Here is a 72089-nt window from a genome sequence, read left to right as displayed (position 1 = left end):
GAAGCTCAAGCAATCAAGCTCAAGCTCAAGAACGAAGAACAAATCAAGATTCAAGGAATACAAGTTCAAATCAAAGTTTGTGCTAGTTAAATTCAAGATCATCGTCCGTGAAAACAACTACAAATTCAAGATCAAGCTCAAAGGCCCTTGAATTTATATTGGAAAAGTAGAATCAAAGGGATCATAGAGATTCTACACTCATATTATTTGAAATAAAATACTACGATTGGTGCAATATTTTTCAATCTCGATTATTTTTCTCGACGTAATTTAATGTATACAAATTCTGGCACGCCCAGTGGGAAAATCTCTACCTCGCATCTCAACTTTTCAATTACCAAAGCTCAAAAGAATATTGAAATGGCTTCAAAGAAAATCAACTCCATATCAACTTTCGCCAAGGCTACTAATTCAATGTTCTATGATGATGTGGAAAGCATACTCGATGTTACCTTTGAAAGCTTTGAGCCAGTTACAAGGAGTAAAGCAAGCTCTTTAAGACAACAAGAACTCCAAGTGTCGTCCGTATCAACCCCTATTTTGGGATCTTCATCCTCAAAAGGTGTGAGATCTTCTGTAAGCACGACCTAAAAAGGGAACGACGTCGCCGAAATGATTGAAAAGGTTCTTGCCCAACTTAGTTTATCTAAGTCCAAGAAACCTTTCACGCAAGCCGATGATGATGACTTGAGCGATGGATCTACTGTAGCCTTCATTAATGTGACCTCTGATCTCTATACCAATAATGACATATATCATTCTTCATCCTCTACATAGATCATGCAAACAATGGTTATTGAAGCTTCTACCATAGAAGAACAACTTGCAAATTTGACGAAAGTAGTTGAAGGCTTGTCAAAATGCATGCATGATCAAGATGCTAAACTTTCCAAGTTAACAAATAAATTGGATAGCATGGTAGAAGTAGAATCCACACAAACACCTTTAAATATTCAAAGGTCACAAGAGAAAGAAGACTCTTCAGAAAAGCAAGCAACGATAGCCAAGGAGATCCAAGTATCCGTCGAAGGTCTGATTCCCGTTGAGAAATTAAATTACTTTATCATGGAGGCTATAAAAGATAAGCGTGAGTCGTCGTCCAAATTATCTCTCACATATGCAAAGCTATATACGCAAAGAATTGATAAATTGAAGATGCATGTTGGTTATCAACCTCCTAAGTTGCAACAATTCGACGGCAAGGGAAAGCCAAAACAACATGTGGCGTACTTTGTTAAAACTTGCAACAACGCCGGAACGTACGGTGATTATCTTGACAAACAGTTTGTTCGATCTCTCAAAGGTAATGCATTCGATTGGTACACAGATTTTGAATCTGGTTCAATCGATAGTTGGGAGCAGTTAGAGCACGAGTTTCTCAATCGTTTCTGTAGCACAAAATGTATAGTAAGCATGATCGAACTTACAAATGCTCATCAACAAAAGGATGAGCCAGTTATTGACTTCATCAACCGCTGTAGGAGCTTAAGCCTCAACTACAAAGATTGCCTTAGCGAAACTTCTGGCATCGACTTGTGCATTCAAGGCATGCATTGGGGTCTTTGCTACATCTTACAAGGCATAAAGCCTAAAATATTTGAAGAACTAACAACTCGTGCCCATGACATGGAATTAAGTATGGCCCCAAGTGGAGATGAAGAGCTACCTTCCTTTGAGCCTTACGACGAAGAAGAAAAACAAGAAGGCGAGGATGGGGGCAACTTTTCATTCGAGAATGAAACCGAAGAGTCTATGCATGTCATAATGCTCCTCAACGCACGAGACTAAACTGCAAGTTGTAATGCTCCTCAACGCACGAGGCTAAAATGCAAGTTATAATGCTTCTTGGCACATGAAGCCACACTTTATATCACGAAGCTCTTCAAATTCAAGTTGAGCGTCAAATTGTGAAGCTCTTAAAATTTGAGCTATCTTCAAATTACTATGCTCCTAAACGCAGGTGCCTAAACTGCAAGTTATAATACTCCTCAACGCACGAGCTTAAACTGCAAGCTATAATGCCCCACAACGCACGAGCCTAAAATGCAAGTTATAATGCTTCACGGTACATGAGCTATATTGTATGTCACAAAGATCCCCAAATTTGAACTAAATCTTAAAGACGTAAAGCTCTTCAAATTCGAGCAAAGTCTTCAAGTTGTAAAGCTATTCAAATTCGAGCAAAGTGTTCAAGTCGGAAAGCTCTTCAAATTCGAGCAAAGACTCAAGTCGAAAGCTCTTCAAGGTCGAGTAAAGACTTCAAGTCGCAAAGCTTTTCAAATTCAAACCGAACTTCAAGTTGCGAAGCTCTTTAAATTTGAGCAAAGTCTTCAAGTTTCAAACACTTCTTGTATGCACGAGTATAAACTGCATAGAAAAAAAATAGATTATACTTTTTCTGAACTACGTAATGACTTGATCCTCTTTGCGGAGGTACGTAGGCAACTTAGAGTTTTGTTCTAAATTCAGTCATATAAATAATTAATATTAAAGTCTACTTTATCATGATGACAAAGAGAAGTTGATGATGCTCTCCTCCAAAACTAGAAAGATGGAGCACTATATGTATCATTTCATAAAGTTGTGAGAAAAACATTTTATGCACTTCTTCTCCAAATTGCAAGAAGATTTTGTTCTACTCCAATGCTTGAAGGATGGATGCTCTATGAAATGCTTCTCCAAATTGCAAGAAAAGGTCATTCCATGCCAAAAGCTTAAAAGTTAGGATGCTCCATGAACTTCCTCACCAAGTTGTAACAAGGGGTCGCTCCATACTAAAGCTTGAAGGTTGGGACACTCCATGCACTTCTTCAACAAGTTGAAAGAATATGTTATTCCATGCCAAAGGTTGAAAATGTCTACTTCACGGACTTGCTCGCAAAGGAAGTAGTACTCTAGGTGTCTCGCCAAACGACAAGAAAGGGAGGTACACCACATACTTTCTCGTCAAAGGTGAAAGAAGTCGATAATAAATGTCTCCTTCTCCATCCGCAAAAGTAGGGATATGCCACGAGATTCTCTCGCCAAGTCACGATAAAGAGACGAGTGGTTCGACGTCAATTATATGAACCTCTAGGGAATCATCTTAGAGATATCAAGTACCACTAATTCTCTCTTGAAAATCTGCAAAAACAAAAAATTGGAGCCACGGTTCCAGTGGAATGAAACTTTTGGTTTTGTTTAGTTCATTGGTGCCAAACGACATGGAGCTTTAGCTCAACAGTAAGAACCGGTGTCAATGACACGACGCTCTAATGCGGATAGTGAACATTGTCCTCTCCGTCAAATATTGAAGGATACAATGCTCCCCTGTTTATTCTGTCGAAGCCCTGAAAAGGACGCTCCGTGAACTTCTCCACTAAGTTGAAAGAAAAAGTCATCCATGCCAAGGTTAAATGGATAGGAAGTTCCACGCATCACTTCACCTGCAAAAAAAAAAAGATAGTGTTGATCATGTACTTTTTCATCTGATTTGTCACAGAGAACTCGCCTTGTTCGTCTCTACCAAAGCTGCAAAACAATAATTGAAGTATGATGCCCGAAACAATCCTCCAGATTTTTGCGCTTAATTCATAAATTTCCTGCAACTGTATCAGAAAGGGTGGTGCTTCCAGTTTTATGTATGTTGTAGATCTCAGCGTCTTCTTTTCAAAGCCACAAATGGCTCGTTATTGTAACGACCCGACCGGTCGTTTTGAGCATTCACTCTCCTTTCAACTATTTGAAGTTTTGAATAACTTCCTACGAGGTACGGGTTTGGTTTTAAAGTATTTCGGAGTTAGCTTGGAAGAATGAATTTCATGTTGGAAGCTTAAGTTGAAATAGTTGACCGGATATTGACTTATGTGTAAACGACCCCGGAATAGAGTTTTGATGATTCCAATAGCTCCGTATGGTGATTTGGGACTTAGGAGCGTGTCCGGAAAATTATTTGGAGGTCCGTAGTGGAATTAGGCTTAAAATGACAAAAGTCGAATTTTTGGGAAGTTTGACCGGGGGCTTGACTTTTTGACATCGGGGTCGAAATACGATTCTAAAAATTTTAATAGGTCCGTTATTTCATTTATGACTTGTGTGCAAAATTTCAGGTTTGAACCCTTTAAGTTCGGAGTTTCGCTATGTTTCACCATTTTCTGATTTTGGAGCTCGGTTTGGGCGATTTTGGGGAGGAAATTTTTCACACAACTTTGGGTACGTGTTCTTGACTCCTTGTGATTATATTCCAGGAATTAACCCTCCTTTTCAGCATTAGAATATTGATTTTTTGAGAGAAATCGGAGGAATTTTCTATAATTTCATAAAATAATTTTTCGAGATTTGAACACTGATTCAGAGTCGGATTTGAGTGAAATTAGTATGGTTGAACTTGTAGTTGGATGGGTTATTGGATTTTATAACTTTTGTCGGGTTCCGAGACGTGAGCCCCACGGGCAATGTTTTAGCTGAAATTCGGATTTTTATGGAAAATTAGCATTTTCTTATAGAATTAATTCCAATAATTGTTTTTGACTGAATCGAATTATTTGTGGCTAGATTCGAGGCGTTTGGAGGCCAATTCCCGAGGCAAAAGCTTAACGGAATAAGAATTTTACGGCTTGAGGTAAGTAACAATTATAAATCTGGTCCTGAGGGTATGAAACCCCGAATTTTGTGTCATGTGATTATTTTGGAGGTGACGCACATGCTAGGTGACTGGCGTGTGGGAGTGCACCGAGGGGATTGTGACTTGGTCCGTCTGTGGAAACTGTAAAGTTGAATAACTTGTTGATAGCTATGTGCTCTCTATGTGTTGTGGAAATTTGTCTATAAGTCATGTTAGAAACCATGTTTAGGCTATATGTTGGTACTGTTGGGACCCACATAGGTCGTATACATGTTGAACTATCTGCTTAATTGTTGTTTTGTAATCAGACATAGTTTACTTGATTATTTTATCCCAGTCTCTATTGTTCATTATTGATGCATCATATCATTATTGTTTGGGATGATTTTATGATTGTTGAGAGTCTGAGAGACAGGAGAGATTTATGATTGAGCGAGGCCGAGGGCCTGATTTTGAGATATTATACTATAGCACGTGAGTTGTATGTGCAGCATGTGAGTTGTCCGTGCGGATCCTTATATTATACTATAACACGTGAGTTGTCCATGCAGCATGTGAGTTGTCCGTGCAGCACGTGAGTTGTCCGTGCGGATCTAGATATTTATACTATGGCACGTGAGTTATCCGTACAGAATATAGTGCTTGGGCTGTAGGAACCCCTTCGGAGTCTGTACACCCCTAGTGAGCGCGGGTACCCATTGAGTGTGAGTGCTCAGGGCTGAGAGACGAGTGTTGAGTTGTTGTGTTGAGTTGAGTGATTGTTGCATTGAGAGGTTGTACTTACTTTTCATTTGTTGTTGCACTTAGTTGTTATCTGTCGTTGTGAAATTCTCTAAAAGATTTTATATCCGGATTACATGAACTTGAACTGTATAAAATTGATTTGACTTAAACTGCTGGATTTGAAAGCATGTCTATTCTTTGCTCGAATTACTGAAAGTGAACTATAATTGTGTAGCTCGTCACTATCCTCAGTTCTTTATTTATTATTGTTACTTACTGAGTTGGTTGTACTCATACTACACCCTGCACTTCGTGGGCAGATTCAGGTATTCCCGGCCATAACGGGTGTTGATTTCTTTCACACACTTTATTTTCCACAGATTCAGAGGTAGCTACCGTGTTTCGCATACCTTGCCTCTCCTTCCCTGTCTCCTTATTTACTGCATTTGGTCTCAGACTATTATGGACCGTATTTTATAGACTTGTATTCATATTAGATGCGCATGTACTCAGTGACACCAGGTTTTGGGAGTATTTATATTTGTACTTGTGAGATTTCTTCTGCTGAATTTAATCATTATGTTTTCAAACTTAAAAGATATGAGGTTTATTGAGATGGTCGACTTTTCTAGTATTAAGATAGGCGTCATCCCGACGGGTGAGATTTTGGGTTGTGACAGTTATTTAGACACTCCTATCTTGAGATATGAATTTTTCGGCAAGAGCGCGCAAAGCTGAAGAAGCTAGCATGTCATAACTCGTTATTTAACTGTTTACCCTTAAAATTGGATAACAATTAAACTTATAATGTGGTTCTAAGGACACGTTATTTCACTTAATACCAATTGATAAATATGAAGATTAATAACAAAAATGAACTATAAAGTAAAGCAAACCAGTGTTAGAATGGAACTCAGCCCTCGAGTTTGAATACCCTCGAATTGGTTGATGCAAGAACAATTAAAATATAACAAGCAGATAAACAATAGTATAAACGAGAAAGAGAATTATATTGCTTTGATATCTATGAACAATCTCCCTTACAAATGATTAGAACCCCCCTTTATATAGTAGAGGAATTCCACTTATGGTATAATTCTAATTACATAAGGAAATCCCATAATTAGCTAATTAACTATTTCTGATTTGATCCATTCCAAGATTTACGCCATGACCCTCGACCAGTCACAGATATCTCGTCTTTCTGTTATTGTGCTATCTTCGATCTTGCTTGATGTCTATCTCATTTGGCTTCGATCGCTACTAGCCTCGATCTCGACATGTACCTCGATTCTGAACTCGGTACCTTATCCTCTCGTGATTTAGTTTGTTCCGTTACGAGGCCGTACTTCGATGCAACCTCCCGGTCTCGGTCAAATAGTATAATTGGGTGGGCCTGGTTTAACCGTATACACTAACTTCTGAAACAAATCTAGGAAGATATAGGGACAGTCAGATTATGATTAATATATATATCGTAGCTCTAGAAGTTTAGTTTTGATGGTCGCAAACTGCTAGTTATTTCGATGTTCGTACCCCAGAATATAATTATTTTTGTGAAGGCACGCAATCTGAAACGAAAACTCAAAACATTATCTGAGATAGTATAGCAAGAATTTTGCTTTGATTCTTGGATATGCTGCAGCCCTTTGTGTATTATTTTAGGATGATCAATCCCTCGTATTTTGGACTCTCCTTCACCAAGATATGATTTATTCAGTGAGAGCGTGATCATATTTATAAATCAAATTCAGAAATTAAGTTGGCCAATCACGAAGGAGTTTGGATATGAATTTTTGATATGCCACAACCCTTCAAGTTTTAACTCTGTGGAAACAAGAAACAAGAGGCTTGTGATTTGAATACTCCTAACTCGAGATATAAATTTCTCAATAGGAGTGCGTAAAGCTGCAAAGTCGACTTGTCAGACCTAGAAATAAACTTTAGAAATTAATTCTGGTCAATCCGAAAGGAATTTTGATACATTGCTGCCTTCTAAATATGGTTGCTGGTGCATCGAGCGGCTTGCAATTTGACTCATCTACACTTAGGCACAAGTTTTTGGTTAAGGCATGATGCGGGTATGAGGAAATGATATGGAAGAATCTGAAGTGGACTAAAAAAAAATAATTACCTAGAAAAAAACAAAATTGGAGGACCTTCGCCTCAGTCCTCTGACACGCATTGGAGCTATTGAATTCTAGTTCCAAAAGAATCAGAAAGCTAGCGCTTCGGACATGAATTTTCTACTGCAAGCTTTGAAAACTAGAAAATGATTCTTGTGAAGAAAAAAGGGGGATCTCATCATATATGACATTAAGGTTCATAAGATGTGCCAAAGTCCTCCTTGGGGGCATCGTCTTCTCACTCGGGTCATCTCTCACAGCAAAAGAAAGGAATTTTAAGCACCCTGCAACAAAGTTTGAAGGCTAAAACAGTGGACTCTCCACATACTTCTTCGCCAAGTTCCAGAAGATATTATTCTAATTACAGAAGGAAATCCCATGATTAGCTAATTAACCATTTCTGATTTGATCCATTCCATGATTTATGCCTGACCCTCGACCAGTCACGTATATCTCGCCTTTTTATTATTTTGCTATCTTCGATCTTGCTCGATGTCTGTCTTATTTGGCTTTGATCTCTACTAGCCTTGATCTCGACATGTACCTCGATTCTAAACTTGGTACCTAATCCTCTCGTGATTTAGTCTGTTCCGTTATGAGGTCGTCCTTCGATGCAACCTCCCGGTCTCGGTCAAATAGTAAAATCGGGCGGGCCTGATTTTAACCGTATACATATAGTCCCCTCGTTCTTTGGAGTGTAATGTCAAGAAATGAATTGAGCCTTCGATTTTCTACTTCGACCTGTCATGACGTCATCCTTGTGGCGTAAGCGACGGAAGTGATCGAAACGTCCTGTCGCTACAGTTCCCCAAGTCATTAATGAGTGTCAGTTGGTGGTCGGCCACTAGTGCCTTTGAATCGTCGCCGTGAATCCAATAAATAGACCAATTTCTCATTGATTCAAACTTTACTTTCATTTCCTTCTAATCTCCAAAGCTTTTACATCTCTTAAGTTCTTTCATTCTACAAATCTTCAGGTTTTGCTGTTAATCTTTTCTCAGATGTCAAGTCCTATTATTTTCCTCTTCTTCAAACTCACACTAAAATGGCAAAAAAATCAGAAACGGTACCACAAAAAGAAGCTGCTTCATCTTCTCAACTGACCGGCGGCAAAACACCGGTGGAACCCCATCTTGAGAAATGTATTCCTCGGGGGTGCGCGCTAAACTCTGATTTCAAGACCAATAAAGCCTCGTCGATTCCTAGTCGATGCGAGCCAATGTAGAGGTATATATGTTCGATAATTGAGGGATACCTTAAGCAGGTAAAGAAAGACTGCAACTGGGAGGGCAAAAAGGTGGTGATCCCGACCCCCGAAGAAGACATAATCACCCATGTGGAAGGGTTTCTAAGTGTTTACACTTACCCTTTTAAGTTGGGCCTTCTCGACCCTGTCATCATTGATTTGTTGTCGTCAATATCAAATAACCCTAGGCCTAGTCCATCATTCCTTTTGGCGAATTGTTATTCTGCTCTGATTCTTCGTGAGCAAAGTCGAGGGGCTCCATTTTACCCTCGATCACCTTATCAGATTGTATAGTCCCCGCCTCTATCGAGGTGGGTTAATAAAACTCCAACGTCGGGCTACCAAAGTGTTGATCTCGAGCATAAACGAGGACAAGAATCGAGGTTGGATGGGCTGGTTTGTTCGAGTGATGACTTCCGACCTAATCCCAGCCGAGAATATGCCATTTCCTGAGAAATAGAACATGAATTGTAAGTACCATCTCATTGTTATCTTACATGTATTATTTGTTCATTTGACTTTTCTCATTGATTTCTTTTTCCATGATGTAGCGGTCGCTTGGATGTCTCGTGTGATTCCCGACCTTGAGAGCTGGGTTCGGAACCTGGCCTCGACCTCTACATATGTCGAGCGCTCATGACGCGATTTAGCAAAGGGCTGATGGAAGGCCAAGAATCATGGTAAGCCCATTTTTTGTGTTTTTGATGATTTGATTAAGATGCCCTTCTTCTACTTATTCAATTTTCTCGTGTACAGGCCTGGGCAAGGATGCGATCATGAGGGGTCTGTCTGGTGAGGAGGAGACTTTGACCCCGGTTTCGAGACCGGTGAAGGATAAGAAGAGGAAAAGGACCTCAACCTCCGAGACTCCAAAGCCTAAGAAGAATTCAGTTTGTAAGCCAAAGAAAGACATCGTTGCCTTGCCTGCGACTGTGATTCAATGGCTAAGGGAGGAAGAAGAAGAAGATAAAGATGATGGCTCGAAAATGATGGCCCGAGTGAAGAAAACCATCTAGGCCCTAAAGGCCTCTGAGTCAGTGGTGGTTGAGTAGATTCCACCTCGAGCCGAGGGGGTCTTGGAAAAGGACTCGGGCAAAGTCCCCGAGTCATCGAAGATCAAAGATGCCTCCCGCCGAGATGATAAAAAGGAGGGTATGTCTGAAGGGGCCGGCTCTGAGGCCCTTCGCAGCGAGGAGAACGCCCCAAGTGGCTCACTTGGGGCAATAGATATTGGAGACTTGCCGATTCTCCCTGCATTTTCCGAGGAGGAAATTCAGGAGGCCTAAGCTACGAGGACTCCCAAAGTAGATGGGGCTCATGGAGGGGAGGACCTCTTCTGTGGTTACTTTATCGGGGTCGAGGCTGCTACCGACCTGAGTGCAGCGTCGAGTCTCCTCGATGAGGCTCAACAAGCCTTGAATCGGGTGAATCTCAACTCCCTTTGTCGATATCATACTTAGTTTGTTTATTCTCTTCCTGTCTAATTTCATTTCTTTTTTCTATATAGGCTTTTGCACTCCATCAGGAGGCATTTTCAAAGTCCCGAGCAGAGCTGAGCCGATATGAGGCCGACCTCTGAGGGCTCACGGAGGAGAGAAATGCCTTTAAACTTCTCAGTGGGCAAAAAGAAGAGGAGATCAAGGACCTCCAAGCTGAGTTGGCAAGGCTCACCAAGATCAGACCGACTTGATCGAGCAGGTAATGAAAATCTTAAAAGCTCATGGGCTCGATTCGGGAATAGTGGCTATCATTTCAATCTCACAGTTGCAGCAGAAGGTCGAGAGGATCGAGCAGTTCCGCGAGGAGGTCAACATGATGAAGGCGGAGACCTTGGGGTGGAAAGAAAGTATAGACCACTTTGCTGCTGAAAAAGAGTCTTCTCGAGCTCAATTGTCATCGGTCGAAAATCAGCTTCGAGGCATGAAAGACAAGAGATCAGCTCAAGCAAAGAAAATAGAGGAGCCCGAGGCTCGGTTGGCTTCCGAACTTGCAGAGGCCAAATCTGAAGCAGAAAAGGCAAAGGCAGAGGCGATCATGGCCATCTACCGGGTCGATGCTGAAGCCGCTAAAGTCCAAGCTAGAGAGGCAGCCGAGACCGCTCAAACTCGAGCACATTGGATTGTTGAACTCGCCAAATGCCAATCTCGGAGGTAAACTCTCAAGGAGATCCACGCTCGAGGTTTCGATCTTACCAACGAGATAATAAAGGCTAAAGAGCATGAAGATGATGCTAGGGCACTGGCCTCTTCCGATGATGATGATGATGATGGCGGCAAGAGTGGGTTCGAGAATGATGAGGACTTCGATGGTGAAGAATCTTCCCCTGAGGAAAATTAGGAATATTAGGCTTTTTCTTTTTTTATTTTTTGTGCGAGACCCTGATCGGTCCTTGTAAATATATTCGTATATATAAAAGATCTTTTTTCTCTTTGACTTGCCTTTATTCTATTTCCTACCTCGTGAAAATTCTATTTCATTCATGCCTTCATGCCTTATAGAGATTTTGCTCACAAGTTTGGGACTTTAGGCAACTAGACCGAAGTCGGACCATTGTAGTCTGTAAAATCGAGTGAGTACTTGCTCGAACTCGAAGTAGAGTGACCCTTAGGTTTTAATTAAGTAAAGACGATTTCTTGAACTTAAAAAATAAAATGGCCCTTAGGCTCTTGAATTAGGCCGATATGGCCTCAAAAGAATGGCTTTTCCCCTTTTTCGGCTTGAAAAATTAATCATAAAAATTTGTCATGCCTTAGCACGAGATAAATTTGTACCTATTAGGTTTTTTGAGGATTGGTGTTATCGAAATCCTTTGCTTTGTTATGCCTTAGCACAAAATTGTCCGAGAGTTCGAATAATTCGATGCCCCTTAGGGTTTTTCGAGGGTCGATATTATCGAGACCCTTAGTAATTCAGCCAAGAGTTGCCTTTTTTAACCGGTTTATGAGAATATTTGAAGGCCTGTTTTACAACGGAATTCGAACGTCTCCGAACCGTGTTAATTTGATCGTAGCCTTTAGTTTGGGATTTGCCCCTTAGGCTTGTTTCCCTGCTATACTTCGAACTCGTTCGAAGTGTCAGTCCTCGAGTGGGGTGGCCGTGGCCTATAAAAACGAGGATTGCATTTTTAAGTCTTACGATTTCGAGGTTTAGTAATTCGATCATGTCAATTTTTTGGACGGCAGTCCCCGAGTATAGGGTAAATTATTTGAACTTCAGTTGTGATCGGCCCTTAAGCCAGTTTTCACAATATATCATAACTATGAAATTGTAAAGTATAAATTTCGATAAGGCATGGAACATCTGGTAAGGAAGAATACTTCTTTCAATATATTATACATGCGTACATGTTTTGCCATTAGGGCTCGAGTAATCTACATGGACACGGTTCATTTGACCATTTGGTCCTTCACAAAATTTACCTATCGAGACCCTCTGGACACAAAGTATTTTCCTTGTAACTATCCGAGGGTGATGCCCCCTAGTATTCGAGGTTGATTGTAAAGAAGCCTCAGATATTGTTGAATTGCTCTAAGTTAGCACGAACAATGGTTGCCTCATTAAAAACCTTGCCGGAAAAACCCATTTAGGAGAAACACCGTTCTAAGGGGGGAAAAAGTACATTGCATACTTTCAGACCTAAGGACTTTATGTTTGAAGAATCCTTTGATGTCTTCGACTAAACACCTGCAAATGGTTAGTATAAAATATAAACGAAAATGGAGAAGGTCGTACCTTAGAAGTAATATCGTTTGAGGAGTGATATGTTCCAATTGTTTGGTATATGTTCGTCGTTCATCGTGCCAAGTTTGTAGTATCCCTTTCTGATGATATCGAGGACCTGATAAGGTCCCTCCCAGTTCGGGCCAAGTTTTCCTTTGTTTGGGTCTCGAATATTGAGGGTGACCTTCCTCAGAACCAAGTCCCCAATTTTAAAGTGTCGAAGATTGACTCTTCTATTGTAGTACCTTTCGATACGCCGTTTCTGTGTGGCCATTCGAATAAGGGCGGCTTCCCATTTTTCATCTAGCACTTCGAGGCTTGTATTCATAGCTTCTTGATTTGACTCTTTCGTTGCATATCAAAACCTGATGCTAGGTTCCCCGACTTCAACCGGGATCAGAGCTTCGGTGCCATATACTAAAGATAATGGTGTTGCCCCCGTACTAGATCTTGACGTTGTTCGATATGCCCAAAGGACTTCGGGCAATATTTCTCTCCATTTTCCCTTAGCGTCGTTCAATCTTTTCTTTAGATTTTGAATGATGGTCTTGTTTGTCGATTCGGCATGTCCGTTCCCACTAGGATGATATGGCATCGACAGGATCCTTTTTATTTTGTGATCTTCCAGAAACTTTGTCACTTTGCTACCGACGAATTGCTTTTCATTATCGCATACGATCTCGGCAGGCATCCCGAATCGGCATATAATGTGGTCCCAAATAAAGTCTATGTCTTCTTTCTCTCTAATTTTCTCGAAACCCTGTGCTTCAACCCACTTAGAGAAATAGTCAGTCATAAAAAAAATAAATTTAACTTTACCTGGGGTCGATGGTAGAGGGCCGACGATATCCATTCCCCATTTCATGAATGGCCATGTGAATAAGACTGAGTGGAGTTGCTCTCGTGGTTGGTGAATCATCGACGCATACCTACGTCTTACGCTCTCGTAGGACGTAGTCGGTATCTCCTGGTCCCAAACATATTGCCAATGGCCCATCGAACATCCTTCTATGTAGTATTCTATCTTCGGCCAATGTGAATCGTGCGGCCTTCGTACGTAGAGTCCTCGATTTCTTAGGGTCCGATGGAAGCTTCCCGTTCTTTAGGTACTCGATATATTTGTTCCTCCAATCCCAAGTTAGACCTTTGGAGTTGATTTCGGCGTGGCCTTCTTCGATTACTGACCTTGAAAGTTGTACAACAGTCCCCGAGCTAATCTCATCGTCTTCGACTGATGACCCCAAATTAATAAGGGCATTGGCCTCGTTGTTTTGTTCTCGAGGCATGTGTTGTAGGGTCCATTCTTTAAACCGACGTAGAGTCACCTGTAGTTTGTCCAAGTACCTCTGTATTCGATCTTCTCGAACCTCGAAGGTTCTGTTGACTTGGTTTACCACAAGCAGGGAGACACATTTGGACTCGATGACCACTTCTCCCAAACCTTTAGCTAGCTCGAGACCTACAATCATGGCCTCATACTCGGCCTCATTGTTAGTTAAATTGGAAGTTTTGATATCTTGTCTAATTGTATTACCCGTGGGCGGCTTCAAAACGATGCCTAGCCCGGACCCCTTCACGTTCGAAGCGTCGTTTGTGAAGAGGGTCCACCCCCCACCCCCCGATGATGTACCCACTTTAATAATAGTTTCTTTTCGACCTCGGGTATGAGGGCTGGCATAAAGTTGGCCACGAAGTCCGCTAATATTTGAGACTTGATGGTCATTCGGGGTCGATACTCGATATCGTACCCACTGATCTCGACGGCCCATTTAGCCAATCGGCTCGAAAGTTCAGGCTTATGCAAAATATTGCAAAGGGGATAAGTAGTCACCACACAGATCGGGTGACACTAAAAATATGGTTTTAATGTCCTAGAGGCGCTTATTAGGGCAAGCGTTAATTTTTCTAAGTGTGGGTACCGAGTCTCGCTGCGATTTTCGAGACTGATAAGTACAAGTAGAGTTGCTCGTTCACTTTCGGGGTATGAAGCAGTGGCGAACTCGAGAGGTACCGCTTTAATTATTCCAATGCTTGTTGGCATTCCGGGGTCCATGCAAAATTGTTCTTCTTTTTTAGCAGTGAGAAGAACCTGTGACTTCTATCTAAAGACCTCGAGATGAATCGGCCTAGGGCAGCTATGCGCCCTGTTAATCTTTGTACGGCCTTAATATTGTCCACGACTGTGATGTCTTCGATTGCCTTGATATTATCGGGGTTGATTTCGATCCCCCTATTTGATACCATAAAGCCAAGGAACTTGCTCGAGTCGACCCCGAATGCATATTTCTCCGGGTTGAGTTTCATGTTGTATTTCCTTAGTATATCGAAGGTCTCCTGCAAATGTGTCAAATGGTCCTCTGCTCGTAGGGACTTAACTAGCATATATTCAATATAAACCTCCATTGATTTAACTATTTGTTCTTCGAACATTCGATTTACTAAGCGTTAATAAGTGGCAACAGCATGTTTTAGTCCAAACGGCATTACATTATAACAATAGGTGTCGTACTTAGTGATGAACAAAGTCTTTTCCTCCGGGTTCATTTGTATTTGATTGTATCTGGAGTAAGCATCGAGAAAACTAAGGATCTAGTGGCCGGTCATGGCATCGATCATGCGATCGATATTTGACAGAGGAAAAGAGTTTTTAGGACATGCTTTGTTTAAATCTTTATAGTCTACACATATTCTAAGTTTATTTCCCTTTTTAGGGACTACGACTACGTTTGCTAACCATTCGAGATATTTTACCTCCCGAATGGATCCTATTTTGAGAAGTTTGGGTACCTCGTCCTTGATGAATACATGTTTTACCTCGGACTGGGGCCTTCTCTTTTGTTTTACCGTGCGGAACTTTGGGTCCAAGCTCAGTCGATGTGTAGTGATCTCCGACGGGATCCCTGTCATATCTAGGTGGGACCAAGCAAAACAATCCATATTATTGATAAGAAATTTAATGAGTTTTTCCCTGAGCTCAGGGGTTAACCCCGTACCCAGGTATACCTTTCGATCGGGTAGATGCTCGATCAGTATGACTTGCTCCAGCTCTTCGACTGTTGATTTGGTGGCGTCGGAATCCTCGGGGATTATGAAGGATCGAGGGATCCAGTAGTCATCGTCCTCGTCTGTTCCCTGCTTCTCTGACTGAGTCGAGGCTGGTGGATGTGGTTTCTATTTAGCTTCATGTTTTCCTTTGGACTCCGATCCCTTTGTTGATGAAAGCGCCGATACCAGTATTACTTCATCGACTGCGAACATCTCTTTGGCAGCATGTTGTTCCCCATATGTTGTTTTTACTCCATCCGGCGTTGGGAACTTCAGCATTTGGTGAAGGGTTGAGGGGACCACCCTTATGTTGTGAATCCAGGGTCTTCCTAGTAGTGTGTTATATCTCATATCGCCCTCGATCACATGGAACTTTGTTTCTTGAATAGTTCCGACTACATTTACTGGTAGGATGATTTCACCTTTAGTTGTTTCACTAGCCATGTTGAAGCCATTGAGAATCCAAGTTGCGGGTACAATCTGATCTTGTAGGCCGAGCTGTTCCACGACCCTCGATCGAATAATATTGGACGAGCTTCCTGGATCAATTAAAACATGTTTAACCTAAATTTTATTCATAAGGATAGAGATTACCAAAGCATCATTGTGGGGTTGTGAGATCCCTTCTGCTTCCTCATCATTGAATGATAAAGTACCTTCTGGCACATAGTCTCGAGTTCATTTTTTCCTGGTGATTAATACTTTAGTGCATTTGAATACGGGCCCTTGTGGAATATCGACCCCACCAACGATCATGTGAATCACGTGATGTGGTTCTTCCTGCTCGTTTTTCCTATATGCATCCCTGTATCTGAAATGGTTTTTAGCTTGGTCGCTCAAGAATTCTCGAAGGTGACCCTCGTTGAATAGACGGGACACCTCCTCCCTTAGTTGTCTGCAGTCTTTGGTTCTATGACCATGTGTACCATGGTATTTGCATATTTGATTGGGGTTTCTTTGGGATGGATCAATTTGTAGGGGTCTGGGCCATCTAGTATCTTTGATTCTCCCAATGGCTAACACAATACCTGATGCGTCGATGCTGAAGTTGTATTCTGATAATCATGGTGCTTCTGTGGGATCGATATGTTTATCGAAGCCACTTTTGCTCATGAGCCCTCGAGAACTCTGTCCTCGATCGTTATTTCGATCATTTCGGATGTGATTGCATCCTAGGCTGATGTTTCTATGATCTGTATTATATGGTTGATACCGATCTCTGTTCTACTGGGGTTCTATGTCGATATCCCTTTGAGTTCTGCCGACGGGCCTATTTGGATAAACAGAACCGGAAAGGGTCCCCAATTGATCATCCTCGACCCTGATCTTTGACTGGTACTGATTATATACATCGGCCCAGGTTACCGCTGGATATTCAATTAAATTATGCTTAAGCTGTCATGATACCACCGAACTTTGTTCGTTGAAACCTTGAGTAAAGGCTTGAACAACTCAATCGTCTATGACCGGTGGTAGTTCCATGCGTTCCATCTGGAACCGAGATACGAATTCCCTCAATATTTTGTTGTCTTTTTGTTTCACCTTGAAGAGGTCTGACATCCTAGTCGCAACCTTTATTGCTCTGGCATGTGCATTTACGAAGGAGTCTACAAGCATGGCGAAGGAATCGATGGAATTAGGAGGCAAATTGTGGTACCATATCACTGCTCCTTTCGACAAGGTTTCTCCAAATTTCTTCAGTAGAACAGATTCAATCTCATCGTCTTCCAAGTCATTCCCTTTTATTGCGCATGTATAAGAAGTGACATGCTTATTAGGGTCAGTGGTCCCATTGTACTTAGGAATTTCTGGCATTCGTAATTTATTCAAAATGGGTTTCGGAGCCGCACTTGGAGGGAAAGGCTTCTGTACGAATTCTTTTGAATCCATACCCTTTAGAATCGGCGGTGCCCCCGGTATTTGGTCAACCCGAGAGTTGTATGTCTCTACTTTCTTGTCATTTGCCTCGATTTTCTTTTCTCCCGATTCAATCCGTTTAGTGAGCTCCTCGAGCATTTTCATAATGGCGGGGTCTGTCCCCGATTCGTTGGCGTTCGACCTTTTCAGCACAGGCTCGGTCTTGTGGACGACTTCTAGTTCAATCATACTCGGTGTCCGGTGCTGGTTTTGTAGTTGTGCTATAGCGACTTGTTGAGCCTGTAACATTTCGAATATTAATTGGAGGCTAACTTTACTATCTTCTCTGCCCTGCGTACCTCGACCACCTAATCGAACTTCCCTGCGTACGGTACCTTCGGGATAAATACCCAAATTTGTATTTAGGGCGACATGTAAACTGACATCGACGGTATTTGCAATTGGTGCTCCCTCGAGGTCATCCTGAAGCATCTCGATCCCTGGGGCGGCTATTGTCATTTTTCCCGTCAAATCCGAGGCCGTTGTCACCATGTGTAGGTGATGCTTGTGAGTTTGACATGTTTATCCTGAAAATAAAGATTCTTACGTGAACAAGTGTAAAGCAGTGTGTGTTATCAGAATCAGTATTAAGCAATCACTATTATCCTTGGCTCCATGATGGGCGCCAAACTGTTTACCCTTAAAATTGGATAACAATTAAACGTATAATGTGGTTCTAAGGACACATGATTTCACTTAATACCAATTGATAAATATGACGATTAATAACATAAATGAACTATAAAGTAAAGCAAATCAGTATTAGAATGGAACTCAGCCCTCGAGTTTGAATACCCTTGAACTGGTTGATACAAGAACAATTAAAATAGGCCAAATACCTATACGGTCCCTTAAACTTGGCTCCAGTTTCCATTTAAAAATTTTAATTAAGGCCAATACATATTATACACTTTAACTTAATACAATATGTACCTATTAAACATCTCATGACATGTGGCACGATGTGTTATTTGCACTTAAGAGTTCGGCGCGTGAACAAGAAATGTTATATTTTTTCTGTGTTCTTCTAGACATACTTTTTTTTATTCTTTTTCTTTCTCCTTCATTTCTCATCGCTACCTCCATATACCACAAGACTTTCTTCCTCCTAATTTTCTCTAGGGCCTTTTTATAGATTCATCTTACTTCCAACATTGATTAACTTACTAATTTACTTCAAAGAATTACTTACATGCCAATGAAGAAGAGTAAAACCCAGAAATGATTTATCAAAAGAGAATGAGATAAATATTAAAATCCAAATTCGAAGTTGTAGTGTTAAAATTTATTTCTGGATTATCTTTTCATTACAGAGCGACACCTTAGAATTCACTTCAAATTCGAATTATTTACAAGTCAAGGAATAGCTCAAACTCATTTTTCAGAGGAAACAGAAAAGAAACTTAGCAATTTCAGAAAATAATCAAGCAAACTCGAGTAGATTTTGCAAAAAGAAACCCAACAAGAAAAGCGCAGCAATTTCAAACATCAACTCTGTAAAATTGATTTGATTTTACACCAATAAAACTCAACAAGAAAAATTCAGCAATTTCAGACATCAAAACACATGAATTAATTTTGAAGCAACAAACATGGAGTTCAATCCAACGATTTCGCCGGCATTGGAATTTTTCGTCAAGATGTGAAATTTAACGGCGAAGTTGTACAGCTACAAACATGGAGATTTTCCAACCAAGAACACAATAATATGCTTTTTGTTTGGACATAGCTAGAGAGAGGTGAAAAACTATGAATGGGCAGGGAAGAAGCAGATAGCTTGAGAAATGAGAGGGGAAAAGAAATGGATGTCCGGAAAAGATGAGTTTGGTAGGTGGGTGGGGGGAGTAAAGTTTTTAATATTTTTTTAAATCTTTTCCAATTTGGATTATTTAACCTTAAATAAAGAAAAAATAAAATGGGCACAACCACGTGTCACTCTTTAATTGGATGTTACACCACATTATCTGAAAGTGAACACCACGCACTTACCTTTTTACACTAGGTGAGTGAGAGGTATTTAATAGGTACATATTGCATTAAGTTAAAGTGTATAATAGGTATTGGCCTTAATTGAAGTGTTTAAATGGAAATCGGAGCCAAGTTTAAGGGGTCGTATATGTATTTAGCCATTAAAATATAACAAGCTGACGAACAATAGTATAAACGAGAAAGAGAATTATATTGCTTTGATATCTGTGAACAATCTACCTTACAAATGATTAAAAACCCCTTTATATAGTAGAGAAATTTCACGTATGGTATAATTCTAATTACAGAAAAAAATCTCATGATTAGCTAATTAACTATTTTTGATTTGATCCGTTCCGAAATTTACGCCATGACCCTCGACCAGTAGCGGATATCTCGCATTTCTGTTCTTGTGCTATCTTCGATCTTGCTCGATGTCTGTCTCATTTGGCTTCGATCGCTACTAGTTTCGATCTCGACATGTACCTCGATTCTGAACTTGGTACCTTATCCTCTCGTGATTTAGTCTGTTCCGTTACAAGGCCGTCCTTCGATATAACCTCCCGGTTTCGGTCAAATAGTAAAATCGGGTGGGCCTGATTTTAACGGTATACACTAATTTCTGAAACAAATCTTGGAAGATATAGGGATAGTCAGACTATGATTATTATATATATCGTAGCTCTAGAAGTCTAGTTTCGATAGTCGCAAACCCGCTAGTTATTTCGATGTTCGTACATCAAAATATGATTTTTTTTTTTGTGAAGGCGCGCAATCTGAAAAGTTCAGAAACGAAAACTCAAAATATTACCTGAGATAGTACGGCAAGAATTTTGCTTCGATTCTTGGATATGCTGCAGCCCTTTGTGTATTATTTTAGGAGGATCAATCCCTCGTATTTTGGACTCTCCTTCACCTAAGATATGATTTATTCAGCGAGAGCGTGATTAGATTTATAAATCAAATTCAGAAATTAAGTTGGCCAATCACGAAGGAGTTTGGATCTGAATTTTTTATATGCCACAACCCTTCGAGTTCTAACTCTGTGGAAACAAGAGGCTTGTGATTTGAATACTCCTAACCCGAGGTATAAATTTCTCAATAGGAGTGCGCAAAGCTGCAAAGTCGACATGTCAGACCTAGAAATAAACTTTAAAAATTAATTCTGGTCGATCCGGAAGGAATTTTGATCTGAAAATTTGATACATCGCTGCCTTCTAAATATGGTTTCTGGTACATTGAGCGTCTTGCAATTTGACTCATCTACACTTAGGCACAAGTTTTTGGTTAAGGCTTTTGCCAAGCCGCAAAGAGGAGATGTGTCATGTACTTCTTAGGCAAGCCACAAGGGAGGTGGGCACACCAACTGTTTGAGGTCCGTTGTAAACCTGCAAAAGAAAAAGAAAGAAAAAAAAAGATACAGCGCCTACGGTGCCATTGGCACGATGCTTCAACTCGTCATGGTGGACTTTGGTTCCAATGGCACGACTCCTCGATGTGGAGTATACAAGCTGTATCAGCAGTAGCACAATTATATTGTTCTAGTTCTGACATGCGAAATATTGTACAATTTGAATGTTGAATAGAGGTCTCCAGTAATACAAGTAGAAGAGCTTTGCGGATATCAATATGCGGTTCTTGTGTTTACTCCTGGTTCTCCTTCAATTTGCCAATCTATATCACTAGCGTGCTGCAAGTAAACAAAAAACAATTGCAAGTTAGGAGGCGAAAAAACAGATCAGCACAGAAATATATATATATATATATATATATATATATATATATATATATATATATATATATATATATTGCTTGGAACCTGAAAGTTGCCATGCAAGAAAAGAAGGAAAAAAAATATCTTTATTCTCAGAAGAAGAGTCGATGCAATTGTGAAGCTGGAAATTAAGGTGTTGCAGAAACGGAGTGTTCCAGCTCTTCTTATAGGTATTGTGTAGAGTAGTGGCAAACTTTTAATGGAATACGGACTCTTCATTTTTTGAGGGATAAGAATCCACGTTGAATAAGGATACAAAAGTGACGAAGAATCTGGTGTAAAGTCGAGAAGATGAATTTGGCAACAATTAAAATTTCCAAGGGAATCTCCTTATGAAGTCCGAAAAGGAGATATTTAAGGACTGCAATAAAGGATGGCCATCAATTAGTTTTAAAATAATATGAACGTACTTGGATTGTTCTGATGATTTTGCCAAGTTCAATTGAAAAAAAAAAATTCTTTTCTACTCATGAGTCCATTAGGACAAGTGTGGAGTAGTTAAGCTTTGATCAACATGGAAAGTATGTACGATAGCTACATACATTGCCTATTTACATGACTACATGTACTATGATTTTGGGCCAGCAACTCTTTGACAAGAAAAGGTTTTAATCATGCAATTTAAAATTGTTTACCCGAATCAGATAACGTTAAATTTGTGTATGGTTCTAAGGATATGTGATACAAATCGTATGGAGGAATAGAAATATGTTTATTCTTGACTATGAGAATGGAAATAGTGAGCAAAAAGAATGAATAAAATAAAGCAAAACAAGCACAAGAAGATATCTTTTAATATGAAAAGTGATCTTTTATTACAATGTGTGTCCGGTTATGCTTACAAGGATTGCCCCCTTTTATAGTAGAGGGATCTTACTTTATTTATCAAAAAGAAAACATATAATGGAGAACCCATGATAAATTGTCTCTTCCTTGATTCCCACCAAGATTCTCTCTTAGTGCGGTTGTAACGGCTCTTGCCTGAGAGCTCGATACTGGTTCGAACTCGTTATCGGGTCGAGCCCTCGGCTTTGGCTTGAGTTCGACCTTCGGGGTGGGTGCAGCGCATTTCCGGCCATCCTCATGCTGCTTCGCAGGTCTATTTGATCATGGGCTCGATAATGGTATCGAGCCGACTTCTCGATCGATCTTTGGAACTCGGGACTCATTTGTACTGTCTTTGGAACTCATCCCAAAATTCCACTCCGGTCGCTTATCACTCGAAATCTATTTCGACCGTATACAAAAGTGTCACTCTGCGGGACTCATTTGCTCTAATTTAGTTCTTTTTTTATCAAAGAAGTGGAACCGAACAAAAATTGGAGTTTATCCTGAAAATATGATTTGTTTCCTATACGAAATGAAATCAATCAAGCTGACTTCACATAAAGGCGGTTGGTGCTACAAGATCAACTAAGCAGTGTTTGCATGAAGTAAACGCATTTGCTTACTAGTGCACCAAGATTGAACTATATTTTAAATGCATGATATATTAGGTCAAATAAATATTATGTGCTAATATAATTGAATTAATTATATAAGTCAAATACATATGGGTTAAATAAATAGGTCCATATCTATTGGGATAGCCCATTTAATTGGGTTGCAAGTGATGGCCACTTCATTAAGCCCATGGATGATGTCTTCCTAGAGGTCCAGTTTGGTGCCACGCGTGAAATGGCGTGGCACGCCTAGTCAAACGAAAGAGCCAATAGGATCATGCCACATATCAAAATGACAAAGCATGTCAGGTCAAATTAAATGGCCAATGAAACTGTGCCACATGTGCAACTGACATGTTCTAGCCAATCAAATGCGGCCTTGTCAATCTTCAAACTGATTGTTCGGAAAGAGTTTGTTCTCATCACAACTCTTTCCTCCCACAACTATAAATAAGGGTCTTCATCACTCAGAAATTAGACCAGAAATTATAACAAGAAGCAAGAAAGAGCTCGTAGATCAAACGCTACAAATTCTTCCATAAGTTCAAGTTCAAGCAATCAAGTTCAAGTTCAAGAAAACAAGTTCAAGCTCAAGAACGAAGAACAAATTAAGTTCAAGCTCAAGAACAAAGAACAAATCAAGTTCAAGTTCAAGCAATCAAGCTCAAGCTCGAGAACGAAGAACAAATCAAGATTTAAGGAGTACGAGTTCAAATCAAAGTTTGTACTAGTTGAATTCAAGATCATCGTTCCTGGCAACAACTACAAATTCAAGATCAAGATTCAAGGAGTACGAGTTCAAATTAAAGTTTGTGCTAGTTGAATTCAAGATCATCGTTCGTGGCAACAACTACAAATTCAAGATCAAGCTCAAAGACCCTTGAGTTTATATTGGAAAAGTAGAATCAGAGGGATCATAGAAATTATACGTTCATATTATTTGAAATAAAATACTAAAATTGTTGTAATATTTTTCGGTCTCGATTATTTTTTTCGACTTAATTTATTGTCTACAAACCAGTTAGTTCTTTTTGGTCTTCATTGATATTTGTGAAGTATTTCTTTAGTAGTACAAAATATATATGATTGTGCCCATATGCGGCATCCTTCGATTGTATATGTTTTTTCAGTTGACATACTGGCATCTTTGCCAAGACCATGTTTCCGGTGATTCTCCACTTTAATTCTACTGGAAAAGGGATAAATTTTGGCGACAAATGCATTCAAAGTTATTGTCATATTGTAGTGTATTTTTTTTTCTATTTTGTAATTGAAATTTCGTTTGTTATGACTTAAAAAGGTGATACACAACCGGAAAGAATCTTATTAAAAAGGGAATGGAGTGAAAATAGAAAAAAGATGTAACTAAATCCCCTAATTTAAGGTATTAATAATTAATTATATATAATTTGTAAGTAATCTTTGTTTAAGACGGATAATATACAAAAGTAAGACAATTTTAATAAATAAGTTTCAAATACTGTATATTTAAGAAAAAAATTCCTATATTAAATCTGGATGTAAGAAATAAAATAAGAAGCCACATGGCCCAATAATAGGCTGTCAACGCATTAAAAGGGGAGATACATATTGTTCCGTTAGCGAGAAGAATAGTTTTAAGTTAGAAAATAACAGTAGGAGTATTTACGAACCATAAGGTGGATGAAACGTAAATTTAAACCATTTTCAATATGATAGGGATATTATTTTGCCCTATTCAGTATAAAGATTATGGCATAAACACGCATTAGTCAAGTCAAATACAATGTGTTTAATAAGTACAAAATTTGAGTAACTTTAAGATTGGGTGTGCTTATCGGGCGGATATTTACGCTTAACGGTTTGGCTTACCGGTTATCGATTTATAAATATAATAATTCGCTAGTTATCTAATGAAACATCGGACGAATTGGTATCGAATTAATAATAATCAGGTAATTATCAGAAGGTTATCAAGTGATTTATCGGCTAAAAAAAAAATTTAGAGATGAGGAAAAAATTGGAGCAAAGCACACATATGCTTGGTTAGTTTTTTGTGGTAGTGCTTAAATTTACCGGATCATGACCAGTACTGTAAACAGTGCTTACATTTATACAATCTAGGTCCAAGAAGTAACTACAAGTTCACAACTCACACTCATCACTGATTGTTGCGACCAAACACACTCACGCAAATATACGTGGTCGTCAAGTAATATAGTAATGAGTAGAGTATTGTTCCCACGGACACTTATGATTAACTTTTGACTAACTCAAACTCAAATAACTTATCGATTCAAGCGATTTCTCACATAATAGATAATTTTCTAATTTACTACCTAAAAACTATTAAGTAATAAAATACTAAAAATCAACCACAACACTTAAATAATTTCGAATAACAATCAATAGGAGATAATATTCCAGGGTCACGGGTTATCTAACAATCATGTTGCATTCTTAGCTTAAAATAACTAATTGATTTATCTGGATTGTTGATTGACATAGTTGATATTACTCATAAGAATCTGTCGAGTCCGTACTCGCCTATTTAGGCTAACTTAATACCTATATGTCTATGGAATTAAGATTAACATGAACGCATTTACAATTCCTGTATTGCAACCGAGCAAGGCAATTAGGTATATGTCTATCCCACTTGCGAATCCGTTCCCCGATGCCCGGGTTTAAGAACTTGCTATATTTAATTCTATATGCAATCTAGAGTTCCCACTTTCGAGTTCAACTCTAGATTCGTCAATAGTATTTCACTGTTAGCTACTCAGCAAAATAATTAAAAACAGAATTAAATAAACAACCCGATATGATAAAATCAACTTCGTCAAATTAAACTTCAAACATCAACATTCATGTATACCCATGACCCTAGAACAATAGGGTTCTTAGCCACTCATGTTCATGCAATCATCAAATAATTCACAAGAGTGCATAATAATCAATAAAAAAAGGAAAAATAAGAACTCGAGATGAATTTTGTGGTTCCCCAGCTTTGTCGTGGCTTTTTTCCCTTTCCCAATATGTTAGATGCCCTAAAAGAGGCATTTTTGGCTTATATATTGCGTACAAAAGTCGTGGGCTGAAGTTCTCCTATTCCTAATCCGACTCAGCTTCAGGGATTGATGCTGGGGTAGATGTGTCGCATCCACCTCGTCCTCCACTTCTCATCTTCGCATGCTAGGGTGGATGCGTCGCATCTACCCTTTGTTCCTCCATCTCAGCTTTTCCCAGGTGCGGATGCTATGGGCCGACTTCACTGCTAAGGGTGCATGAAATCTAATTTTTTTTCTCTAGATTGGATGCGACACATCCAACCCCTCTTCCTCTACCTAGAGCACCTTTTCTTCATATTTTTGTACTCCAAACACCCTAATTTATCACATACAACTCAATTAGTCATAAAACCAATAATTAAACTATGTTGGGCATTTTAAAGATCAAATAGCATCAAAAAGCGGTTAAAATATGGGTAAAGTAACATCAACACATATCGAATATGCATCATATACTATAATAGACGAAACAAAATTAAGCTCTTATCATTCAAAGCATACTACACCTATGACCATGGTCATTTGCAATAATTAGGTTCTAGAATATGCATCATATACACTTCCCTTTACTTGTGTCATTATTTAAAATTATTCAAACAAAGACAACATGCTCACAACAATCCTAATCTCAAAAACCGACTCAATGTCACAATGCACTCATGGCTTGAACACCCAACATCACAGAGAAGTTTAATAACGTTACCTATCCCTCGTGAAACCATGTGCCCTCACAACAAGAACAAGAGAGCGAGTTCAATCCACACATTCGAATCTCATGATCAAATATATTTTAATGACTCACATGTATCAAAGAAAATCGCTCACTCTCACAAAGAAGTTACATGCATGCAATTGGTACCATAGGCTTGCCCTTAATGTAAATCTCTACTAGTGTAAGCTCGCTCGATCTAAAATCAATTAAGACTTTTTCATGGTTGTAATGTGGGCTAAGAGAAGGGTATGATATATTTTAGGAATAGTGACTCAACCTCCTAAGCACTTTAACACATCATCAAATAACTTAAGCGCAAATTCTTCAACACCACTTCAATTTCACAAATAATATCACCCCCAACAATATTTTCTCTTTCTTTAAGTACTACTTTAATTCATACCCACTAGCAAGAACAAGAAAACAATTTATTCATCTATATTTTCCTTCTTTCTTTTCTTTTTTTTTCAATTTTTGCTAGTGGTGTAGTATTTTACAAAACAAGTGCACCTTTCTTCCTTTCATTGGTTCCACTCAAAAGTCACCCCACACTTAGTCCCTTCTTACTTCTTTTAGCGCTCATCTAACAATTAAAATATTTTAAGAGGTAAAAGGATCAAAATAATGTCAATTAAGGATAAAAAGGGTATAGGCTTGTAATGTGGGTCCCAAATAAAAGTCAATAAGCTCAAAATGGTTAACTAGGGATAGATTTTATTTGTGATAAGCAATAAGCTCAAAAAGATCAAAGAAAGCCTAAAATCAATTTTCAAACCGAGCATCACCTCAAATTTCGCTTCAACTCACATACCGGGCAAGTTCTAGACACAAGTACAATACATGGACTATACAAAAACCTAACCACACATGGAACATGGCTCACTAAGGGTGATCACATTCCGACTCTCAAACAATGCAAGTATTTACGAAGCCACGAGATATTAAGCATTAAGCGCAAAGTGAACACAAGTCAAGAAAACGAGAAATAGTCATCACAAAACATGCTATCCAATATATATAAAGGCATCAAGATTAATATCAAAGTATAGGGGAGATACTACACATGCCAAAGCATAAGTATGTTACTATGAAACAAGTCAAGGGCGCTTAGGTTCATCATTCTTCCTCCTTTTATTTCCTAAATTCCTAATCTACTCGGAAAGAATAAAAAGCTACCCGGTTCAAACTACATCTCACGGAAAAGAACCGAGGCACAAAGAAAAATCACAGAGGATTATTACTACCTAAAGAAAGCTAAAAGACATATTTTTGGATTTTTGTTTAGACTTTAATCCCTCAAGAAAACTGTCTAGGAGATCAATCGTCGGGAAAAGTCCAATTTTTCTACTTTTTTCGGGGTTTTTTTCCACAAAAGCTACTACACTTAAGAATGAGTACTACAACTAAGCTAAAATAGCACAGAAACTCATCCAAACGATCTCCTCACCCCACACTTAAAATTTTACAATATCCTCAATGCACACTATAAATAATAAGAGGGTAAACGAGACTCCCTGGTAGGCCAAAGGCCGAAGCAATAGCCGCTAACGAGGTACTCAGACTTCCCCCAGGCATCATCTTTTGTGTGGGCACCCCACACTTAGTCCTCACCATCTAGCTCGCTTTTGCACTCTTCTAATGGCTTTGCTTCCTATGCTCATAATCCTACAAAACAAAAATAAATACTACAAAATAATAAAAATAAAATAAAATAAAAAGTAAACAAAAATAAAAGAAAGCAGTAAAGCTGGGTTGCCTCCTAACAAGTGCCTGATTTAACATCGCGGCACGACGCAATATGTTCTTCACGCCTCCACCAAATCCATTGAGGTCTTGTGACGTGCAATGTCACCACCCCAATAGTATTTTACTCTCTGGCCATTTACCAAGAATGTCGCATTGGAACTCGTATCACGTAATTCCGCCCCATGAGGTTTCACACTAACCACTTCAAACGGACCCGACCATCGAGATTTAAGCTTTCCGGGAAAAAGCTTTAGCCTCGAATTAAACAAGAGAACTTCTTGACTTGGCTCAAACTCATGATGTTGGATGTGCTTATCATGCCACCTCTTTGTCTTTTCTTTATACAATTTGGCATTTTTATACGCATGCAATCGAAATTCATCAAGCTCGTTGAGTTGTAGCAATCTCTTCTCACCGGCCAAGTCCATCTCCATATTTAGCTTTTTAATTGCCCAATAGGCTTTGTGTTCAAGCTCAACAGGCAAGTGGCATGTTTTTCCATAAACCAACCTGTACGGAGAAGTACCTATGGGGGTCTTGTAGGCAGTGCGATATGCCCATAATGCATCATCCAGCTTTCCGGCCCAGTCCTTTCTATTCCCACTTACTATTTTCTCCAAAATTTGCTTTACCTCTCTGTTGGAAACTTCTACTTGACCACTCGTTTGGGGATGATAGGCAGTGGAAACCTTATGCTTAACTCCATACTTTGCAAGAATATTATTCAGCAATTTGTTACAAAAGTGAGTTCCCCCGTCGCTTATCAACACTCTTGGAGTCCCAAAACGTGTGAAGATGTGTTTTTTTACAAAGCTTACCACTACCTTTGCGTCATTAGTAGGAAGAGCAATAGCCTCCACCCATTTAGAAACATAGTCGACTGCCACCAAGATGTACCTGTGCCCATTAGAATATGGGAACGGTCCCATGAAATCAATCCCCCAAACATCAAAAAGCTCTACTGCCAGAATATTTTGCAAGGGCGTCTCGTGCTTCCTTGTGATAGTTCCGGTTCTTTGGCATCTGTCACAATTTTTAACAAAGGCATGTGCATCCTTAAACAATTTTGGCCAATAGAAACCTGATTGTAGCACTTTTTGGGCGGTTCTATCCCCGCCGTGATGACCTCCATATGGAGACGCATGGTAGTCATGCAGTATAGCATTCATCTCTTCCTCAGGAACACACCTTCGCACCAACTAATCTACGCACTGCCTATATAAGAATGGCTCATCCCACATGTAGAGTCTCACATCATGTAAGAATCTTCTTCTATTGTCAGGTGTCAATTCTAGTGGCGTCACCCCACTTGCAATAAAATTCACATAATCTGCATACCATGGGGCTTCACCTGAGGTGACTGCTAATAACTGCTCATCAGGAAATGTTTCTTTGATTGACCCTCCTTCAGCTACATGGTTCCGACTTTCTAATCTGGACAAGTGATCAGCCACTTGATTTTCTGTCCATTTTCGATCTCGGATCTCTAAGTCAAATTCTTGCAAGAGGAGGACCCAACGAATCAGCCTCGACTTGGCGTCTTTCTTTTCAAACAAGTATCTGATAGCTGAATGATATGTGTAAACGATGACTTTGGTTCCCACTAGATAGGATCTGAACTTGTCAAACGCCCACACCACTGCAAGTAACTCTTTTTTAGTAACTGTATAATTTATCTGAGCTGGATTTATAGTTTTGCTCGCATAGTAAACGGAGTGAAAGATTTTATCCCTCCTTTGCCCCAAAACAGCTCTGATTGCTATGTCACTTGCATCGCACATCAACTCAAATGATTGCGCCCAATCTGGGCCAATGATAATTGGTGCAGTCACCAACTTTCCCTTCAGCTCCTCAAATGCTCTCAGACAGGCATCATCAAATTTGAAGGGCACATCTTTCTCAAGAAGCCTGCACAAAGGAGAAGAAATTTTCGAAAAATCTTTAATGAAACGACGATAAAAACCTGCATGACCCAAGAAACTGCGAATGCCTTTGACGAATGTCGGTGGGGGAAATTTTTCAATCGCCTCCACCTTCGCTTTGTCCACCTGCAAACCACATTTGGACACCTTGTGCCCCAAAAATATACCTTCGCGTACCATGAAATGGCACTTTTCCCAGTTTAGCACCAAGTTCGTCTCTTCACACCTAGCAAGCACTTTATCAAGGTTCATTAAACAATTATCAAAAGAACATCCAAACACAGAAAAATCATCCATGAACACTTCTACAAATCTTTCAACCATGTCAGTAAAAATAGCCATCATACACCTTTGAAAAGTCGCAGGTGCATTACAAAGACCAAAGGGCATTCTCTTGAACGCATACGTGCCATAAGGACACGTAAATGTAGTTTTCTCTTGGTCCTCTGGGGCTATAGCAATCTGATTATACCCCGAATAACCGTCCAGGAAACAGTAGTATTCCTGGCCAGCTAACCTATCAAGTATTTGGTCAATAAAGGGGAGGGGAAAGTGGTCTTTCCGGGTAGCATTGTTCAATTTTCTATAATCTATGCAAATTCTCCATCCAGTGACAGTTCTTGTAGGAATTAAGTCATTATTTTCATTAACTACTATAGTTATCCCCCTTTCTTCGGCACACATTGAACGGGGCTTACCCATTTGCTATCAGAGATTGGAAATACAATACCTGCATCAAGCCACTTAATCACTTCTTTTCTTACCACCTCTTTCATGATTGGATTTAGTCGGCGTTGTTGCTCTACACTTGGCTTGTGTCCGTCCTCCATGAGGATTTTATGCATGCAAAAAGCTGGACTAATGCCTTTAATGTCAGACATTGTCCACCCAATTGCTCGCTTGTGCTCACATAGCACCCTCAATAGCTTTTCTTCCTGCAATTTAGACAAATTAGAAGAAACAATAACAGGTAAAGTGTTAAAACTATCCAAATAAGCATATTGAAGGTGGGGGGTAGGGGTTTAAGCTCTAATTTTGGAGCTTCTTCAATTGACGGCTTTGGAGGGGGACCACTTGGCCTATTAAGGGGCTCAAACGGGTGTATTCCTTGCATGTAAGCACATGATGCATCTAGGATATGCATCATCTCCTCAACCTCATCATCAATCATCAAGATATCAAACAACATGAGTGCTTTTTCTAGAGAGTCGTCTAGATATACACTCATGTCAAGAAGTTGCTCTTCCACCTCCACAACAGATATCATAGAGAGCTCCTCATAGTGGCGGGGAAGTTGGATTGCTTTGTAGACATTAAAGACTGCTTCCTCGTTGTCCACCCTCATAATCATTTTCCCTTCTCTCACTTTAATTATTACATCACCAGTAGCCAAGAGAGGTCGTCCCAATATGATTGGAACTTGTTCATCAGCCTCAAAATCTAGAATAATGAAGTCAGCTGGGAAGATAAATTTCCCAATTTGCAGCAGCACATCTTCAATCACTCCTTCAGGGTAGGCTATGGACCTATCAGCTAATTGCAATATCACAGTGGTTGGTCTTGGAGCTCCCAGACCCAATTGCTTAAACAAGGACAATGGCATCAGGTTTATGCTCGCACCCAAATCACAAAGAGCACGACCCACATCAATATTACCGATTCGCACTGGAATGGTGAAGCTTCCAGGACCCTTAAGCTTTTGAGGAAGCTTGTTTTGGACCCTTGAAGTGCACTCCTCAGTAAGTACAACTGTTTCGAACTCAGTCAATTTCCTCTTGTGAGCCACTATATCTTTTATGTACTTAGCATACTTTGGAATTTCACGAAGTACATCCACTAATGGAATATTTAATTGAACCTGACTCAACATAGAGAGAAATTTGTTGAACATGCGATCGTCATTCTTTTTCTGCAATCTCTGGGGGAAAGGTGGTGGTGGCCTTGCAGCCTCCATTCGCTCTAAACTTGCATCATTTTTCTTTGACTCGTGTATTGCCTTAGGGGTCAGCTCCCCCTCAGATATAGGTTTATCCTTTCTCTTCTTTGGCACTTCCTCTAGTTCCCTCCCATTTCTGAGTGTAACTGCATTAACTTGAGGGTTCTTCTCTGTATCACTGGGAAGAGAGCCTGTAGGTCTAGTATTTTGATTTGCTGCCAACTGCCCTATTTGCCTCTCAAGATTTCTGAAATCGGTCCTGAGCTGTTGATTGTCAAGTAACAACTTTTTTAGCAAGTCATTCGTACTCTCTTCTGTTTGTTGGGGTGGCTTCTGAGGCTGACTTAAATTTCCTTGAGGCCTATACTGATTTTGATTCTGTTGATTTCCGCCCCATGAGAAGTTAGGATAATTCCTCCAATTTGGATTGTAAGTGTTCTCATATTGTGCATGCTGATTCATCGGACCTCTGTTTTGTTGCCCCACATAGTATATAGATTCAGGATTCGTGGGGCACATGTCACTCATATGACTGTCACCACATAGTTCGCAGCAAATAGACATTTGCTGTACATGTTGCATCTATTGTGTTTGTTGCATTGTCATTCTGTTCATCTGATTTGCCAGCTTTGCAATATCTGCTCTCATGGATGAGAAGTCATCAAGCTCAATCACCCCAGCTGCCTTCTGTTTAATTGATCTTCTTGCGTCCCCATCTCCTTGCCAATTATGGTCATTAGCAGTGAAGTTATTTAGCAAGAGTTGTATTTCACTATACGGCCTCGCCATGCAACTACCCCCACAAACTGAATCAAGATTCATCTTTGATGCCTCGTCTAGCCCATCAACAAAAGTGTGACCCAATACCTCATCAGACTGACAATGATGTGGGCAGTCTCTGAGTAGCTTCTTGTATCTTTCCCAAGCTTGACGAAGTGTCTCTCCATCCCGTTGTTGGAACCCAAGAATTTGGCTCCTCAGCGATTTTGTCTTCTTAGTGGGGAAAAACTTGATTAGGAATTTCCTTGCTAAATCATACCAAGTGTGGATTGAGTTCGCGGGCTCCTTTTGCAACCATTTCTTAGCTTCCCCCAACAATGAAAAGGGAAATAGTGTCAGCCTGACATAGTCCTTGGAAACGTTCGGATAATTATAAGTGTCCGTAATTTCCAAGAAGTTCTGAATGTGCCTCTGCGGGTCTTCATGAGATAGACCCACATATTGCCTTGTGGACTGAATCAGCTGTACCATGTACTGTTTGAGTTCAAAATGCCCCGCGATATCAGGCTTCACGATAGCCTGAGTCATATTAGCAAGATTGGGCCTTGCGGCTTCTATCACCGGACGCTCCTCATTACCTGCCATCTCTATTGGCTGTGGTTGAACTATGATGTCCAACTCTCTTTCTATTCTCGTTCTAGCTTCGACTTCCCTCCTCACTCTATGAAGTGTTCGTTCAATTTCTAGATCAAAAGGAAGGAGGTTGTTTGCACTTCTACTCCTCCGCATTCAAGAGAAGATCATGCGTTAACACAAACAAGGCAAACTGAAAATTAAAACTTGAATAAATAAGTAATAAAAGCTTAATTCAGTCAAGTAGCTAATTTCTAAGTCCCCGGCAACGGCGCCAAAAACTTATTGCGACCAAACACACTCACACAAGTATACGTGATCGTCAAGTAATATAGTAATGAGTAGAGTATCGTTCCCACGAAGACCTGTGATTAACTTTTGACTAACGCAAACTCAAATAACTTATCGATTCAAGCGATTTCTCACAAAATAGATAATTTTCTAATTTACTACCTAAAAACTATCAAGTAATGAAATACTAAAGATCAACCACAACACTTAAATGGTTTCGAATAACAATCAATAGGAGATAATATTCCAGGGTCACGGGTTATCTAACAATCGTGTTGCATTCTTAGCTTAAAATAACTAATTGATTTATCTGGATTGTTGATTGACAGGGTTGATATTACTCATAAGAATATGTCGAGTCCTTACTCGCCTATTTATGCTAACTTAATACCTATATGTCTATGGAATTAAGATTAACAAGAACGCATTTACAATTCCTGTATTGCAACCGAGCAAGGCAATTAGGTATATGTCTATCCCAATTGCGAATCCGTTCCCTGATGCCCGGGTTTAAGAACTTGCTCTATTTAATTCTATATGCAATCTAGAGTTCCCACTTTCGAGTTCAACTCTAGATTCGTCGATAGTATTTCACTGTTAGCTACTCAGCAAAATAATTAAAAACAGAATTAAATAAACAACCCAATATGATAAAATCAACTTCGTCAAATTAAACTTCAAACATCAACATTCATGTATACACATGACCCTAGAACAATAGGGTTCTTAGCCACTCATATTCATGCAATCATCAAATAATTCACAAGAGTGCATAATAATCAATAAAAGAAGGAAAAATAAGAACTCAAGATGAATTCCGTGGTTCCCCAGCTTTGTCGTGGCTTTTTTCCCTTTCCCAATATGTTAGATGCCCTAAAAGAGGTATTTTTGGCTTATATATTGCGTACAAAAGTCGTGGGCTGAAGTTCTCCTATTCCTAATCCGACTCAATTTCAGGGATTGATGCTGGGGTGGATGCGTCGCATCCACCTCGTCCTCCACTTCTCAGCTTCGCATGCTAGGGTGGATGCGTCGCATCCACCCTTTGTTCCTCCATCTCAGCTTTTTCCAGGTGCGGATGCTATGGTGGATGCTATGGGCCGACTTCACTGCTAAGGGTGTACGAAATCTGATTTTTTTTCTCTAGATTGGATACGACGCATCCAACCCCTCTTCCTCTACCTAGAGCACCTTTTCTTCATATTTTTGCACTCCAAACACCCTAATTCATCACACACAACTCAATTAGTCATAAAACCAATAATTAAACCATGTTGGGCATTTTAAAGATCAAATAGCATCAAAAAGCGGTTAAAACATGGGTAAAGTAACATCAACACATATCGAAATATGCCCAACATCACTGATCAAATAGTAGTGCTTACATTTAGTTTAATACTAGTACTTTATAATCTAGTTTCAACAGTACTTTATGTACATAGGGTAAAGTGTAAATATAAAAATACTTAACGGGTTAACGGTTTATCCGATAAAAAAATTGAGTAATCCGTCCCCAAACCGTTAAGCCATTAATTATAAAATCTTAATCCATTCACAAATCATTACCCTGATAACTCGATACCAATAAGTTAATTTTACAGTTCGATTTTAAATCGCCCTACATAAGATGTTCAATAAATCAAGTAAAAATAATAATGTAAAAGCCTCGTAGCCACTTAAACTTACACCTGAATTGGATCCCAATAAATAAATTTTCATCATTCCCATTTAAATATTTGAGAATTAATAAACCCCTCCGTAAGTTAGAACATAGCGCGAATTAAAACTCTATACGTGAAAGGCGTAAAAACACACTCTTCACTGACTATTTCCCCCTTGTTTTGACCTAAAGACTAAACAACCCTATGCAACAATATGAAAATCCAAAGAATGATACATCCATCAAAACAAAAAAAACAAAAAAGGAAAAAATTTGCCGACTGCTGCGAATAGTGATAATAGATGAAAATATTGACTTGTTAGTAGAGTAGTGATGTTTCCCGTTTTCCGCGAAGGGCCAACCAAAAGAAGCCACACCTTAACCAAGGTCAATGTATAATCTAACTTTGACAGTGATGTTAATTGTTTAGAACAACTGTCTCCTATCCCTACCCATTTTCCTTCCCCTCCTAGTTTGAATGGAAGACCATGTCACTTAAGATATGGACAGGGAAGTCGAGAAGTTCAACTTACTCAGTCTAATTGACTTTGTTACTGCAGAGAGTGCAATGATTTGTGTCTAATTGACTTGGATGAGTGGAAAATATGAAGAAAATTGCTGCTACAGAGCTTTCGTGCTTCAACAATGGAGATCTAGGGCTTTTCTTCAAATAAGGAAGACAAACCCTTTAAATAAATGACCTTATTACGGTTGGGCATTGGAAAAACACACGCACAACAGCTAGACTAACTGACGCAACATGTGTATAGTCAACAGTTAAAAGTTGTTTATTAATTCTCAAATATACAAGGGTGTTTAAATGGAAAAGTTGAAAATTTGTTTATCTGGATGAAAATCAGGTGCAAGTTTAAGCGGCTACAAAACCGTTTTGCCCAATAAAAAAAATGCTCAATAGATACCATGCAAATATAAGGTGCCTAAATGAAAAATGATATATAAGTTTAGGTGGTCGTGGATGTATATAACCCATAAATACTTTTGGTTTCAGTATTTGATTATATTTTCTAAGTACTTTCTCCATTTTAATTTGGATGATTTAATTTGACTTGACACAAAGTTTAAGAGAAATTTTTTTTTTTTGAAATATGTGGTCCTAAAAGCTTGGCAAAAGCTTTGTAGAGCCATGAAATTTTATGACTCTAAAAGGTTCTCGTTAAGGGTAAAGTAAGTAAAATAAAAAGTTTAAAATTGAGTTGTTTCCAAATATAAAAATTGGTCATTTTTTTTTAACAGACTAATAAGGAAAGCGTGTCATTTAAATTAAAAGAGCACATTATTTTTGAAAATATAAGGAGAACAACAAATGGCTCACCAAAATATTAAAGCCAAACTTTCTCTTACTTCACGCCGTCTAAATTCTTTTTAATTTTCATGATTCAGCAGCTGTCAGTTCAATTTTAGAGCAGATTCTCTTTGCACCATTTCTTCTGAAAATTACGCACCTATTAAAATCCCACTGTTCTTGCAAACAAATTCTCCATAATTTTGAGTGAACACACCAAAAAATTGTCCTCAGTAAAAGTTAACCCCAATTAGCTTATGAGGAGTATTATTAATAGAATGAACCATACCGCAAAATTGGTAAAATTAAAGATCATACGTGTTAAGGCAAATAGCACAAGAACTAAAATTAAAATAAATTAATAACTTAAAAAGACTATAATTACTAGTACTACATTTTAAGACAATACGTACTACTATTGTCCAATATAAGTGTCAGGATATAAAAGTAATAAGTAACTTTTATAATTGCAAACACCAAAACAACAGTAAAATTTAAGATGTGGGGTATAAGAGGATAGTGTGTACGCACATAGTAGTGAATATAGAGAGATATTTCGGATAAACTCTCTACAACTTTTATAATTAATATGCTACTACTTTTATATAGTATTCCTCTGCTCCAATTTATGTGAACCTATTTACTTTTTGGTTCGTTCGAAAAAGAATGACCTCTTTCTAAATTTGAAAACAATTTAGGTTAAACTTCAAATTCTACCCTTAACGAGAAGTTTTTATAACCACACAAATATTCTGGATTATTTTTGACTTGTTTAGGACCACAAATTCTAAGGACCCGTTTGGCCATAGATTTTGCCAAAATAAACTTGGGTTTTATTTGGCAAACACATGTTTGGCCATAGATTTTACCTATAATTTTGGCCAAATCCCAAATTTTAAATCCCAAAACCAGCTATCACTATTATATTTTTTAAAAATTGCCCCAAACTTTTGTATTTTATAAAAGAGCCCACCATTTATTATTTTGTTACGATGTTGCTTCGTCTTCTCGGTCATCTGATAGTGTATCATGTAGTTTATTATAAAAATAATAATTTTGTATCAAATTTATTTATGTTCAGGACTATGGTTTGCGATAATATAATGAATGTTATTGATAATGGCACTGTTGGGTATTTGTGATAATTTTTAGAACTTATGAGTATAAGTTATGTTTCATGTTTTTCCAAACCAAACTTCATCCAAAATAAATGTCCAAACACATTTTCATCTTCAAACCAAACTTCACCCAAATCAAATTTTTGAGAATAAATTTGAGAATCTATAATCAAACACTAGCTAAAAGTCTTCATTTTTTTTAAAATTCCATAACAAATCAAACACGTTCACGTAAATTGAAACGGATGAAGTACTAATTTTTTTTAAATTAATTGGGCAAAAAATATTTATTTTGGACTGGAGCGAGTAACACGTGTCATGCATTCATTTCTTCGTAAACTTGCATGCACAGTGATGCAGTGTAGGTACCGGCACCACTTTCTGAAGGTGGTGGAGGTGTGCAGGTGACAGAAAGGCAGTAGCCACTAAAGTAATTTTATTACCATTTTCAGCCATTGAAGCTAAAACCAAAAGAAATCACAAAAAGCAAACATTACAGATAGCTATATATACAAAAAAATAGTACTCCGTAATTGTTTAGTAGTAACATATTAGTATATGATTCTTTTTCCTTTGGAATATTGAAATTACAATTGGAGATGGAGGAGGAGAAAAAGGTGAAAAGTTTGAAGAGGAAGAGAATGACTGGGCAAAGCTTTAGAAAGTGGGTAATACAACAAGCACAACGAAGAAAGTGCTCTGGTTGGTTTTTTATTTTTATTTTTTGATTTTATCATCCTCTCTGATTTTTTTTTAAATTTTTTAGTATACCTAGGAGGAGTGAAGTGGAAATGGGGGAGGGAATTACAAGGTAGGGCATGGAAAAAAGTGAAAATTAAGGCAAACAATCAACTTCGCTACCATATTCTCTAAAGCCTAATCAATATGTTTATTAGTAAAATCTGATTTATTTTTTCAGAAAATGCTAATAAAAAGGAGGATCACGTGTCTGAAGAAGAACACCATGTGACTGAAAGTAACCGTCTCAACGAAGAAGAAACCATAAAATATGCACACAGGTATGCCTTTCATTGGAGTTATTTTTTTTTTTTTTTAAATATAAAAGAGTGAGGTTATGTGCACATTATGGGAAGGGAGCTCCCCTTTTTCTGGGTTTGTGAAGCCTATTTTAATTTTATTTGATATGATAATAACATAACTTGAGCTTAAATGGTGGCGTAATTATTGTTTTTGGTTTGGTCCTAAACCCTCCTACCCATGACCATGTGATATGTACATTCAAAAAGCAAAATTACATTCTCTTCAACGGAGTGAGGAGTCTAAAAAAATTATTGGTACTTTTTGCCTTTGTTTCCAATCGAAATGAAGTCCCAATACAGCCCCTTATTAGCTACTACTACTTTTTGTGGGAGATTTTGAGTGAGTTTGGTATGACTGGAAGTTATTTTCATGGAAAATATTTTTTTTGTGTGTTTGGTTGAATAGCGAAAAATATTTTTCAAAAATAATTAAAAATAAAAATTAATAGTAATATTAGCAAATTACCAACGATTAATAACAATGTGTGAAGTTAAAAGTTAAGATAATTGTGCGGAATATGACTTCCGCCCATAAGTGAGGGAAGTCATTTTCCCCATTTTGATGGAAAATGGACATTTTTTTGGTAACCAAACACATTAAAATGTTTGGAAAATATTTTCCTAAAAAATGACGTCCGTCGTATCAAACACACCCTTTGATTCCGCAGTTTTTATACTTTTTTGCATGTTTTGTAATTATCTAGCTTATCTTGCACACCATTATCAGAAAATCGTCATGCATAATCAGTCATAAATTATTTAAGATTATGGAGTATTTTCCCTGTTTTATGTATTTTCCCATGTTCATTGCTGTGATACCCTTTCTATTTTAACTCTTTTTCAGGGTGGATGATCAAAGAGAAAAACACGCTTGTCCATCAGAGAAAAATGTCAGTCATGACTAAAATTGATCTGCAACTTTTATCTCTTTTAATCAGTTTTTGTTTGAGAATATAAAGGTTTTGTTTGGATCCCTTACAGTTGCAATGACAAAAAATCATGTTAAATTATTATCAAGGCTGCACAAGTGCTGGTTCTTCTGAAAATGCAAAATGTCGATGTTTGACTGTTATGAACCTTTACTAGTAGCTTGAGGTTCTACATGCTGTATTAATCAAGTGCGATAGAACCTATCAATCAAATCTTCAAGTCGAACTGAATCATTTGGTTTGCTAAACTGTTAGGTACTTGTTAGTTTCCATAGCATTTTATTTGCACCTTCAACTATAATAGGTGGCAGAAGCATTATCTTCGAACTTTTACAGTATTTAGTTACTTTAAAAGCTTAGGCACCTAAGGATGTGGCCGAATGGTCGATGAAGCTGGAATAAAGATCATGGGAGACTAATGGTTGTATCCTCACAGAGGCAAAACAGTCTAGTGGTTTTCTTCCTATTTGCCTTAGCCTCACTGTGTAGAGTTAACCAGTATTTGTACTGGTGGAAGGTTGCAAGTATTTGGTAGAATAGTTGAGGAGCTAGTGTGCAAACTGATTTGGACACCACTGTAATCACAAAGTAATTCTTTAATAAACCAGTAACCAGCACTTACCTAGTAAGAGACTATGATGAAGGAAACAAACCAATGAAATAGAATGATGAGACTTGGCTGTTTCTGTTTGCTGTTTTTTGTCAAATAAAGATAATAAGAAGCCTGCACTAAATGGAAACTTTAAAATGCCAGATTCTGGTTATTTTGGTAGTTTGAAATTTTGGTGCAACTCTCATTGTGTTATTGCCATACATACATGCCATATACTCTGGGAGGTGTTCTTGCTGTCTGTACCAAGCTGTGTTATACAACTCCTTGTCTCCAATGATGAAATGGACTTTATCAAATATCTCTGATCTCATCATGATGGTGGCCTTTACACTTTAAATCAATATGCTACATAAAAGTTGTTATTAAGCATCCATACTATTCTCTATTTTGTTGCAGTGCATACAACCAGGTTTCTGATAACGTTTTTGCTCTTGTTTGCAGTTTTTCAAATCCTTGTTTTTATTCTTTTTTCTCCCTAGAAGTGAAATGTTTGCTATATTTGTTTCTGTTGTGTATTATTCTTTTCCTTGATTGCTTGCTTTTCCAAAAATATATTCCCCTTCAAGTTTTATGTTATTCATATAGCAAAAATTGGTAATAATCCTTAAGCATTTTATAGTCTGAGAGAAGTTTTAAAACTGCTATTAGCTTCACTTTAGCAATTGAACTCTCTTTCATCTTCAGATAGCTCCTTCTATTACATTATACTAATAAAGAGTTTTTGGGGCCCAAAGAGGTTTGATATATTAGGGTCTTTTTAACGTAAAGAGAATACGATACTCCTGTTAACAGGTTTGATGGAAGGCACCATATAAGTTGGAATAAACATTTTAGGGTTCTAAGTGAGACTAAGCACTTACATAAGAAATCTTTTGAAAAGCTTGGCAACCACTGCCTTGTTTTCCCTTTTGAATGATATATCTTTGTCTTTGAACCTTTCCTTCTGGAAGTGATAAAGGACAAATTAGTTTTTGGGAGGCTGATTGTCATTGCTTTTTATCTTGGAGAATTTGAGCTAACTGATCAATCTGTCTGCTATATTATGTAGGACAAAAAGGACATTGAGCCTTTTAGATCAGAGCTTAGAGTTGACAGGACTGCGAATTGCAAGGGCTCCAAACAGGATGATAAGATTGAAGGTGAATCTAAGGACTGTTTAATCTGCAAGCAGGAGGGAAATCTATTGTGAGTTAATCAAGCACCATCTAGTTACTCCATTGTAAATTCTTGTACTTCATGGTTCTAGAAGGTTGAGAAAAAAGAACTATGAGCCCTAGTCCCACATGTAAGCTTTTCTGTATTGCTTTGACTCTTCTAGCGTGTGTTCAGCCGGTTATGTGAAGAAATTTGTACCATACTATTTTTTTAGTTAATTTATTGTGTATAACCAAATTAAACTTTTTTGAACCGTTCCAATATTAATGTTTTATGGAAGTAAAACCTAACCTAATGATTCGATTTGCTCATGTTTATACCGAAACTTATTTATGAAAAAAAAACCCTAAAAAATGGTTTGGCTAGGTTTGGTTAGATCAGCTCGATCAGTTTTTTAAATTTTTTTGACATCACTAGCCCCTCCCAACCCTCATCTTGCTGAAAGAAAAATAAAAATCCACACAACATAGAGACATCAAAGGTAAAACAGAGGAAATATAATGTAACTCAAATATCTTTAAAGGTCATGTCATATTTTGTTTATTTTAATCTTTTGAAAATTTAGAATCTACCATTGCATCAAAAAATGTTGCTGAAGTAGGAAAATAATAAAGTTTCCAGGGTCTTGGTTCAACGGCAAAGGTAGTAATTAGTATAACCTAGGATGTGTTAAGAGCATGTCACCAGTTTGATTTCTGCTTGGTGAACCAAGTCTGGCATTTATATGAGAAAGTTTGGGGGGGGGGGGGGGTAGACTCATTACCCACCAAGTCTCGAAATTGAGAAAAACGGATTTCCTGGTTTCCAAAATAAAAGGAGAATAATCAGAAACACTTTATGACCATTTCATTTTAGCTGCCTTGGTTTTGAAAGACTTGGAATATTTGCTTATGGAGATTATAATTAATTCTAGAACTATTTGTCATTATGACTGTGAAAGAGCCTGAGCATCCAACACCAGTCCTTAAAGAAATTGAGTATCCACACTATTCAACAATGATTTTTCTGGGATGATGTTCAGTTATTTTGCCTTTGGTTCTTGAAGTTGACTATGTCCCTTAGAACGAAGTGGCTACAACTGCTGGTGAAAGTGCTTTCTACTTCTGGAAGTATGAGAGAATTTAAACGTAATATAATGACCTCCAACTACTTCTTGGCTTTGCACCTGTTGAAATCAGAGAATCACCTTTCCTTTGTGTTTTTTTTTTCCAGATCCTGTGCTGGACAAGGATGCAAAAGGAGCTTCCATCTTTCTTGTGTTGACCCCCCTCTCTCCTATTTTCCACCTGGACCATGGCACTGTTATTGGTGTGTTAGAAGGAAGTTGAAACTAGGTGTTCATTCTGTGTCTGAAGGAGTAGATTCCCTTTTGGATGTCAGAGAGTGTAATTTGGGTAATGAAGGTGCAAGCTATCTGCAAATTCTTATAGCTTGTCTTGATTATGTTTTACACGAACTGTGTGTGATATCCAATTGTCTCATTGTACTTTGTTAATGTGGCACCAGTTATGCAAAAGCGGGAGTATTTAGTAAAGTACAAAGGTCTTGCTCATGTTCATAATCGCTGGATTACAGAGAAGCAGCTGCTTCTTGAGGCTCCAGCAGCCCTTAGAAGATTCAAGAAAAAAAACAAGGTATATGATTATCATTATCTTTCCATTCTTGCCTTCTTTTTTCAGCAAGTCACCTTTGAAAGCTATGTGATGATTTCTCCAGAGTGTAAGTTGGAAAACTGAATGGAGTCTTCCCCATCGTTTACTAGACAAGAGGTTGATAGCAGTTACAGATCACAACAACACTCACGTGCATGGGATTGATGAAAATGATGCAGATTGCCATTATGAGTGGCTTGTGAAATGGACAGGTCTGGGCTACAGTCATGCCACATGGGAAGTGGAGAATGCTTCATTTCTAAGGTCGCTTGAGGCGGTCAAACTCATGACTAATTATGAAATCCGACATCAGCAGGCTACGAAAGAGTTGCATCCTTTGACGGAAGATGAGGTAAATCTCATTAGTAAATGCCAACTATGTGACGCTGAGCTTGAGATTGGGGAGGATCCTTTCTGTTCAACATGCTTTTGGTGTACACTAAATTCATGAAACTTGCTTCTACTGAAATTGCTTTTGATGCTGTTATTATATTAATGTTACCTTTAGTTACATATGTAACTTTCACTTAGATGTTTGCCTTGTTGAGAAGCACATCTTCGGATGAAGTATTGCAGTTGGTCAAAACTATGAATATTTGTTCTCCAATTTTACGTTAGAACTCCAATGTGTTAACGTCATCTTTAAGAATATTTGAGACTTCTCAGTTCGTTTACGTAGATTTATGAGCGACGCACGACTTGACTTCTCCTTAACGAAATTGATTATTTTTAAAAATGATACTTGAGGGTTTGTTTAAACTGCAATTTTGATGCAATCTTGCTAGTTTTCATCCTAATCCTAGTCTCATATTTGATAGAGGATACCCTGGAAGAGTTTGCATGTCCTCATTGCTCTGGAAATTGAATCGACCTTGATCCGTTCTGAAACTCCATATAAGTTGGGACAGGAACTTTTACAGATCAAAGTAGTTATCTAGTATTTCATTCTCTTTATAAGTGTTTACAAATATATTCTTGTTGCCTTTGTCTATCGGAAACAACCTCTCTACCTTCGTAAGGTAGGGGTAAGGTATGCATACACTCTATCCTCCCCAGACCCCACTTTGTGGGATATCACTGGGTTTGTTGTTGTGTTGTTGTTGTTGCCAAAAGTATTTTTCTTCTGAAGCTTCTTCCTCATTATGGTAATCAATGAAGGGGAAAATGTAAACTGGCTAACGTGTTATGTTTGCAATTTGGTAGCCCAAGTGAAGTCATATTTTTCAATATTCCTGCAGAAAAGGAAAGCCGACTATCAAGAACTGCCGAGACCTCTATTTGGAAGCGCTCCTCAGGTCCATAATCATCTTACTTATATCAACACTCTTCGTAAATATTGGCAGAAGGGTCAGAGTGCTGTCGTCATTGATGACCAGGTGGATGATTGCTTTTCCAACTCTATCTACGTGCAAACGTACTGTATATACACGTACTCACACGCCCCCAAACACACACTAACTTAGAAAAGAAAAAAGCTTGTGTTATTCTTTCATTTCATAATTCTCTTTCCAATGCACACGTCCTCTTTGCAACTACAACTGTGCAGCCAAAGTCTATCTAAAGTTCCCATTAGCACATTAGCAAGATTGTAGCCCCTGCTGTTTTAACTTTTTCCTTTGCTTGCTCCAGAGGTTTCAGCCTTTGAAATTTTGCTGAACCTCCATTGCATTCCTAGTCAATCATAAATTTTGATACACCGAGTTTCAAGCTTGCCGATGATTCTCCAATTTTTCTTTTGTTGTAATGTGATCCTCCAAGATTTTTACCTATATAAATGCCTGATGCAGCTTCGTTTGAGTCTAAATATTAACTGGAGCTGAACTGTTCCATGTTTGGAATTTACAGGAGCGGATTTTGAAGGTGGTCTTATTTCTATTATCCTTGCCCAAGGATATTGGTTTGCCTTTTCTCATAATCACAACTTCTGCTGAACTTCCTCTTTGGGAAGCTGAGTTCTTACATTGGGCATTTTCTGCTAACATTGTTGTGTACAAAGGTAATAAAGATATACGAGCAATTATAAGGACACTCGAGTTTCACAACAAACAAGGTGCCATTATGTTTCAGGTTCTTCTGTCACCTTATGATGCTATTGTTGAGGTAAACTTCTTTTTGTTTTCATTTGTTTTCCTTATCGCATATAATGAAAGACGAATTATTCATATCTTAATTCTCAAGTATTGATCTCTTTGAATGTTGTATCCCACTTGAACTAATTACAATGCATTGTACTTTCAGTCACATTAATATGGCATAATAGTTTTTCTGATCCATGTATAGCATTTATCCTTCCGTAGGATCTTGAAATAATAGTTTTTCTGATCCATATATAGCATTTATCCTTCCGTAGGATCTTGACATGCTGCATTTATCCTTAGTAGGATCTTGAAATGCTTAAACCCATAAGTTAGGAGGCAGATACAAGATAATAATTTTTTTTGATCTACATATAGCAGTATCCTTATTGTTTAATTGTCCCACATTGGTTGATGGAATAGGTTGTTGTCTCCTTTTATAGATTTAGGCAATCCTCATCGGATGAGCTAACCTTTGGGTTGAGTTGGTCCAAGATCCATTTTCTTAACATGGTATTAGAGCGACCTATTTCTATTCTTAGTTTATCCAATGTTGGGCTCCCATGTTGTATTGTCCATTCTATATATGTCCAGCCCTCTGTGTGTGGGGATGTTAGATTGTTTCACATTGGTTGATTGAGCTATTGTCTGCTTATATGGTATGAGGCAATCCTCACCTCATGGGCTAGCGTTTGGGGTTTTGTTAAGGTCCATTTTCTCAACACTTATGCAGGATCTTGAAATGCTTAAATCCACAAGTGGGGGAGCAGATACGGTGTTATATTTTTCTGATCTATATATAGCTATCCTTATGCAGGATCTTGAAATGCTTCAGCCAATAAGCTGGGGAGCAGTAATTATAGATCAGTGCCAGGGTTCTGCCATGTCAATGCTTCTCTCACAAATTAAAGTGCTTGTTTCTGATATGAGATTGCTTATTTTCCGTCAACTAGAGGTTTGAATTCTTCTATTCTGTATAGATTCCCAAGTATCTGCAGCAACTTACGTTTCCTAAATGTATCAGGGTAGATGTGATAGAGGGTTCAATCACAGTAATGTTCTCTCTTTACTTTATCCTGAGTATGACAAGGCCGACAATGATCTGTCGTACACTGATCCCAACATAGACCTAACTGAATTCAAGGAAAGGTTAAAGCGCTTTGTTGCATATGAGTGCAACTCCTCCACATCCAAGTTCATTGAGTACTGGGTTCCAGTCAAACTCTCCAATGAACAAATTGAGCAATACTGCAATTGCCTCTCTTCGAATTCAGCTTTGCTTTGCTCACGTTGGAAGAATGACTCACCAAATTCCCTCCACAACATACTTGTATCTACCAGGAAGGTTTGACTTGTTTTTGACTGTTTTCAGCTTCCAATACTCTGTCTTTAAGAGTAAAACCTTCAGTTATTGTAAGTGACATATCACCATATCTCTGACTTGGACTTTGATTTTTGTTCTCAGTGTTGTGATCACCCTTATCTCGAAGACTGGTCTCTGCGAGACATAGTTCTAGAAGGAATTCCTGTAGATCAGCACTTTGATGCTGAAATTAAACTAAGTGGAAAATTGGAATTCCTCTATAAGATTCTTCGTGAGATCAAACAGCAAGGACAAAGAGTACTCATTCTTTTTCGGGTATCTGCTTTTACTTCTTCAAAATTTTCTTTCGTTCTAGTTCCTTCCTGATTTCCATACGTGTCTTTGATATTCCCAATTGACTGGACACTACCATATAAATGATTATTGGTGCCTCTAGGAGCTCTCTTGTGTATTCTTTCTTATTTGTTATTTGTGAATGTATAAATCCCTCAGGAGACTGATTGTATTTTGTTGGATTTGCTCTAACATACATGTAAACTTATTTTATGTCTCTCTTATTGGTTTGCTAGCTAATGTTCGTAATTTCGTATGATGCTAAGTTGTTTATGTTACAGTCTCTTGGTGGCTCGGGGGTTATTTCCATCGGGGACATCTTGGATGATTTTATTCATCGAAAATTTGGTGAGGATTCTTATACACGCATTAGTGGGGAATTCAGTCGTAAATTGAAGCAAGCTACCTTGAACAAGTTCAACAATGAGGGAAGTGGGAAATTTGCTTGTTTGATGGAGACTCGTGTTTGTGCTCCTAGTGTCAAGCTTTCGAGAATAGATACAATTATTTTGTTTAACAGTGACTGGGACCCAACAAATGATTTAAGATCCCTGCAGAAGATTGCAATTTATTCAAAATTGGAGCAAATAAAGGTACTCCGTCTATATTCATATTTTACTGTTGAAGAGAAAGCACTCATTCTTGCAAAGCAAGGTATGACAATTGACAGCAACATAGAGAATATAAAACAATTCCATGAGCTGCTAACTTGGGGTGCCTCTTTTCTTTTCAAAATGCTTGATTGTTTCCATGTACAATCTTCACAATCAAAAAGATCGTCTGACATTGCTGCTTTAGATGATGTCTTTGCTGAATTGTTAGGCCTGATATCTAGTAATAGTGAGAACAGTGATTATAACAGCTGTTCAAAGATATTGAAAGTGCAGCAGAATGGAGGGACTTATCCAAGAAACATATCTCTACTTGGTGAAGTGGAAATGCAACTGATGGATGATTCTTCTTTTGTGAGAGGAATGACGAATGAATTTCCCAACGTTTTCTGGACAAGTCTGTTACATGGAACGGTTCGTAGGTGGAAACACTTGCCTAGACTATCACAAGGGATTAGAAGGAAAGTTAGACCCCGGGTTGATTTGTGTCAGCCATCCGAAAGGGAACAAGTTTCTGAAAAGAAAGGCAGGAAAGAGGGCAATAAAGTTCATCTTACTCCAGAACCCAAGTTAAGGACGAAAAGGAAATTGCATGTCCAGGGAAAGAGACTCAAACTTGGTAATGCAGTGCTTATGTTGTATCTTTGTATCCATTAATTCTCCTTTATCATCAGACACTGACATATTTGCTTTTTGATGCCAAACTCATTTTCTAGGGATGTCTCATCTTTCTGCTGGTAATAAGTATAAATGCAGGCGTCTTGTGACTAATCCCAGTCTGCAGTGCGATATTGACCGGCAAGGTAGAGCAGCTATTGACAAGGTTCAGTCCCGAGTTGGCTTAACCATGACTGATCAGCATCGAAAAGAAAGTATTTCCATGAAATCAAATCAGGTGCGGGGATATCTTCCTGAATTCTTTCACTTTCCGAAATATTCTCCAAAATGCATCTGGAAATTGTTCTAAGTTCTAACAACAACAACAACAACCCAGTATAATCCCACTAGTGGGGTCTAGAGAGGGTAGTTTGTACGCAGACCTTACCCCTACCCTACCCTGGGGTAGAGAGGCTGTTTCCGATAGACCCTCGGCTCCCTCCCTCCAAGAACTCCCCACCTTGCTCTTGGGGTGACTCGAACTCACAACCTCTTGGTTGGAAGTGGAGGGTGCTCACCACTAGAGCAACCTCTTGGTTCTAACAAGTAACATGAGAAATCAGTTTTTCAATGAATGAAGCAGTGGCCTCTAGCATGTGATCTGGCATTAAATGAAATTCTCCTCTTGCTTGTTCATCAAGGGTTAAGTTACTGGATGACTCTGCAAAACTTACACCAGGGAAGGTATTATGGTAAAATTTAACCAGAGGAAAGGTGATATTCTCAATAAAAGAAATATTAACATCAAGAGATTGTGCAAGTTGTAAAAGTTGTCGAAACAAAGTTTTAGAAAATGTTGAAATTTCATAGTTTCTTACGCCAGGCAACAACAACAACAAAAAAAAACCCAGTGTAATCCCATAAGTGGGGTCTTGGAGGGTAGTGTGTACGCACACCTTACCCCTACCTTATAAAGGTAGAGAGGCAGTTTCTTACTCCGGGCAATTATGAAAAATATTGCCTTTATCATGAAATATATGAAATTTATGATCCCACCATGCGCTCATAGCATCTTACTGAATTACTTTCTAAAACGTTTTTGCGTAAATTTTAATTAGATATTCTTTAGTAAGAGAATTTAGAATGTGGCTAAATGTTGGCTGTGGTCCCTTATATGCACTGGGCAAGTTGTTTCCGTCTGACAATCTATCTCGCGGTGCTGGTTTCATTTTCTTCACCTCTAGTATCAATGGAATGAACTTTCATCTTTGTTATTGGTGCCATGAAGTTTCTTGAATCAGAGTGGACACCTGATTGTTTTCTCAAACTTTCTTTTATCTATCTCAGCTGCCAGATTCCAATTTGCCCGCCTCTACTGGCCGTGATCAAGCTCATGCATTTGTGCCCATTGACAATCACCAGAGCCATAGGAATTGTATTGATTCTTCCAGTCACCAGGTTTTAGATTTCATGGACCTTCAGCCAGAGGAGTTGAATTTTCCAATAGACTCTTCTATTCAGTGGTCTACAGGAAATTTGCTACTGCAACAACATACGAGTACAGGTGCAGGAAACGATGCGAGTATGAGAAGCAGAAACAGCCAGGAATATCAATGTCGTCCTGATGCCTCTCCAGACGCATCTGAGCTGCTTCAATCCCCTTGCCCATACCCACTTCAAATGGAGATGGAGAGGATACTAAAGGAGAGAGAACAAACTACAAAATTGCATGAAAATCTGGTTTGTCCTTCTGACCTGTGCCCCTTTCTTGTTCATTTCTGTGTCCTTTTGATTTATTGTTTATTTTTTAATTTTAAAAATATAATAATACTTCCCATTGCAAAGATTACTGAAGGTTTCATTATAAAATTTTATGCAGAATTTGCTCCTGATATCTGAATATGAAAAAGAGCTAGATGCGATAAAGAAGAAGTATGATTTGCTGTTTGAGATTGCTGACACAGAATTAGTTCAAAAGCACAAAGACCTTGATACACTCTACAACAAAGTGCATATGAACAAGTTACTAGCTGAAGCCATGACCCAGATACAAAATACTGCTTGGTCACTAGAGATGACAGAAGGTATGCATTTTTATAAAAAAAATCTTAATAATAATGATGGTAACTGCAATTACATATGCTTCACAAGAACAACACTTCAATCAATCTGTTAGTGGAGTCAAAGCCTTTTAAACTATAATTTGTTAACAGTGAACAGCATTTTCAAAAATAAAGCTAGTAGTCTCGTATTTCTCCTTTTTCTCTGTTCTGATTCTGTCCATCCAGACGGCCGGAACTTGTCTAGTCTTGATATAACTTTGGAGATACAAATGTGAAGTAAATTACATCTCAACCTCTTTTATTTCGAGCTCGATTAACTTTTGACATTTTCCTTTCTATCAGTTACTGTCTAATTTATATCAATGATATCCTTAATGTGTGCTTTTCTTACAGGAACTGGACAATCATCACCAAGCAGACCTAGTAGAGTCCCGGCAGTGACTGCTGCATCAACACAACCAGCAAGTCAATCATCAAATATTCTAAACTATCCAAGTTTAGTTTCTGAACCTGTCAACTCAGAGCAACGAGCTGCGGACCATCAAATATCCTCTCAGAATTTTTCAATGGCTGTCATTCCATCTCAAAATGCTGAATTGCCTATAGTGACAGAGTCAGCTGCAGTTCCGCCAACAAGTGCAAGGGTCACCCTGCAAACGACAACCTCTGCTAATCTGCCGATAAGTGGTTCACCTATGACCCCAACACGAAACTTGCAGCCTGTCATCCTCACACCATTTTTATCGACTAGTGTTCCAAGTCAACTCTCGATCCAAACTTTTAGTTATGCGGCGAGCCCTGGAACAAGCTGTGTACTAAGGGCACCAGCTCCACATCTGAGACATTTTAGACCACTGCCAACAATGAATTCTTGGAATTCCAGCCTGTTGCAGTGGTGACACTGCATTTTAGTCACCTGGTTTACAGATTTGGTGAATCACAATACTTAGGTTATCACAGACAATATGTTTGGTCATTTTGCTCTCTCTCTCTCTCTATATATATATATAGTGTTACTAGGTTTTTGGTTGATCTCTAGAATGGTAGTTTGTCAAATTTCTAGGAACCCCTGACACCGGATGACGTTTTCTTTTAGGTTTTTAACTTAGTTGCCTGAGTCCATTTGTTGCATATAGCACTATACATGTAAAGTTTTGGCCTTCACCCTTTTGTTTCAAAAGTTAATAGCTTCATGCCTATTGAATATTTGGTCTAACAGGCATGAAATTGCATGTTTTGTACAGAATTTTGCTGAAATACTGTCAGAGAAAAGCATTTGCTCGATAATCTATTCATATTTCGTGCATGTTAAGATGAGAACCAGCTCTTGCTGGTGGGCTGCCTCATTATCTGTTATGCTACTAAAAGAATTTACATATACCAGATGTTTTAAGGCCAGTTGAAAGTGTGTTAATTGCATGTGTCAAAGAAACTGACTTTTGTTAAACCTACTTAAAGAATTATTAGACATACATACAGGTCTCAAGTATCTTCCAATACACATTGTGCTTTTAGTACCGATTGCCTTTCCTTTGTTCTAAACTTTGACTAAATTGTCATAATTTATAGCTTAACATTACGCTATAGAAGTACTAGTTAAGTGAGTGTAGTTTAAAACTGTTGGAATTTTAAGCTTGTGTAGCTTAAAGAGGGTGAATGAGAAATAGAGGAAAAATGAAATATTTGAGTTTCTCTCCTTGCCAAAGGGACATTGTCCCATATTGAAGGAAGAAAAGGCTTTTGATGGGTATATATATAATTGCTCTTCTTCTAGTTCTTAAAGAGTTAAGAAGAAGGCAAGCCTCACGCTGTCGTCGTCGCTCGGCTTCGGCTTCGGCTTTGGTCATTAATTGATTAATCTTTTTGGACAAAATTTCTTTCAATTATTTAATTAATTAATTAAATAATTAACGAAAAATTGAATCCGGAATAATCCATGACCCGCGACCCGGTCCGATAAGGCCTGTTTTCTTTCCCGAATTATTTTAAATCCGTTTTCCCGCAATATTTCAAACAACCTGTTCCAACATCCATGGTTGTTTCTGAAAGGTTGCAAACCTTTTCAGAAACAATGCCAGCAACTCTATAAATATACTTTGAATCCCATAATCTTTCCTTATGAAATTTTCTGATCTTCTTCTTCTTCTGCACAAAAATTTCAGTGTGTTTTACAGCCTTCGAGTGGCTCGCTGTTCACCGGCGTTTTTGGTACTAACACTCCGGTGAGTTAAATCGTTCTATCCTGGGAGGATATATTCCAGCACCTCGGGTACTTGAGGGAAATAATTTCCTTAAGGACACACTGTGTATTCAGTGGACTCGATTTATTCCTATACTGTTTTTCCAGAATTTATTTCGTTAAACAAGTATTACTAACTTTCTGTTTTGTTTATATATTTTAAAAAGTTTAATGATTTAATTGTTTATTACAACAATCCAGATTTATAACAATCTTAAGGAAATTATTTTATTATATTCTGTATTTTGTTTGTGGAGATTAAAACCTGGGTGATTTTCTACTCCTTCTGAATTTTACTATTCTGATTTGAAGATATAAAAACTTTATTAGAGTATTGAAATTCAGAAAACGATTTGAAGAACATAAAAACTTTATCGTTTTCTGTGAAACAGTATATAAAAACTTCGGTTTTATTTATTATACATATTGTTTGTTGTTAATAACAGTATTGTTTACTGTTCTGGTTTTGCCATTAATTGAACTCTTCTGTTATTTACAGTGAGAAATGGCAATTGATAACGGAAATTCTTCCGTGACTATTGCGGCAATGACGATAGCCTCGTCAAGCCGGACTGTTGTTCCACCGGTAGAGAAACTGGGGAAATTTTTCGGAGCCAACTTCAAAGGATGGCAGCAAAGGGTGTTCTTCTGGCTTACCACACTTGGTATGCAGAAATTCACTAGTGAAGAACCTCCAGTGCCTGCTGCGGATATACCGGACAACGAGAAATTCATGATTGTTGAGGCGTGGAAGCAGGTAGATTTTCTTTGCAAAGGCTATATCTTAAGCGCTTTAGAGGATGACTTGTACAATGTCTACAGTGCGATAAATACTTCGAAAGAATTATGGGACGCACTTGAGAAGAAGTACAAGACTGAAGATGCATGCTTGAAGAAGTTCGTGGTTGCCAAGTTTCTAGACTATAAAATGATAGACAATAAAATTGTTGGAACCCAAGTTCAGGAGCTTCAACTTATTTTTCATGACCTTATTGCTGAAGGTATGGTTGTGAATGAAGCATTTCAAGTGGTTGCAATGATTGAAAAATTACCTCCTTCGTGAAGAGATTTCAAGAACTATCTTAAGTACAAGCGCAAAGAAATGAAGTTGGAAGATCTTGTGGTTCGTCTCAAGATTGAGGAAGACAACAAAACAGCCGAGAAGAAGTCTCGTGGAAATTCAACGATCATGGGAGCTAATATCGTTGAGCAGGCTGCTCCAAAAAGTAAGAAGAGAAAGAGGTCTTCTGGACAGACTAAGGAGCAGAACAAAAAGAAATTCAAGGGCAGCTGCTATAATTGTGGAAAAATCGGTCACAAAGCCCCTGATTGTCGTCTCCCGAAAAAGTATAAGAAGAAGGGACATGCCAACATAGTAGAGAAGAATGATGACATTGATGATATGTGTGCAATGCTTTCGGAATGCAACCTAGTTGGAAATCTGAAGGAGTAGTGGATTAACTCTGGATCCACTCGACATGTTTGTGCTGTCAAGGAAGCATTTGCGACTTACTCTACTGCTGGTCCCAAAGAAGAGCTTTCCCTAGGAAATACTACAACAGCCAAGATTGAAGGTTATGGGAAGATATTCCTGAAGATGACTTCCGGCAAGGTGTTAACGCTTTACAACGTTCTTCATGTTCCTACTACTAGGAGGAATTTAGTTTCTACTTCTTTACTTGTTAAGAATGGATTCAAATGTGTATTTATTTCTAATAAAGTTGTTGTAAGCAAGAATGAAATGTATGTTGGAAAGGGCTACCTCACAGAGGGTTTCTTCAAACTAAATGTAATGGTTGTTGACAGTATGAATAAAATTTTAGCTTCTTCTTATTTATTGGAGTCAAATGATTTATGGCATATTCGTTTAGGACATGTCAATTATAAAACCTTGCGGAAGTTAATTAATTTAGAAGTATTGCCTAAATTTGAGTGTAATAAATCAAAATGTCAAATATGTATTGAGTCTAAGTTTGTAAAACATCCTTATAAGTCTATTGAAAGGAATTCAAATTTCTTTAGACTTAATTCATATTAACATTTGTGATATGAAGTCGACACCATCTCGAGGTGGGAAAAAGTATTTTATTACTTTTATTGACGATTGCACTCGATATTATTATGTTTATTTGCTTAATAGTAAGGATGAAGCAATTGAAGCATTTAAGCAATGCAAGAATGAAGTGAAGAATCAATTGAATAAAAAGATCAAAATAATTAGAAGTGATAGGGGTGAAGAATATGAATCTCCGTTTGCAGAAATATATTCGGAATATGGAATTATCCATCAAACTACTGCACCTTACATACCTCAATCCAATGGAATTGCGGAAAGAAAAAATCGGACATTAAAGGAAATGATGAATTCTTTATTAATAAGTTCCGGATTACCGCAGAGTTTCTGGGGCGAATCTATCCTTACAGCTAACCGAATACTCAACAGAGTACCCCACAGCAAAACGCAATCTATTCCATATGAAAAATGGAAAGGAAGAAAACCCAACTTGAAATATTTCAAAGTGTGGGGGTGTCTAGCAAAGATACAAGTTTCTTTACCTAAAAGGGTTAAAATCGGACCAAAAACTGTTGATTGCATTTTCATTGGATATGCTACAAACAGTAAAGCATGTCGGTTTTTGATTCATAAATCTGATAATCCCGAAATTCACGTTAATACGGTAATGGAATCAGATAATACTGAATTCTTTGAAAGCATCTATCCGTATAAAACTGAATGTGAGTTGTTAAGTGAAAGACCTAAACGACCTCGGGAAGAACCAAAGGAAAATACTCAAGTATAGAAGATCCAAGGCGTAGCAAACGTCAAAGAACATCTACTTCCTTTGGACCAGATTTTGTGACATTCTTGCTTGAAAATGAGCCTCAAACTTTTAAAGCAGCTATGCCATCTTCCTATTCAGCGTTTTGGAAAGAGGCAGTCAATAGTGAGATTCAATCAATTTTGGATAACCATACATGGGAATTGATAGATCTTCCTCCTGAAAATAAGCCTTTAGGTTCGAAATGGATCTTTAAACGGAAAGTGAAAGCTGATGGCACTATCGATAAATATAAGCAAGACTTGTTGTCAAAGGTTATAGACAAAAGGAAGGCCTTGATTACTTTGACACTTACTCGCCAGTAACGAGGATAACATCTATTAGGGTGTTAGTGGCACTAGCGGTCGTGTATGGTCTTGAAATCCATCAAATGGATGTTAAAACAGCTTTCTTAAATGGAGAATTAGAGGAAGAGATTTACATGGAACAACCTGAAGGTTTTGTGATTCCTGGTAAAGAAAGAAAAGTGTGCAAATTTGTTAAGTCGCTTTATGGACTTAAACAAGCACCCAAACAATGGCATGCCAAATTTGACCAAACAATATTAGCAAGTGGGTTTAAAATCAACGAGTGCGACAAATGTGTTTACATTAAAAATACTCCAGGTCATGAAGTCATTGTTTGTTTATATGTTGATGACATGTTGATAATGAGCAAAAATATGGCAGATATAAATGCTACTAAGCGCATGTTGGCTAGCAAATTCGATATGAAAGACTTAGGAGTTGCTGATGTGATCTTAGGAATCATAATTCACAAGATTCCACAAGGTCTAGCATTATCACAGTCTCACTATATTGAAAAGGTACTTGACAAGTTCAAGTATTTAGATTTCAAAATTGCCAAGACTCCAATTGACGTGAGTTATACACCTCAAAAGAATGAAGGTGAAAGTGACTCACAACTGGACTATGCAAGAGTATTGGGAAGTTTGATGTATATCATGAATTGTACGCGACCAGATATAGCATGTGCTATTAGTAAACTGAGTCGGTTTACAAGTAATCCCAATCACATACATTGGATGGCAATGAAACGAGTTTTGGGGTATCTCAAACATACCCAAAATTACGCTTTGCATTATAACAAATATTCCTCCGTGATCGAGGGATATAGTGATGCAAATTGGATCACTGGATCATCTGAAGTTAAATCCACGAGTGGATATGTTTTTACAATTGGGGGTGGAGCAGTGTCTTGAAAATCATCCAAACAAACATGCATCGCCCGTTCTACAATGGAATCTGAATTCATAGCTTTAGATAAGGCCGGTGAAGAAGCTGAATGGCTCTGGAATTTCTTGGAAGATATTCTATTTTGGCCCAAACCTTTGGCACCTATTTGTATACATTGTGATAGTCAAGCGACAATAGGCAGGGCAGGGAGCGTTATGTATAACGGAAAATCTCGTCATATATGACGAAGACACAATACCATTAGACAACTACTCTCTAGTGGTGTTATCACAATTGACTACGTAAAGTCAAGAGATAACGTGTCGGATCCACTTACAAAAGGTCTATCTAGAGAGGCAGTTGAAAGATCATCAAAGGGAATTGGGTTAAGGTCTAGGACAAGTCATCATGACGGTAACTCTACCTAGAAGACTGGAGATCCTACGAGCTAGGTTCAAAGAGATCAAACAAAGTTATGAATGATGGTTCAACATTGTCAAATAACTCAACCCATTCTCGTGATGAAGACAATGTTTAGAAATCGAGGTAAAGCATTAAGACTTTTTGATGAGTCAACAAAGCTTAAATATTTTTTTTAATGATTTGCTAAGTCTGGCAGGATATGATCAGATAGTGTGTCTATAGGATTACACGTTTAGAAATCACCTATGTGAGTGTGAAGTGTAAGCCGCTTCAAGGGGAATGAAAGTAAAGCCCCATTCTCTAACCACTCATGAAACCAGGCGGTGTTCATGGCTGAAACGAACACAACCGTGAGAACCATAGATGGTTAAGGATTGATTGTGTGACTTATGTTGTCTAGGTATACAACAAAGCTCGACGGTTCAAAGATATCAAATCTACCGATTGACCGAGTATATCCGATATAAGTTTACTATGAAAAGTTCAAAGGGAAACCTACTTATCTAGATGCAATTAATTCTTGCATGTAAAACACACACGTGTCCGTGCATTCCTTTATTTTATAGCCATTCCCCATTCATGTGGGGGATTGTTGGGATTTTAAGCTTGTGTAGCTTAAAGAGGGTGAATGAGAAATGGAGGGAAAATAAAATATTTGAGTTTCCCTCTTTGTCAAAGGGACATTGTCCCATATTGGAGGAAGAAAAGGCTTTTGATGGGTATATATATAATTGCTCTTCTTCTATCTCTTAAAGAGTTAAGAAGAAGGCAAGCCTCGCGGCGTCGTCGTCGTCACTCGCTCGACTCGGCTTCGGCTTCGGTCAATGATTGATTGATTAATCTTTTTGGACAAAATTTATTTCAATTATTTAATTAATTAATTAAATAATTAACGAAAAATTCAATCCGGAATAACTCATGACCCGCGACCCGGTCCGGTCAGGCCCGTTTTCTTTCCCAGATTATTTTAAATCCGTTTTTCCGTAATATTTCAAACAACCTGTTCCAACAGCCATGGCTGTTTCTGAAAGGTTGCAAACCTTTTCAGAAACAATGCCAGCAACTCTATAAATATACTTTGAATCCCAGAATCTTTCCTTACGAAATTTTCTGATCTTCTTCTTCTTCTGCACAAAAATTCCAGTGTGTTTTATAGCCTTCGAGTGGCTCGCTGTTCACCGACGTTTTTGGTACCAATACTCCGGTGAGTTAAATCGTTCTATCCTAGGAGGATATATTCCAGCACCTCGGGTACTTGAGGGGAATAATTTTCTTAAGGACACACTGTGTATTCCACTGGGATCGATTTATTCCTATACTGTTTTTCTAAAATTTATTTCGTTAAACAAGTATTACTAACTTTCTGTTTTGTTTATATATTTCAAAAAGTTTAATGATTTAATTGTTTATTACAACAATCCAGATTTATAACAAAAACAAGAAATGTTTATTGTGTTCTCTTTTCTTTTTAACTTTCCTAGAAAAAAAAATCAAATAATTGACATGAATGGGACTTTCCTAAAGTGACATGACATGACGTGTTAAGATTTTTAATGTCTCCTCATTGGTAACGTAATATTGTACTTATTTCTTTCTTGTGTCAATAATTACTGGAAATTGTCTTAATACTTATTTATTAGTGATTTTCCTAATGAGCGTGTTAAATTTTACAGATTTTATGCCACTTATAACAGTATTGATGATGTGTTGTAATTTTTTAATTTCCATCTTTACCTTGTGCTTAGGATCATTTGTTTCAGACATATCAACGGCAATTTCATCAATTTATATTCCTTTAATTTGGAAATCATCAGCCATCCCTTAATAGTTTGTTTTAGATATTTAGTAAGCGTTTGGACAAAAAAATATAATGTAAAAAAAATAAGAGTGATATTTGAAATTTAAAATTATGTTTGGACGTGGATTTCAGTTGAAAAGAAATATTGCAATTTTAAGAGTGGAAAAAAAAAATTCCGAAAAAATTAGAAAATTGATTAAAATTACTTTTTAGTTTTTGAAAAACTCATTTTCGAAAAATCTCTAAAAACTTGCAATTAGTATTCTATTCTTTTAAGAGGACAGAGTAACATATGGGGAATACAGTTTTTGGTGATTTGAGTAGTGTTCCATATGCTTACTGAACATTCCCTACTTAAGATGAAGAATTGAATAGAAAAAGAAAGAGGAACAGATTGGACAGAAGAAGACTTGCCAGTAAGATTTAAGCACACTGTCACTTTTCATTAGGTTTATACTGAAAAGAGACATTTACAGCTACAATCCAACATATTTAAAAGAGTTTTAACACTCTTTTTAAGTTAACCAAAAAACTATAAGTTCACAACATATTATGATAGTAATTCACCAAAGAGTAAAAAAAGAATCTGAAAAATAGCAATTGACAAACATTAACAAAAGTTCCCGCCGCGCGAAATCAAGCAAACAACTAACAGATAGGAAGAGGAGCACCATTCCAGCTCTTGAGACACTCCAACATTGGATCAATGATTTGTCCATTGCACATTGCTGTGAACACTTTGTCACACTCCTCGCCCGGTGATCGGACTTTTTCTCCTGTCAATAATTCTGTTCCAAGCTCCTTTCTCACAAACCTGTACAATGGATAAGATCTGCATTCTGTAATCCTGTTAGGAATAGCAGGGTTTCCACTTTCTAATGCAGCTCTTGCACTCTCAACTTCCTTTGGTAAAACAGCCTTCAATTCGTCTTCGAAAGCTCCAATCTTTTGAAAGATTGAGCTGTTCACATTCTTCTCACTTTCACCATTATTCATTGCATGATCAACAAGTACTTGTCTCAGTTTCTGCATTAAAGGGTAGTTGCAACTGCAAGGATCATCAGCGTAGGCGAACAAGTATTCCCTATCCACGATTCGAAGCAATTCCTTTTCACAGAATCTTGCTGGATGAAGTTCACCATTAGCACCCATTGTAAGAGTTCTCTTAGCTACTTGGCTAACTGTGTTCTTGACTGCATTCTTTAAGTTTTCTTCCAAATGCCTCAAGTCTATAGCTTGGCAAAGTGCCACGAGATAAGTTGATGACATGAGCTTTAAGATATCAACAGCTTCAGCTGTTTTCCTTGCTGAGATTAAGCCTAAGGAGTTGACATCTTGGTTGTGTTGTTCAGCACTTTGGACATGGTTTGTCACTGGATTTGCCAAGAATTGAAGTTCTGAGCAGTAAGAAGCCATGGCGATTTCAGCTCCCTTGAAACCATAGTCCAAGCTTGGATTCCTTGATGCCGTGAGATTAGAGGGCAAACCGTTGTTGTAATAGTCGTTGACAAGTTCCGAGAATTGAGCAAACATCAATTTCCCAATTGATGCAAGAGCCAATCTTGCATTATCCATGGAAACACCGATAGGAGTGCCTTGGAAGTTGCCACCATGTAACGCCTTGTTTCTTGAAACATCGATCAAGGGGTTATCGTTCACTGAGTTAATCTCCCTCTCAATCATCTTAGTTGCAGCGCGAATGACTTCAATTTGAGGGCCAAGCCATTGTGGAGATGTTCGGAGAGCATAACGATCTTGCTTTGGTTTTTGTAGAGGATCCATTTCATGTAGCTTTTGAGCCGCCTTCACATAAGAGCTTCCATCCAAAATATGTTCCATAATAGCAGCAGCCTCAATTTGACCAGGGTGGTGCTTCAACTTGTGTGTCAAATGGTCAGTGAATTCGGGCTTTCCGTTCATTACTTCAGCGAAAATTGCTGATAAAACTTCAGACATTACAGCAAGAATGTTGGAATCAAAGAGGACCATTGATGCCATACCAGAACCAACAGCTGTACCATTCACAAGTGCAAGTCCTTCCTTAGGCTGCAACTCGAAAAATCCACCGTTAACACCAGCAACGCGGAACGCTTCTTCAGCATTAAGTGTCTCACCATTGGGACCAACAGCCTTGGAATTAGGCCTACCAGTGAGCAAACCAGCAATGTAGGATAAAGGGACAAGATCACCCGAGGCAGTGATCGTTCCACGGAGAGGTAAACATGGAGTGATGTTGCTGTTAATCAATTTTGTAATAGCTTCCAAGATTTCAAATCTGATGCCAGAGTAGCCTTGTAGGAGTGTGTTGATCCTAACAAGCATAGCTGCCCTTGTTGCTGAATGTGGCAATGTGTGGCTTGTTTCTGTTCCATTGCCAAAAACACCAGCATTCAAGAACCTGCCAATTCAATGTCAACAACATCAGCTATTGAACTGAATTGTACCAACCAAATTTAAATAAGAACATGTTTTATTTGTACTTTGTCCTATCTACTTTGTGACGATATTTAAAAATTACTAGTATGAGAAAATTAGCCGAGGGTCTATGTGAAAATTAGTATGAGATTATATTGGATATATTATTGTTTAGTACGAGAAAATGACTAGAATAGGGATCAAGAATTATAAGGCTTAAGAAAAAAAAAGAAAAACTTGTAGTGTGTTACATCAACTCCCATCATTTCAAGTGATATAAAGCCCCTTTAAAGTGGGGCACACATTTGTTATATTTTTGGCCTTGTGGGCAGGGGAGGGGGAAATGAAAAAAGGAAAAAAATGACATAGCCGCTTATAAAATAATAAGCGAAAATATATATATATTTTTGTATATATATATATATATATATATTTATGTATGTTGTATAAAAAAAGTATATAAAGTTTATACACTTTTGTAGCTATCGGATATAAATAGTTTCGGTGCAGGTTAAAGGTAAATTAGGCCCAAAAATAAAAGTGAAGTGAAAATTTGAGATTTAAAATTGTCATTTCATAATTTTTTTAACAATTCTCTTTAAATAAGTATAAAATTACTTATTTATGCAATATTTGTTTTAAAAATTATTTGTACTTTAAAATAAATAGATATCTGACAAGAGACAGCACATGGGACTACTGGGATTCGACCCAAATAGTTGGAAATTTAAACTGTTTAAATAAGCCCACTTGTCTCTCATCTATTATTTGAGGACCCACAAAAATAATTTAACTATTTAAAGATGTTTATTTAAATTATTTTTTCTTACTAAATTTAGGAAAATAGTAGTAGGAAAAATTTACTGAATAAATTCTTACATGTACTTTGTACAAAACTAGAAGGAAGGTGAAATGACTAAAATCTCCTCCACCAACCACACACTCTTTTTCCAACCCAACAAAAGTCAAACTAGTGGCTTGTTTTTTTTTTTTTTACAGTTGTACAAAATTTAATTTATATAATTAGATTTATAGATGTAGATGCAAAATTCCTGTACTTCGTATCAAGTTCCAATATAAAATATTTTTCCAAGGGCTATTTAATATTTTTCTTTACTCAATAATTCAAATTTCAAGATGTAAATCTAAAGTACTTAGTTCTTGGTCTAGCGCGTGTGATAAATGTTTACATATACAAACTTTATCTTCTCTACTATGATAAAATAAGAAAAATTTATAGTACCAGATTATATTGTTCTATAATAATAAGAGACTTTTCATATTTGGTCGGAAATAATAACTTGAAATATAGCTGCTATAATCGTTTAGATTACATAGAAAATGTACACATTTTACCTTAAAGTTGATATCATTTAAAACTCATTTCCTCTTACAAAAAGAGTAGTTGACATAAGAGTGAAAGTAAATCATTAATAACTATTGACTCAAAATAATAGATAATTTTTTTATAAGGTCAAATTAGTATATATCATTAATAGTTATTAACTCAAAATAGTAGATCATTAACTCATAAATGCTAGTCAGATTTTCTTGCAGAATAAGAATTTAACTATTACTATACATGGTCAACACAAAATAAATTTACGACCATCTAAAACATAACTATATATATATATATATATATAGCTGCTTACAATAAGCTAAAATAATAACGTAAAATAACCTTTTCTACTGACCGTGTAAAAATTCCTTAACGCTGTCATAGAAAAATGTAGATGCTATTATTTTTTTCGGACGAAGGGTCACTCCAAACTTCAATAGAAATCTTGTATATAATATATGTATATCTTGAAAATAATTAATTTAAATTACTTAACACACTTAACAATAAAAATCTTTAGGAGAAAACAAAATATTAAAATTCTGGTGCAGAAAGCAAAGTTAAGTAGATGAAAAGTGGTTTACCTAATAAGTTCTTTTTGAAGAGCACCACCATTCTTGGTTCTCCTATGAGATGTAGCACCAAAACCAGTAGTAACACCATAACTATCAGTTCCTTTATTCATACTGTCCATAACCCAATCACTACTAGCTTTAACACCAGCTCTTGCCTCTTCAGAAAGTTCAACTTTAACACCATTTGCACTTTTGTCCCTAACAGCAATAGCAGCCACTTGTGCCACTGTTAAACTTTCACCACCAAGTTTTACCATTGGTTTTCTAAATTCACTCACCATTTTTTTCACTTCATCCAAATGACTCCCTCTTAAGGATTCAGCTGCCATTTCCCAATTCAATGGATCAGCTGATTTTTTGCACAACTCAAAGTTTTCTCCTCCATTAACATGACCATTTGATGCCATTGTTTGATCAAGAATTGGCTAGAAAATAAAGAATTGGCTAGAAATGTTAAAGGTTGTGAGGAGATTTGGAGAAGAGAAAATGGCTAAGAATTGAAATTGTTTTTTCTTGTTTTTTTGAGGAGTGGTAGATAGGAGATGTGGTGTATAAATAGAGGGGAATGGAACTCAAATGTTGGTAGGTAAAGAAAATATAGTGAGGGGTTGTAACAAAGAAGACTAAATGGGGGTTGTTGGTAGATTAATTTTAGCCCTTGATTTTAGGTGTAATTAACGGTTGAGATTTGAGACTGACGTGGGTACTTCATGCAACATGGGTTTATTTATTTATTTATTTGTTAAAAAATAAAATGAAAAAAAAATGTTTTGGGTTGGTTGGTGGATTTGGGAGAAGGTTAGAGTTGTTTGGGTTGTTGGGAGAAAATTGAGGGGTTAAGATTGTAAATTCAACTCTTTTCCTCTTTTAAAATGGAGTTTTTTTTAATGTGTTTCAATAAATGAAGGATTATCCAAGAATTTATTTTGACTCAATCTGTAATTAATGAACTAGCAAAAATATAATCTTTCCGTAGAAATATAAAATCTAATTCAATATATGTTTGTATTTTTTTGTATTTTACGATTTAATTTCTCGTAAGAATAAATTTTAAAATATCCGTACAACCGAGCTAAATATATCGTTATTTAGTTTGGATAAAAGAGCATGATAAATTTCAAATTAAAACTATCACGATAACTTTTCAAATATAAGTAGATATCGTTCTCTCTTTATAAGACCCTAGTTTGTTGTTCCATAAACAAGTGTTAAGATTCATATTATTATTGACACCGAAATTTTTTATTGATATTGAAATTTTAAATTTAAATTTTTTTCAGTATGAATGAATGAATTCTAGTTGAAGCGAAGTGAAAGGAAATAATTCTAATGTACATATTTCCTATTATGATTTTTCTTTATTGGTCCCTAATTTTAAATTGTTAAGAGAAAGAAAGGCTATTCTATAAATTTGATAAACTTTGCATTCTTGTCCGGATCTCCCAAATATAACGAATCTAGAGAAGATTTTGGAAATCCAAGAAAAGATAAAATTTTAAAATATATCAAAACAACTTACTACTAAACAAATATAGTGGAGCTTAAATAAGAAAAGTATTTCACATTTTTCAAATTTCATAACTTTTAAAATTCACTAACAACCAGACCACTTATTATTTCTTCTGTTTTTGACCTTCCCCCCCCCCCCCCCCCATAATATCAATTAAAGTCGTTCTTTTTATTTTATTTTTTTAATTTTCCCTCTCAATTATAATCGTTTGACTGAGCAAGTACGAAACAAGAACGTGTCCACAAAGTCCAGCTACCATGTATTAAACGTGGACAGTCAATTTGAGTCTTTTTTTCTCGTATTATTGGGTGGAATCTAACTTAAAAAGTTTCTTTTTCTTTAGTTTTTAAGATAATTGTTGTTACAAATTTTGAAGAAATTTAAAGAACTGTAAAAAAATAATTGCAACCACAATATAAATATGAAGAAACATAAATTTATTGATAAAATGATGCGGGTACAATTCTGTTTGCTGTCTTGATTCTTCTCTCTAGATCGTTCTCCATGATTCGAAGGTTTAACCAGTATATTTCTCGAACGTGGGATGATGCTAACTTCCTTAGCATGTATTTGATCTCCATGAAAAGGAAGAACATCCGTTGATCACTTCGGCGGCTTTGAAAAAGACAATATTTGATGTCTTTGATCTCTTAGTGAATATTCCATGAATTTTTATGGAATTTCGAGATCGTATATTTGATCTCTTTGAAGGACATATATAGCCTTATTTATAGGCATAAATTAGAGTTTGGGTGGAGTAGCCACCAAGTAACCCTAATAGACTCTTAATATTTCAAGAGTCTTCTTGAATTTAGGATTTATATTGATCTGCTAAAATTTCAGTGTCCACACCCATAACTTTAAAAATATAATGGGTTCAATGTTAAAAATCTGAAAATTGAACACATAAGATTTAAATGCTGGATCCGCCTCTGGTAAGATGGTTGAGATCTCTTTACCGTTGATCAAAGATCTCGAGTTCGAGTTCGAGCTTTAAGAATGAAGAATTTCTTGATAGGGACCTTTTACCCTCTTAGTAGGCCTACCAAGTACAAATTTGAATTAGCCAAGTAAGTGAGTTAAAGGATATTGGTTTTTTAAACAAAAATGATAACATATAGTCATATAATATCAAATTTAAATAGTGAATTTTGATGTTTTTCTTAAAGTGCATGAGTAATTTACTAGTCTGGTGTTTGGACGGATAAAAAGTCATTGATTAAAAGAATATGAATTTTCTGAAATTTACCGAATTTTGGTAATTTTGCGAATTTTACCACCGTTACGTGAAATTTGTTACTCCAGATTTATTCAAGAAAATAATGTTCCTCTACCTAAGCAAGTTCATTATTAGTAATATGATTTTTTCTCCACTTTTGTTACTAGATAGATGTTAATTAAGTAATTTTTTTCTCGAGGATTAATTATTTCCTTTTTTGTTTAGGAACAAATCCATGCTCTCTTGAGTCTGAAAAATGTCAAAGTGTCTCTTACACATAATTTATGTAATATTGATATTATCAGATGATGAAGTGAATAATCAGGACTTGAATTCATAATTTCTAGCCATTAAATGTCTAATCACATAGTAATAAATAATCATGGTTATATCATGTTATGCAATATATAATCAGATACAGATGTGTTCCCATACTAAGCTATTGAATTAAGGACCATTACGCCTTGGTTCCAAATTAATCGAGTCGTTATATGCATCCCTTACTATCCACTTCGCTCAATCGTTTTATTTGAGCAGTCATTTAACTTGTTGCCTACGTAACACGTGTCAATACGGCGAACAATACCTCTAACGTATTGACAATAGTTTAAAAATATCCTCCGTTAATCATTTGATCCACAAATACTCCTAACATTTATTTTTGGGTTCAAACTTATCCTTATATCTAACAGAAGAGCCAACAATACCTCTAACGTATTGAAAATGGCTCCAAAATATCATATGTTAACATTTTGGTACGCAAATGCCCCTAACGTTTGTTTTTGGGCTCAAACTTATCCTTATATCTAACACAACTAACCTGGTCAATATTTTGACTTTAACTTCACCATGTGGCATTTTCTTAACCCGCCACGTATATTATTTATATTAAATAAATCCACCTGTATCTTTTAAAATACCCAACGACCCTGACCCGCTCCTATATATTTGGACGATCTGCTAAAAATAATTACATTCGCTAGTTAAATATATAAAAAATATGCATTGATTATATATAAAAATATTTATATTATACATTTATATTTTAATATATATTTTACATGATATTATATTTAGGAAAAATTATACGGTGTAGTTTTTTCTTCAAATTTTGCAGATCTTAACAAGTTTAACAAATATAAATTTTAATTTGCAAACATAAAAATGATAATTTTCTATTTATATGATTCTAAAGGAGAAGCAAAGAAACAGATGGAAAAGAAATTATTTAAAACCTTTAATTATATACATATCGAACTGCTTAGCACATTAATGGACTTCACATGATCTTTTCAATGGGAACTAATAGTGTTTTAATATATAACGATAGAGCTAAAATATTAGCAAAAACTGCCATCCCATTGTCAAATTTGCTTAATAAATTCGAGTTATAGATCATAATTAATAGGAAATATTACACCGTATAATTTTTCCTAAAAGTAATATCATGTAAATATATATTAAAATATTAATGTATAATAATACATATTTTATATATACTCAATGTATACTTTTTAAATATATTTAACTAGGGAATATAATTATTTTTAGTCGACAGTCCAAATATATAGGAGCGGGTCAGGTATATATGGGTAAGTTAAAGTCAAAATTGACCAGGTTAGTTCTGTTAGATATAAGGGTAAGTTTGAGTCCAAAAACAAACGTCAGGGGCTTTTGCGGACCAAAAGGTTAACGAGTAGTATTTTTGAGCCATTTTCAATACGTTAGGGGTATTGTTGGCCCTTCTATTAGATATAGGAGTAAGTTTGAGCCCAAAAATAAATGTTAGGGGTATTTGCGGACTAAAAGGTTAACAAAGGATATTTTTGAATCATTTTCAGTACGTTAGGGGTATTGTTGGCCCTTTTTCGTATATTTTATATGTGAAAATTTATTATACTTTGATTAGTTTTACGTTGAATGTCAATCTAATGCAGTTATCCTCTTTTATGTGAACAAACTCACATAAATAGGGTTGAATTTATTGGTTTAAAAGATCGGTGAATGAGAAATGGAGGAAAGAAAGTGGAGGGAAAGTGAGCTCCATTTTGCTTTGGAAAGAGAAAGTGTCCCTCATTAGTGGTGACACTACTAGAAATTCGGCAAAAACCGACCAAGGTCGACCGACCAACTTTGGTCGGTCAAAAAGCCGGCCAAAAAATCGACCAAAGTTGGTCGGTTTTTCAAAATATTTTTTTTTAATTTTTTTTTTACGAAATCGACCAACTTTGATCGATTTGTTTGGCGCAAAAATACGGAAAACTATTTTTGAGTCCCGTAAAATTTATTTTTCAAGAAACCGACTAACTTTGGTCAATTTTTCAATTAAAATAAATAAATATTAATATTAAAAAACCGACCAAAATTGGTCGTTTAATTTAGCCGGTCATTTTTAAAAACCGACCAACTTTGGTAGGTTATTTTCGTGCGAAAATACAATTAAAGAGTATAAATCAAATAAAAGACAGTCTTAAAACAAAATGCACCAATGGTCTAGTGGTAGAATAGTATCCTACCACAGTACAAACCCCGGTTCGATTCCCAGATGGTGAATCTTTTGATTACATAATTAAAAAACCGACCAACTTTGGTCGGTTTTTTTTTTTGCAATATCTTTTTTGAATTTAATTGACCGACCAAAGTTGGTCCTTAATTTCTGACCAACTTTGGTCGGTATGCCTTTCCGACCGCTAAAATATCGTCTACACGTAAATGGTCGCGTTTTGGACGGTTATTGGCCATTACCGACCAAAGTTGGTCGGTTTTTTTGGCCGGTTTTTACCGGATTTCTAGTAGTGTAGAAAGAAAAGGAAATGTGTTTATATTGAGAAAGCACTTCCTTTAGTGTTAAATGGGTTGGAAAGAAAGTAAGTCTCGCGCCGTCATCGTCGATCGCTCGGCTTCAGCTTCGGCCAAAGATTGATTGATTAATCTTTTTGGACGATTATTTTAAATCCTTTTTCCCGGAATATTTCAAACGGGAAACGTTTCCACCTGTTCCAACAGTCATGGCTGTTTCTAAAAGGTTGCAAACCTTTTTAGAAACAGTGCTAGAAACTGGCTATAAATATGCCTTGATCCGAGAATCTTTCCTTATGAAATTTTCTGAGCTTCTTCTCCTTCTTCTGCACAATTAACATTCCAGTGTGGTTTACAGCCTTCGAGTGACTCGCTGTTTCACCGGTATTTTTGGTACCAGCACTCCGGTGAGTTAAATCGTTCTATCCTGGGAGGATAACATTCCAGCACCTCAGGTACTTGAGGGGAATAATTTCTTTAAGGACACACTGTGCATTCAATCGTCTCGATTTTATTCCGAAATTATATTTCAGATTTGGCTTCATTATTTCAACATTCTGTTGCTGCTAATTTTCTGTTTCTTCTTCTGTTTCAGAAAATTTACTGTTTCATTATTTATTATAATAATACAGATTGTCTAACAATCTTAAGAAAATTATTTTTTTTATATTGTAATCTGTATTCTATTTTTGGAGATTAAACCTGTGTGATTTTTTACTCCTTTTGAATTTTTCTATTTCTGATTTGAAGATATAAAAACTTCATCGGAGTATTAAAATTCAGAAATGATTTGAAAAAGATAAAAACTTCATCATTTTCTGTGAAACAATATATAAAAACATCGGTTTTTATTCATTAAACGCACTGGTTATCATTAATTACAGTATTTTTTACTATTCTATTTTTTTCATTAATTGAACTATTCTGTTGTTGACAGTGAGAAATGGCAATTGAAAATGGAAATCCTTCTGTGACTGTTGCGGCAACGACGATAGCCTCGTCAAGCCGAACTACTGTGCCACCAGCCGAGAAACCGGGGAAAATTTCTAAAGCCAACTTCAAAGGATGGAAGCAAAGGGTGTTCTTCTGGCTTACCATGCTTGGTACGCAGAAGTTCACCAGTGAAGATCCTCCAGTGTCTGTCGCCGATATGCCGGACAATGAGAAGTTTATGATTGTTGAGTCGTGAAAACATGCAGACTTTCTTTGCAAAGGCTACATCCTAAGTGCTTTGGAGGGTGACTTGTACAATGTCTACAGTGCTATGAAAACTTCGAAAGAATTATGGGACGCGCTTGAGAAGAAGTACAAGACAGAAGATGCATGCTTGAAAAAGTTTGTGGTTGCCAAGTTTCTAGACTATAAAATGATAGATAACAAAACCATTGGAACCCAAGTTCTAGAGCTTCAACTTATTTTTCACGACCTTATTGCTGAAGGTATGGTAGTGAATGAAGCATTTCGAATGGATGCAATGATTAAAAAATTATCTCCTTCGTGGAGAGATTTCAAAAACTATCTAAAGTACAAGCGCAAAGAAATGAAATTGGAAGATCTTGTGATTCGTCTCAAGATTGAGGAAGACAACAAAACAACCGAGAAGAAATCTCGTGGAAATTCAACGATTATGGGAGCTAATATCGTTGAGGAGAATGCTCCAAAAAGTAAGAAGAGGAAGAGGTCTTCTGGACAGACTAAGGAGCATAACAAGAAAAAATTCAAGGGCAACTGCTACAATTGCGAAAAAGCTGGTCACAAAGCCCATGATTGTCGTCTCCCGAAAAAGAATACGAAAAAGTGACAGACCAACATAGTGGGGAAGAATGATGACATTGATTATCTGTGTGCAATGCTTTCGGAATGCAATCTTTGGAAATATGAAGGAGTGATGGATTGACTCTGGAGCCACTCGACATATTTGTGTTGTCAAAGAAGTATTTGCGACTTACTCTAATACTACTCCCGAAGAAGAGCTTTCCATGGAAAATACTGCAACAACCAAGATTAAGGGTTATGGGAAGATATTCCTGAAGATGACTTCCGGCAAGGTGTTACGCTCAACAGCGTTCTTCATGTACCTACTATTAGGAAAAACAATAGTTTCAACTTCTTTACTTGTTAAGAATGGATTCAAATATGTATTTTCATCTGAAAAAGTTGTTGTAAGCAAGAATGAAATATATGTTGGAAAGGGCTACCTCACAGAGGGCCATTTCAAACTCAATGTAATGGTTGTTGACAGTATTAATAAAATTTTAGCTTCTTCTTATTTATTGGAGTCAAATGATTTATGGCATATTCGTTTAGGACATGTCAATTATAGAACCTTGCGGAAGTTAATTAATTTAGAAGTATTGCCTAAATTCGAGTGTAATAAATCAAAATATCAAATATGTGTTGAATCTAAGTTTGTAAAACATCCATATAAGTCTGTTGAACGGAATTCAAATCCTTTAGACTTAATTCATACTGACATTTGTGATATGAAGTCAACACCATCTCGAGGTGGAAAAAAATATTTTATAACTTTTATTGACGATTATACTCGATATTGTTATGTTTATTTGCTTAATAATAAGGATGAAGCAATTGAAATATTTAAGCAATACAAGAATGAAATGGGGAATCAATTAAATAAAAAGTTCTACCCGATTTCCATATTTTCGTGTGCTATAGCCCACGCCTTCCGAGTGGGCCGGGCCCCTCGGACGCCGATTACCTAGAATTATTCTGGGCCATCAAATACGACCTAAGGAATCATAGTCACCGCCCCACCATGACCGTTCCTCATTGTTTTGCGTTTTACAGTCAAAAAACTATAATTCAGCACGATTACCATATTTTCGTGTGCCGCTTTCCGAGTGGGGCGGGCACCTCCAGACCCGGATTGCCTGCAATTTTTTCGGGCCATCAAATACGACCTAAGGAACCATAGTCACCACCCCTCCAAGATCGTTCCTCATGTGTTTGCGTTTTACGGCCAAGAAAATAGAATTCCGCCCGATTCCCATATTTTTGTATGCTATGCCCACGCCTTCCGAGTGGGCGCGGGCCCCCGGACTCCGATTGCCTAAATATTTTTCGGGTCGTCAAATACGACTTGAAGAACCATAGTCATCGCCCCGCCATGATTGTTCTTCGTTTTTTGTGTTTTACGACCAAAAACTAGAATTCCGCCCGATTTCCATATTTTCGTGTTCTATAGCACACGCCTTCCGAGTGGGCCCGGGCCCCCGGACCCCGATCGCCTAAAATATTTTTGGGCCGTCAAATATGACATGAAGAACCATAATTACCGCCCCGCCATGACTGTTCCTCATTTTTTGTGTTTTACGACCAAAAAACTATAATTCTGCCCGATTCCCATATTTTCGTGTTCTATTGCACACGCCTTCCGGGTGGGCCCAGGCCCACGGACTCTAATCGCCTAAAATTTTTCGGGCCATCAAATACGACCTAAGGAACCATAGTCACTGCCCTTCTATGACCGCTCCTCATTTTTTTGCGTTTTAAGGCTAAAAAACTAGAATTTAGCCCGATTACCATATTTGCTTGTGCCGCCTTCCGAGTGGGCTGGGCCCCTCCGGACCCGGATTGCCTTAAAATTTTTCGGGCACTCAAATACAACCTTAGGAACCATAGTCACCACCCGCCATGACTATTCCTCGTTTGTTTTGCGTTTTACGGCCAAGAAACTTGAATTCCGC

The 72089-nt window shown here is 37.4% G+C and overlaps 2 protein-coding genes and 2 long non-coding RNA genes across 9 annotated transcripts; 1 reads left to right on the top strand and 3 right to left on the bottom strand.

Moving 5' to 3' along the window:
- Window positions 1-19596: 19596 nt before the first annotated feature.
- Window positions 19597-20247, bottom strand: LOC138895177 (uncharacterized). The gene is made up of 2 exons (XR_011409398.1): window positions 20160-20247; window positions 19597-19981 (listed from the first exon to the last, which is right to left on the bottom strand). It is a non-coding gene; the product is annotated as an uncharacterized lncRNA (long non-coding RNA).
- Window positions 20248-34222: 13975 nt separating this feature from the next.
- LOC138895176 (uncharacterized) lies at window positions 34223-35980 on the bottom strand. Its single transcript, XR_011409397.1, has 2 exons — window positions 35768-35980; window positions 34223-34796 (listed from the first exon to the last, which is right to left on the bottom strand). It is a non-coding gene; the product is annotated as an uncharacterized lncRNA (long non-coding RNA).
- Window positions 35981-38049: 2069 nt separating this feature from the next.
- LOC104119302 (uncharacterized) lies at window positions 38050-51331 on the top strand. 6 transcript variants are annotated; one of them, XM_070181883.1, is made up of 17 exons: window positions 38050-38357; window positions 38575-38674; window positions 39540-39585; window positions 41286-41422; window positions 42605-42786; window positions 42899-43026; window positions 43109-43396; window positions 44283-44420; window positions 44890-45144; window positions 45937-46074; window positions 46144-46464; window positions 46585-46758; window positions 47058-48006; window positions 48104-48282; window positions 49332-49724; window positions 49864-50068; window positions 50441-51331. In XM_070181883.1, exons 1-17 carry the CDS (start codon window positions 38255-38257, stop codon window positions 50944-50946), a joined length of 4242 nt encoding a protein of 1413 aa, XP_070037984.1. In that variant the 5' UTR covers window positions 38050-38254; the 3' UTR covers window positions 50947-51331. The 6 variants fall into 6 exon arrangements, with proteins under 6 accessions (XP_070037984.1, XP_070037985.1, XP_009629062.1 ...); XM_070181884.1 differs by having other exon boundaries at window positions 42605-42795; window positions 44283-44339; XM_009630767.4 differs by having other exon boundaries at window positions 42605-42795.
- Window positions 51332-58939: 7608 nt separating this feature from the next.
- On the bottom strand, window positions 58940-63395 carry LOC104119303 (phenylalanine ammonia-lyase). Its single transcript, XM_009630771.4, has 2 exons — window positions 62864-63395; window positions 58940-60920 (listed from the first exon to the last, which is right to left on the bottom strand). The coding sequence occupies exons 1-2, from the start codon at window positions 63259-63261 to the stop codon at window positions 59171-59173; spliced, it is 2148 nt and encodes a 715-aa protein (XP_009629066.1). The 5' UTR covers window positions 63262-63395; the 3' UTR covers window positions 58940-59170.
- Window positions 63396-72089: the final 8694 nt, after the last annotated feature.

This window comes from Nicotiana tomentosiformis, chromosome 7, assembly GCF_000390325.3.
Source record: "Nicotiana tomentosiformis chromosome 7, ASM39032v3, whole genome shotgun sequence".
Taxonomy (NCBI): Eukaryota; Viridiplantae; Streptophyta; class Magnoliopsida; order Solanales; family Solanaceae; genus Nicotiana; species Nicotiana tomentosiformis.
The sequence above is the reverse complement of the archived record's forward strand: the minus strand, read 5'-3'. Positions and strand labels throughout refer to the sequence as shown.

Excerpts from the sequence above, each read along its gene's own strand:
- LOC104119302 (XM_009630767.4), top strand. The coding sequence starts at position 38,255 with ATGGAGGAGGAGAAAAAGGTGAAAAGTTTGAAGAGGAAGAGAATGACT. Across the intron at positions 42,796-42,898 it reads GTGTAATTTGGGTAATGAAG|TTATGCAAAAGCGGGAGTAT; the intron begins GTGCAAGCTATC and ends ATGTGGCACCAG. Across the intron at positions 46,759-47,057 it reads GAGTACTCATTCTTTTTCGG|TCTCTTGGTGGCTCGGGGGT; the intron begins GTATCTGCTTTT and ends TTTATGTTACAG.
- LOC104119303 (XM_009630771.4), bottom strand. The coding sequence starts at position 63,261 with ATGGCATCAAATGGTCATGTTAATGGAGGAGAAAACTTTGAGTTGTGC. Across the intron at positions 60,921-62,863 it reads CTTCAAAAAGAACTTATTAG|GTTCTTGAATGCTGGTGTTT; the intron begins GTAAACCACTTT and ends TTGAATTGGCAG.